Source organism: Helianthus annuus, chromosome 3 (genome assembly GCF_002127325.2).
Source record: "Helianthus annuus cultivar XRQ/B chromosome 3, HanXRQr2.0-SUNRISE, whole genome shotgun sequence".
NCBI classification, from domain to species: Eukaryota; Viridiplantae; Streptophyta; class Magnoliopsida; order Asterales; family Asteraceae; genus Helianthus; species Helianthus annuus.
The window spans coordinates 54316285-54388373 of record NC_035435.2 but is presented as its reverse complement, the minus strand read 5'-3'; the positions used below and the strand labels follow the sequence as shown (position 1 = coordinate 54388373).

The window sequence follows — 72089 nt, the reverse complement described above, 5'->3', positions numbered from 1 at the left end:
GACATTTCCTTCTTTTCATCTTTCTCCAAGAACTACCATGAAAAGTTTGAATTCTTCAACCTTTGTGGTATGAAACAATGAGTTTTGATCATGGAATCTTGGTGAAAACATGTTGTATAACATTGTTCAAAGTTATTTATGACCAAAAAGTCTACATAAATTCAGAAAATAACTTAAAAACCCAAGATTCCTTGCTTCGAAATTCTGCAGAAAGATGAACACGGGGCCGTGCTCAATGAGCACGGGGCCGTGTCCAGAAACTGTTTCGTCATATAAACTGCTTTTGGTTTATTTTTCATAGAATGGCGAGTGAAAACAGCGAAACATCATCCGTTCATTCCTTAAACAGCCGAAGGGGAAGAAGGCCCTCCGTTGAAGCTACACTTGTGCACTATGTGATAGCATTGAGGGAAGCTCTCGACGAAATGACGTCAGTAAAGGAGGTCCTAATTGACCGTATTAACGATCTTACGATGGGACTTGAAAGTAGCTTCCAAGAAATTAACCTTTTGCACCAAAGGTTAAACATTCTTGTAGCACCTCCTATGGAGCCAGTCCTTCCGCAACGGGACTGGAACTTGGCTCTCGGGGTTAACAACCCTACCGGGTGGGAAGACTTTCCCGCAGAACCTCCCATGGAACACCCACAAGAAATTCCAGCGGAAGTCGAAACTCCTCAAACTAATGCAAATGAGCCCTCTTTTCTCCTTCCAAGGGAGGTAGAGGAATGGCTCGCCGACATATGAGGAGGACCACGCCCGGAAGAAGGAGTTCTAAAAAGCCTTATCTAACCAAGATTAGTAGCTTCTTGGAAATTTTGCTAAATTAGAATAAAACATAGGGCTAGAACTCCATGGTTTAATATTTATGTACTTTCATCTTTAACTTTATGTAATATCTCTCTATGTTTGCAATGATATGACGGTTTTTAAGATTGATGGGTGTTTAATGAATAAAACACACTCATGGTGGTAATGGATGAAAAGGGGAACGAGAAAAATGGACCCATGCACGAAGAACAGAGCAACCCGACACAAATCTCCATCACAGAAGGCTCAACACGGGCCGTGCCCAACCAACACGACCCCGTGTTGAGCCACCTGCAGAAAAACACCCAGTTCAGGTAACTGGACACGGGCCGTGTTCAGCGGACACGCCCCCGTGTCCAGGCTTCTGTTTTAATTCTTTAATTTTTGTTACTGGCACCTGACCACGGGGCCGTGCCCGGTCACCACGGGGCCGTGTCCAGGATGCCAGTAACATAAATCTTTGCTTTTTTAACCTACTTTTACACATTCTAATCAACTAAAAACCTTATTTTTGGACACATTGAGGACAATGTGTAATTTAAGTGAGGGGGGGATGCTAAAACCTTGAATTTTGCAAATCCTAAATACAAGCCTTACACAAAACTCTATTGGAACCGCTAAACACCCCAAATTTTTTCAAAAACTTTTTCATTTTTTTTTATCATTTACTTGTCTTAGTTTAATTTGGGAATAACAAGTTCTAAAAAGGTTATATTTTTACAAATTTACAACCGATAGCGTCGTGATAACAAAGAACCAACATAAGAAAATTACGAAACGGCATAACAAGTCTAGTTAAAAATTCGATTATATATACTTGATCACATTAAAAACCCATTCCCACAAAAGTGAGTTTTGAGCCTTTATTGAGCATAAAAATATACATATTTAGACTAAATGCTCATTTTTCGTTTCTTGTGTGAATAGCCGCTTGGTTCTTACAACTCTAGAACTTGCCACGACAATACATTCCCGGTCCTTACCAACTTAAACCCAAGTAAGTAAGTGATGGAGGCATTAGGACTAACCATATTTTTCTTTCTAAACCATTATTTTTCATTTTTTTTACCACCTACCCAAAATCCCCCTAGATAGCCCCTTTGAGCCTAAACCTTTCATTTCATTACCCCAAAACTCTTTTTACCCACCAAAAAACCTTTTTTATTTTTCACCCTTTATTTTAGTAACAAGCTCGGTTTTTCGTAAACTCGCCTTTTTATGTGATGAAAAAAAAACGATGATGAAGTCAAAAACAAACAAAAGCTATATAAAAGCTTGTTTGGAGAAATACTTCAAAAATAAAAAAAAATCACTAAAAACAAGGTATGTCACGGAAACCGACGCTTTTTACGATTTTCGCCCTTTTTTCTAACCAACCCAACCGACCACCTTTAACCCAAGCCTAACCCTTCACCCCAAAAGTCCTCTTGATATTTACAAAGGTAAAAAGTTAAAAAGGAGGAGGATTGATTGCTTGGCAAGCCTATGGAAGGCGTAAGTTCCATGCCGCTCACGAGTGATTCACTAAAAAAATTTTACACCTTCTGCCGAGTGTTGAGTGATCTCCCGCGAGGTATGTGAACTTGTATATAAATGGAATTTTAATAAGGCATGCTATGCCCGAATAAGTAATTTATCTTATGAAACGTTCAAAATAAATCATAACGAATAGGATTGTAAGTAAATAAAAATAAAACTTACAAAGACCTTGGATTCCCGACACTCTAGGACAAGCTAAAAACTTTCTCTTCTACCTATTCCATTTGGGAGTGTAAGCCACATTTAAAGAGTTTTGCTTGAGGACAAGCAAAAGTTCAAGTGTGGGGGTATTTGATGTGTGTAAAATGCAACATATAAATCACATCAATTAAGGCATAAAACTAACCCTTTTTAAGTACTAATGTTGGAAAAAGAGTGTTTTTGTCTTTCTTTTGTATTTTCAGGATGAAATGAGCTCAAAATCACAAAAGAAGCAAAAAGACAACTAATTCTAGCATAAATACAAGAAAAGGAATAAAAGTAGACTGCCCGGACCCTCAATGGCACACCACCTCTCTCACACTTCATCCACCACCCACCACCACCATAACACCATCATCCACCACCATCATCCATTGTCCATCGTAGAGTGTGTGAGTCGTCTCGGGATCTAAGATTGATCGTAAGAGTTCTTGACAATCAAGGCCATGTTTGCCTAAGTCTCTTACATCACTTGGTGAAGACAAGTGTTTAGTATAATACTTTTTATTTTTAATCTTTTGCACTTTTTATTTGGTTTTGTATTAATGACTTTAATAACTAGTTACTTATGTTGAAGGTGATCTTTCCTTATCGTTTGTCCGTGGTGTCTTGGCGTTATTTTACTGTCTATATAAAATAAAAGATTTTCACCATTCATATCTCCACGGTCTATATGGAGGTATGTTGGCTACCTGGTCGGGGGTTAAGGGAACGGTTTGGTAAGGGTCTTGCCCTTGTTCAGCGTTTAGAGGTCCTGCTTGGGACCTGGGTCAAATTTAGTAGGATCTCCTTCAATGCCCATAGGTATTGGATGGCGGGGATCCAAACTCTTTGACCCCCTCATAAGTTAACTACTATTAATACTATAACCCGGCTATTTAGGACTGTATCCCTGCTGACTCAGACTACTTAGCCGAGGGTAACGTCACCGCCGAAAGCGGGGCCTACCACAATTTGCATTAATAACTTAATTCATTATCTTTCAATAATCCGACCCTTTAGGATTGTATCCTTGCTGACTCAAACTACTGGGTTGAGGGTAACGTCGCCTTCAAAAGAGGGGCCTACTACAATAACTAAGATAATCTCTTAAACAAGTGCAAAAGTGCGAAAATAATCAAAGGTTATACTAACACACGTGTCGGATCCAAGTGATTCATCTTGTCTATCTGTTTTTATTTTATTTTATTTTTCAGCATTTAGTTAGTTTTTATTTTTCTTAGTTTAAAACATTTTTCTCACTTTTTGATTTGATTAGACGTTGAGGATAAACCGGTATTAAAAGCTCTTGTGTCCTTGGACGACCTCGGTATCTTACCAACACTATACTACGTCCACGATGGGTGCACTTGCCCATATGTGTGTTTAGTGTTAGTAAATATCGTGTTTTATAAATTTAAAACTTGGCTAAAAGTGTAAAAAGGACTTAAATATACATCTAAAATATAACACACTTCACGCACATCAATGCATGTGTAGTAGAGAGAGTAAGTTTATTGAGATTGTGAAGTTGTAGAAGATGGGGAAAGTAGAGTTTCATGTTGTGTACGTGTTTGAACCGGAACTTGAAAGAGTGATAGATTAATTAGGAGGTTAAAAGGGAGAGTTGTTTCAAGAAATCTGACTTGTCGAGTAGTATATTTGCGCTCTAGTAGGGTCAAACCATCACTATCCATGATGCTGGGACTGTACCCAAGGAAGATATATGAGGTGGAACGAAAGTATTTTTTGTGAGGGTTGTATGGTCGGGGATGTGGAAAACATTGATTACCAAAACACACTAAGATATAACTACTAAGGACGTTTATTGAATAAATATTCGAATGGGGATTTGCTTTGGGAAATGGGAGATGGCATACATGTAACACCCCAATCGCGTAATACAACAACACATGGCGAAAATATCGAGGCGTCCCGTTACAAATTACTCATAACCACTAGTACTAAATTGTTTCATTATTGTTAGCATTGTTTTACAATACAAAGAATACATGTAATCGTCTTTTGTTTCAAGAAGTCTAACGCCCGGATGCATTCATATGTTTAGCATGCTTGAATAATCGAAAACTGAAACATGTGTGAAAATGAGAGTCAGCATAAAAGGTGGTGAGTACATAGGTTTTGTTAGCCAAATAAATGGCAAAAAGTTTGGTATTGCAATACTTTGACAACTACGAGAGTTGTCAATTGAAAATGGAATCTTTGAAGCCAAGGAATGCCAAAAAGGTTTAGCATTGCAATACATTATCTTAATTATGAAACTTGTGACAAAAGAGTTTTGTATATGGCATTATGATTATTACTAGGTAATTATTTTGCCATTGAAAATTGTACTTTGATCTTTGTTACCACATTGAAATCGATTATAAAACTTGTGAGTGTATTATTAGAAATCTAATCAAGGATTAATAATAATAATAACATTGAAATCGGTCATAACTTGTGTGAGTATAATTTGATATCAAATCAATGATTTACAATAATACTTTCGATATCCTTCTAAGAATCTAACATATGTAAATATGGAAGCTTCTACAGGGATTTGGATACTTGAACATTGAATCAACAAAACACAAAAATATCACAATGGTAGCATATCAAACTATACTTTGGTAAACAATATCACATTGGTAGCATATCAAACTATGCTTTGGTAGTATATCGAAATATACTTTGGTTTGTGATTTGGTAGTATATCAAACTATACTTTGGTAAATAATATCACATTGGTAGCATACTAAACTATGATTTGGTAGTGTATCGAAATATACTTTGGTTTGTGATTTGGTAGTATATCAAACTATACTTTGGTTATAAAGGATAATACATAAAAAGCACTTAGTAAACAAATATATGCCATACATTTGAGAAAAATTGATTACACATATGAGTCACCCCAAAACATTTGAAAACTTAAAGGGGGGGGGAACTAGGTACTCACTTGGGATTGCGTATAGCTCTTGTTCAAATGATTAAACAAAGCTCAAAGGATCAAGAGTTAGAGTGTCAAAGAGGTTCCTAGTGTATCAGATAACTACATGTTAGTGTCGAAACTTGAAAACGGGAGATCGGATAGAATGAAGTCATATAACCCAAATGAGTGTTGGAACTCATATGATAAGGCTTAGTAAACTTAACATTTTGATTGGGAATGGATCCTAAGTGCTTTTGATCCGTTTTGACTCGTTAAAGTAGTTTACGCTACTTTAACGTGTCATTTGCATAAATGTGTGATCGGATGGTCAAACATGTCCTATAATAAGTCTTAAATGCCAAAACATGTTTAATAAAGTTGTAACATCAGTTTATATGTCAAAAAGTTAGTTACATATGCTTAAAATGGATTTATGTGCAAAAGGGCATTTTGGTCATTTTTAAAGAACATAAGAAAGACTTATCATAACACTAACCAAACAACGTGACCATAAGGTATAACCTCAGTACGTTATTCCCTATGCAACTATGGTAACATTTATATGTTTGGTCGGATCCAAAAATAGACCAAACAGGTCGGATTCGAAAGTCAAAGCAGTGGTCAAGACTACTCGACTTACGACCCTAAATAAGCACTAAACTAGAAGTGACGAGTTAGACATGTTAAAACATGTCTAACTAAGTTGTAGAACTGATTTGGTATTAAAACTTGATGTTTTGATACACAAAAATAGTTCCGTCGTAAAACTAATTTGGTATCAAAACTTTGATTCGTCACTTCGACTAGTAAACGTGGTAATCAGAAGGTGCAATCGCTAGGGATTATAACCTTCGTGATTACGATCACGTTGCAAAGTTCAATTGAACTTTGACTTGACCAATTAAGGTCAGAACCGAAAGTTAAACAGAAATCAACTGTTTGACATTTAGCTCAAATTAAGCTAAAAAAAAGAACAAGACTAAGGAAGAACACTTACTTGTGTCCTAGGAAGGCAAGAATACTCAGTAGGAGGCCGCCAAAGGGAAGCAAATCTCCAATTTAGAGCAGATAGGTGAAGAAGAAGGAAATGAGCAACTTGTGAAGTTGAGAAAGCTTGCAATTTATAGTAATTGAGGGTGATTAGTATGATGCCACATATTCCAAGCATGAAAGGGGATTAAAACAAGTGTCCTAAGCAGGTTTAACCCTGGGGAATACTCAAACTTGGGCTCCAAGTATGAATAAAATAGTTGTTGTTCAAATTCTACCGGCTGGGCATGGTTTACGGACCGCAAGGGGTCCTGCCATACGGTCCGTATGGGTTGGACAAGGGCATCACTTTCCATTTTTGGCTGTTTTGGCCCCTTGACTTGTTTCGTCGTGTTTTGACACTTCTAACACCCGTTAACCTAATTTTTAAGCTCTATAAGGATTTTAAAGCATATGGGACTTGAATTATCCATAAATATGTCGTGGATGTAGGTTCGTTCGGTTGTATGGTTGCGTTTTTCGCTTAATTATGACGAACGCTTTAACGAACATGAAAATGATCGAAATTTCGCAACGAATGTTATTTTTGCATTCTTATCAATAAAATAAAAGATTCTAATGATTACAAAAATTTTTGGATGTGTGTACGTGCTTCGTATTCAAAATACGAGAATCGGCAGACTTTCGCAGTTTGTCGTAAATAGTCACTAAGCTCGAAGAAGCATGTTTTTGCCATACCAAACCCCTCAAAACTTATTTCTAAGTTATGTAAAGGGTATTTAGGGTATTTTTAGCTTGTGTCCTTGTTCCGGAGTGTACGTCACGTTAAACTGATTACGTTTACGTAACAGTTTATGATTTCACTTCCATAAAAGGTTTGAGTGGACGAAATTGTACAAGGACTAAGACGTGCAAATGTCACATGTAAATATACAATCTTGCAAATGAAACACAAGATTTCATTGGATTCGAAATTGTTCGAGATTGTACAACGGTTGAAAAGCCACAAATGTCACAACACAATTGATAAGATAGACAACACTGTCAAAAGCAAAGTGCCAGAAATGTTTTGGTGCAAAAGATTATGGGAGAAGAGTGAGATGTGTTTTAACGACATGGCGGTGATGACACTCAACGAAGGCATTCTGTTCACTTTGTTGACGACATAACAGGCGGTGACCAATTCCAAGAGAGGTCAAAAAAATTTGATAAGGGGCGTAACTCACCACACCAGTCAGTTTGCACTTGTTTAGTTTTTGTATTGAATTGTTGTTAAACCATACACAGGAAATTGGTAAATGTATTATAAACAACAGATTTCTGTGTCAATGGAAAACTCCACGTGTTGTGAGAATAGTGATCAACACCCATGAAATAGTGATGGTCGTCCGATGATAGTACCGACGTAGGACCCTGAGAATCACAATATAAAAGATAAACACTATTTAAAACTATGAAAATAGGAATTGAATAAATGTAATTTAGTGGATTTTCCTACAAGACATGCAATCGATGATGTGTAATTTGATTTGTTTGGAACATGATGAGAACAAATTGAAATCATAAAATAAAGAGAGAATGATGTGGATGACCAAGTCGTCGATGCTGAATGGTAGAAGATGCCTGCGTAGTAGAGAGAGCAAGTTCATTGAAAATGTGAAGTTATGGAAGACGGGGAAAGTAGAGTTTCATGTTCTGTACATGTTTGAACCGGAACTTGAAAGAGTGATAGATTAATTACGAGGTTGAAAGGGAAAGTTGTTTCAAGAAATCTGACATGTCGAGTAGTATATATGTGCTCTACTAGGGTCAAAGCATCAATATCCATGATGCTGGGGACTGTACCCAAGGAAGATATATGAGGTGGAACGAAAGTGTTTTGTTTAGGGATGTATGGTCAAGGATGTGGAAAGCATTCATTCCCAAAACACACGAAGATATAACTAATTAGGACGTTTATTGAACAAATATTCGAATGGGGATTTGCTTTTGTTAGTACATTAATGTCTATCGCCTCCGTCATCTCAGTTAGTAGCAGAAACAGAAGAACTTTGTGTTTACAATGTAATATCTTGTTACTAAAGGCAAGGTGGCATTATTGTAAATAAGGAAAGTTTCCTTATCACCTTTGGCCTATAAATAGAAGCCTTAGGCTTTTAGTTAGAAACTTTTGCCATTTTGATCTTTGGAGCTTAGAAGTTAGAGAGAGAAGCTAGAGAGAGAAAGTAGAGAGAGAAAGGCAAAAGGTGATTCACGGTTCTTGTAACTTTTCAGATCTATCAAAGAATCACGTTAATAGTACGTCTCGTGTGTTTCGGTTATTCACGTTCACGGATTCCGCACGTCGAACGTGTCATACGCAATCGTTTCGGAGTCAAACCGGTCCTAACAAGTGGTATCAGAGCAGGAGCTCGATTGCACAGATCAAACGCACGAATACGCACAGAAATCCTTCAGATTCAGAGTCGAATTTACTCAGATTTGTCAAATTTCTTCATACTTTCTTGTCCTTCACGTTTTTATCTGAAAATCGCAAAATTAACAGTGTTTTTACGGTTGAAATTGGATGAAATTTTAATATGATGTGCGCATATATCTGATCTATGATCCTACAAATTTTCAGGTCAAAATTCCAAGCCGTTTGAGAGAAATCAGTGATTTTGTGTTCGTTTGAGCTGAAACTGTTCGTCATGTTGATGTCAAACTCTGTTCGATCGAACAGCAGAATTTCCTAACCGATCGGCTAGCAATGTCCCACTCGAACAGCAATACCTTCCTACTCGATCGAGTAGGCCAACCGTTCGGTTAGGCTACTCGAACGGCTAGCAAAGTGCTAACCGTTCGAACAGAAAAATCTCACTCGAACAGCATATTTTTCTATTCGATCGGACAGCTCTCTTGTTTTGGATCGAACAGCTTATTAGTGCACTTCAATCGAACAGCTGTTCGATCGGCTAGAAACTCTTGATCGAACAGCATATTAGTGCACTTCAATCGAACAGCTGTTCGATCGGCTAGAAACTCTTGATCGAACAGCATATTAGTACACTTCAATCGAACAGCTGTTCGATCGGCTAGAAAGTCATTCAATCGAACAGCTGGTTAAAATTGGTTCGAACAGGAAATTATCACTCGAACAGCAACTACACTCAGCCGAACGAACAGAATAAGCATACCTTTGAATCGAACAGTTGTTCGATCGATTGGCCTAATCGAACGGCTAGCATCTCCTGTTCGATCGAACAGCAGCAGGTGTAGCATTTCTAGCCGAACGGCTAGCACCTCCAAGTCGTTCGAACAGCAGCATTCATTAAAAGCCATTGACTTTTTGACTCTATTCGATCGAACAGCACAACATTCCTAGCCGAACGACTAGGATAACCCCTCTACTCGATCGGCTAGCATACTACCTCCCACCCGATCGGCTAGCATCCCTCCCTACTCGATCGGCTAGCATCCATTACTACTCGATCGACTAGTAACCATCCCCATCCATTCGGTTGAAAAAAAAAATCAAATTGAATAAATATTTTAGAATTGATTTGAATCATAAAATTGTTAATCATATCAAATCAATTAACTTTCAAAATTAAGTTTGTTAAAAGTCTTTGAACTAATCGGTTGTTTACAAAATTCATTCAGGTGATTCGAGGTAATTCAAAGAAAAAGCATCATGGCTGAAGAATTTTATAACACGTTTTTCAACGCATTCACATCCGAATCGTCCGAAGTTACAACTGTTACACCAAAAACCATCACGAAGGCAATCAACGAGAACATCAAGCATGATAATTTCTACGGAACGCATTCTAAACCACCAACGCTTGAAAGCATTGAAGATTACACTTGGTGGAAAGAAAGATTTATTAATTGGGCAAAAGCGTATGCACATGAAAGTTGGTTTTGTCTTGAGTACGGATACGAAAAACCAAAAGATGACAAAGGTGAAGATTTACAGTTCAAAAAATTCTCCAGAGACGACAGAGCAGAATTTGCCGCCGAACAAAGGATGATCGCATTGATACAGTCAGCAATTAGAAACGATATATTTGCATTACTAAATCATAGCGGGACATCCAAATCAGTTTGGGAAGCTTTACGTATTAAAGCTGAGGGTGGCAAACAAATTAAAAAGAACAAAATCGCGCTAATTAAAAAAGAATTTGATCTTTTTGATAGTTTAAAAGGAGAATCGGTGAGGCAAATGATAGAACGATTTTGTCACCTAAAAATCGAACTCGAAAGATTTGAAATTACTAAAACAAGAGAAGAAATCATCGATAAAGTGATTGAAGCGTTACCACGAGTTGATCAGTGGCAAACGTTTGTGTTTATTTTGAAAAATGATGATTCATATGATACAATTTCTCTTGATACATTGTTTGAAAAGATTGAAAGTCATGATCTAGAGCTGCAGAAGCAAAGCAAGATGACAGAGTCTTCACGACAACAGAATGTCGGCTTGTATTACAAAAGTAGTGTACTTTCAGAGAAAGGCGTTGGTTCACCAAAAACAGCATTCGTTGGTGAAAAGATGAATGAATCTCAAACAACGTCAACAAGTCATCATTCTGGATATCATTCATCTTCACAAACAAATTCAGAAGACACAGATGAAATTTTATGCAACATTGCTCTTAAACTGAAAAATTCTCCAGCAATGAGTATCAATGCAGCGAAGCAGCAAATGAGCTTTCTTGCATCTGTCCTGGAATCATATGAAGGTCTGGTAGCTGGAAAAATCGGCAATTCTGAACTGACGAAAGAAGACTACGACCAGATTGATCCAGAGGAGATGGAACTTATTGATATTCGTTGGTGTTTAGCAAGCTGCATTCGGAGAGCTCAAAGATACATGGAAATTACTGGGAAACAATCTCTTGGTGGTCCGTCAACAAAGCTCGGTTTTGACAAGACAAAAGTGACTTGTTTCAAATGCAAGCAAAAGGGTCATTTCAAAAGAGAGTGTAAGAATGCAGAAGTTGCTGAAAGAAATGAACGTCCTTTCAATGATGATTATTATCAAAAGGCGATCTACCATCGAAGCAGAGAAGAGCCAAAGTTGATTGAAGATAGACCAAAAACAACTTCAAGAGCTTGTCCTGTCATATATCCTGATGAAGGATATGATTGGTCTCAAATTTGTCCAGAAGAAGATCGAAATGATATTGTTCGCAAAACAGCTCATGGGAAAGCTACGACAGCACCAAGAAAGTTTGCGAATGTTGCTGAAATTAAAGAAGAAAAAGAACCTGCTAAAAACCATGAAGAAAAGATTGAGAACAAAGAGAAAACTCGAGAAGAGATCTTGAGTGAGAAAACACATAAAGAAAGAGATGTGGTTTACAGAAGAATGGATGAGATGCAGGAAGAATATGAGAATGCTGTCAGCAACAAACGATGGGACAAGAAGAGAGAGTGTTATTACAACAGAGAAGGAGAACCAGTTGTTCCAAAGAAAGATATAATCTTTGATGATGTTCTTCTTGCTGTCCCGTTGAGAGCTGAATATTACAGAAGAGTGACGAAAGATGATGCATATGTTAAACAATACGAGAAAGATATCCGATATGCTATGCTGTCATGCTTGAGAAAAAGGGATGAAGAGAAAATGAAGAAGAGTGTTGAAGAGATGGTAGTTAATCTGAAGAAGGTTGCTGAAGAAGTTGAAACAGAAGCTGTAGAAGCTGAAGTGGTGAAAGAAGTTGAAGAACAGCAAATTGAAGAAGAAGAAGAAATGAAGGATGTCAAGTCAGATGCTGGTGATGTTGGTGAGGAAGTCAGTGTTGAACAAAAGCTAAATGATGCTGAGATAAAGCAGCCAGAGGCAGCTGAAAACACCGAGGTGCCTATCACTAAGGTAAATTTTGATTCTGAAGTCTTAAAACCAGCTGAACAGTGCAAGAAATGCATGGAACCGTGCAGAGCTTGTACTGAAAAAGATGAGCAATTCAGAACAAAAGATCTTGAATTCACAAAAATCGAAAACATTTTCAAAAATAAATGCAAAGAAATGTTAGAAAAAGAAAAAGTTTTACAAGAAAATGATGAAAAACTTTCAGAAAAATGTAACAAATTAGAAAAAGAAAATGAGGTTTTGAAAGAAAACGTTTTGAAAATGACAAATGAATGTGAACAAAAAGAGATTGCTTGTCAAGAAATGAAAAAGGAATATGATTCAATGAAATTATCATATGAGATTATAAAAGAGTCATATGAAAAGGTGAAAGACGAAATGAAATATGCTCAATCAAGGATGAATTATATGTCTGAAACAACAAAAGAGCTTAAACGAATGTATGCTATAAAACAAGATGTTGTTAATTCCTATATTGAGGATGTTGCTAAGTTAAAGCAACAGATTGTTGATTTAGAACAGGAAAACAACAAGTTAAAAAGTTACCATGTGTCGTCATATGTGCTTGAACGAATTTTCAATATAAAACCGGGTGATGGTGAGTCTGAGCAGAACAAGAAAGGCATTGGCTCAGAGTTTCATCAAGTTCCACCACCGGAAAAGTTTGCATTTTATGATGAGGAAAAGGTCGAAAAAGCTTTCAACATGGTAGACAAATTGCCAGACAACATTGACATAACCTATTCCAAATCTGATGATATTCATGATTCAGAGGTGGTAGGTAAAGTCGTTGAAAGTGTCTTGAACGAAGAGTCGGTTCATACAGGTAAATCTGAATCACATGATGAAGATGAAGGAAATCTTCATGATGCATATCTGAAGAACACAAAATCTGAGAAAAGTTTGAATGATGATTCAAAGGGATTGGTTTATACCATGATTGGATCGGACAAATTATTCTTAGACGTTGTATTCCCGATTCAGAATGTGATTTCAGAAAAGATTGACAAAGTTTTCAAGATGGTTGGGATTGAAAAATCTGAAATTCCAAAATTTGCTGGTAAAGGTCACAAAACTTTTTATAACAAACCTGGTTACAAGAAGAAAAACATGAAGGCTGGGTTGGGTTATAAGAAGAAACAAAATTGGAATAAAAATAAAACTCCGAATTTTCAGGCAAAAATGAACTTCGTTCACGGAACAAGTTCAGAAGAAGAGAAAGAACTCAAATTTAGACAACAGTCAAATGAAGAGTTTCAGGCCCAGAAAAAGCAACAACAACAGGTCAAAGATGTTTCAAAGAGAACATGCTTTAAATGTGATCAAACAGGACATCTTGCTCGCAAATGTCCAAATCTGAAACCTGTTGGTGTTGAGACGAAAAAGAAGTCTGTTTATGTTCAAAAACAGAAATATGAAGTTGTGAATCAAAAGTCAACCAAGTTTGAATCAAAGCAAACTTGGAAGCCAAAATTGTCAAAGGCTGACTCACAACAAACTTGGAAACCAGTGACACCCGAACTTAGAACAACACAAAGTTGGAAAACAACTGTTGATGCAACAAAACCAAACCAATTTTGGAAACCAAAAGATGTTGTTCAGAGTCCAAATGTTCAAAAAGAGTCACATTTTTACAAACGTGGGACTCCAAAAGGTCAAACATGGAGTGTTAAGAAACATGTTGATTTGGTTAAAAATGAGAAACAAAAACAAATCTGGAAATCGAAAACAGAAACAGAAAGTTCAACTTATGAGGTGAAAAAGGCTGAGGAGTCAATTTCGATTGATTATGATGCAAATTTTCCACCACTTAAGGCTGAAAATTTTAAAATTCAGATTGCTAGAGTCAAGGTTACACCCAAGGCTGGTGAGGCTTGGGTGGATAAAATGTTTGATTGAACAATTTGATTTGCCGGAGCTTCCTTTATCGCGAAGCATGAATCGGCATCCATCTTTAATGAAAAGAAAATTATTGGGTCGTATTTGATAAAATTTGAATGTGCAGGTGTTTCTGAAGAAAACTGAATGTCAACCAAAGGAGAAACGAAGCAGCCTGGCACCGGAGGCTGCTGATCCCTGCAACGGTTAAACAGGGAGTTTGTTTGATTTCTGTACATAAATAAACAATATTTTCAAAAACTCTAAAAATTGAAAAATTTAAAAACCAAAAAATAAGTTTTTCATTTTTTTAAAATTTGAAAAATCAAAAATATGTTTGTTTTTAAATTTTGTCAAAAATACAAAAATTCAAAAATATGTTATTTGAATTTGCCGGAACTCCCAGGTTGGTAATTGAGGAGTAGGAATCGGCATCTTTCTTGAGAAATGTTTTATCAAGGACATTAAGTTGTACTTGATTTAACTTTCGAATTCGTTGATGAAAGTACAAGGTGATGAATAAACCCCGTGTGTGAATCAAACAAAACTTATTTTCCAGAAAAACCATTTTGATTAAAACAAACTTAAGTGTTTTGAAATCATAATGGGAAAATAGTTTGTTATCAGGGGAAGTTCTGATTGAATACGCCGAAACCCTCACGGCTGAACAAACATGATTAATTTCACTAGATTGAAAAACGGTTTTCAAACTGTAAAAGATCAATGTGTTGTAAATCATGGGAGTACAATATGTTTTTTGTAAATCTATGCATGAGATGCAGAAAATGGATGGCGAGACAAAGCTATCAGTATCAGGTTGTCAAATTTTCTTTAAATGGTTTTGAATTTTAGGGGGAGTAAGATTTTATTGTCAGAAAATCCAAAAACATTAGAAAATTTGAAAAAGCCAAAAACATGATAAAATTAAAAAAATTTTTGAGTTTTGTTGATAAAAGAGGAAATGATAGTACATCAGTGGACTATCACAGCATGCTAAAGAAATGTAATGACAAATGTGATAAATGGTCTCACTGATGATGTGACGATAGGTTTTCGTACATTTAGTAGATTTATTCGGGATATAAACCTAAAATTTCAAACTTGCGAAATTTGTGGGGAACACTACTTGGATATATAGGTAACCCCTGAAATCTCGTTTGAAAGGTCTCGTATTCTGATATACTAGGTATTAATACTCTATGATGTCTGGGGTATTATTCCGGGACTTCTGCTGAACGGTAGTTCTGACCTAGTCCTTGGATAATGCTTTGCAGTAAATGCTTGAAACATAGCATTCTAGCCCTCAGTGATTAGACAATAAAATTGATAATCATCTGTTGTAGCTAAAAGATTCTCTAAAGGGGACACACCGCAAAGTCGAAATTGATATCTCTCTGCTGAACGGAAGTTCTGACCTGAGATCCCTCAATTCTCGCATTTAAACCCTAATTTATGTACAGACATCATTGTAGTACTCTTGCCTGTAAGACTGAATATTGAGATTCTGGATACGGGAGTATATTCAAGAGGTGGGACACATAAATCGAGCTAAGTTCCTAAAACATCTAAAGCGTATCCTGAATAGATTGAAAATTGTGTGAAAATTTAAGAGGACAACTATATCGTTAATCGAGGTGAATCGTTTAGAACTTAAAATGATTAAAACTTAACGGTGCTAGTGATTTGTTTCAAAAACTGATATGATCCTCTTACACGAACTCAAACAAAAATATTGTCTGTAAAAATGTTTGTACATATTTCTTTACTGCTTTATATTTTCAGAAAAATACAAAAAGATTTTGATTTCCGTTTTATTTTCGACAACCGATGTCTGAATGTTGTGTTTCAAAATCTAAGTATGCTAATCGTGTTTCTGGAAATAAATCAAGTTCATTAATTTGAAACTTGAAGTTTTTAAAATTAAAATCAAAATTTAAAAACATTTTGTGATATCTCCAAGGTCATTAATTTGGACTTGGATAATCAACCGTGAAGGATTTGGATGCTCATATTGTTAAAATCTTAAAAGAGTCAGTTTTTCGATTTGGATTCTTTAACGCTGTCAAATCTATAAAGCATTTTGATAGGGGGAGAGAGTCAAGATAATCCTGGATATATTCATATTATTATATCTTAAAACCAGAATCTTGATTTAGAAAGTTTAAAGAGCCAGATTACGATTTCTGGACAATTTCAAAACACTGTCACTTATAAACGTATGAGTGTTGCAGATGTTATTCCAGACTACGATCCCGACAGCCGAGTCTGAGGGGGAGTCTGAAGACGAGCTAAATGCTAACGGAAGCGTGTAAGGAGCCAGGTATCGTTCCTGGAAGAGCTTGTAACTGGAAAGCCAGGTGTCGATCCCAAAGCACGGAAGCTTGTCGAAAGGGGGAGCCTGAAGAGTTTACCGAAAGGGGGAGCTGAAGCTGAAGACAGATCCACCGGGATTCTATTCAAGCTAAAGAGAGAGAAAGAAAAGAAAAGAAGCTACGAGTCTGAATGATTGAGATTGACTGCGGCAATATCCAAGGGGGAGATTGTTAGTACATTAATGTCTATCGCCTCCGTCATCTCAGTTAGTAGCAGAAACAGAAGAACTTTGTGTTTACAATGTAATATCTTGTTACTAAAGGCAAGGTGGCATTATTGTAAATAAGGAAAGTTTCCTTATCACCTTTGGCCTATAAATAGAAGCCTTAGGCTTTTAGTTAGAAACTTTTGCCATTTTGATCTTTGGAGCTTAGAAGTTAGAGAGAGAAGCTAGAGAGAGAAAGTAGAGAGAGAAAGGCAAAAGGTGATTCACGGTTCTTGTAACTTTTCAGATCTATCAAAGAATCACGTTAATAGTACGTCTCGTGTGTTTCGGTTATTCACGTTCACGGATTCCGCACGTCGAACGTGTCATACGCAATCGTTTCGGAGTCAAACCGGTCCTAACAGCTTTGGGAAATGCGAGATGGCATACAATTGATAAGATAGACAACACTGTCAAAAGCAAAGTGCCAGAAATGTTTTGGTGCAAAAGATTGTGCGAGAAGAGTGAGACGTGTTTTAACGATGTGGCGGTGACACACACAACTAAGGCGTTTTGTCCATTTTGTTGAGGAGATAACAAGCGATGAGCAATACCAAGGGAGGTGAAAAAATCTGATAAGGGGCGTAACTCACCACACTAATCAGTCTGCACTTGTTTAGTTTTTGTAATGAATTATCGTTAAACCATACATAGGAAATTGGTAAATGTATTATAAACATCAGATTTTTGTGTCAATGGAAAACTCCACATGTTGCGAGAATAGTGATCAACACCCATGAGATAATGACGGTCGTCTGATCATAATACTGATGCAGGACCTTGAGAATCACAATATAAAAGATAAACACTATTTAAAACTATGAAAATAGGAATTGAATAACTTAAATTTAGTGGATATTCCTACAAGACAGGCAATCGATGATGTGTAATTCGATTTGTTTGAAACATGATGAGAACAAATAGAAATCATAATTTAAAAAGAGAATTATGCGGATGACCAAGTTGTCAATGCTAAATGGTAGATGATGTGTGCATAGTAGAGAGAGCAAGTTTATTGAGATTGTGAAGTTGTGGAAGACGTGGAAAGTAGAGTTTCATGTTGTGTACATGTTTGAAACGAAACTTGAAAAGAGTGATAGATTAATTAGGAGGTTGAACGGGAAAGTTGTTTCAAGAAATCTAACATATCTAGTATATATGCGCTCTAGAAGGGTCAAAGCATCAATATCCATGATGTTGGCGACTTTACCCAAGGAAGATGTATGAGGTGGAACGTAAGTCCTTTTTGTGAGGGATGTATGGTCTGGGATGTGGAAAGCATTGATTCCCAAAACACACTATCACACCCCCAAAATACCACATGCGAAAACCCCCGCGAGTTGTGTGACGTACCAGGATATAACTAATTAGGACGTTTATTGAACAAATATTCGAATGGGGATTTGCTTTGGGAAATGCGAGATGGCATACAATTGATAAGATAGACAACACTGTCGAAAGCAAAGTACCATAAATGTTTTGGTCCAAAAGATTGTGCAACAAGAGTGAGACGTGTTTTAACAACGTGGCGGTGACGACACTCAACCAAGGAGTTTTGTTCACTTTGTTGAGGACATAACAAGCGGTGAACAATTCCAAGAGAGGTCAAAAAATCTGATAAGAGGCGTAACTCACCACACCAATCAGTTTGCACTTGTGTAGTTTTTGAATTGAATTGTCGTTAAACCATACATTGGAAATTTGTAAATGTATTATAAACATCAGATTTCTGTGTCAATGGAAAACTCCACATGTTGCGAGAATAGTGATCAACACCCATGAAATATTGATGGTCGTCCGATGATAGTACTAACGTAGGACTCCAAAAATCAAAATATTAAAGATAAACACTATATAAAAGTATGAAAATAGAAATTGAATAAATGTAATTTAGTGGATTTTCCTACAAGGCAGGCAATCGATGATGTGTAATTCGATTTGTTTGAAACATGATGAGATTAAATAGAAATCATAAATGAAAAAAGAGAATGATGCTGATGACTAAGCCGTCGATGATAAATTGTAGAAGATGCCCGCATAGTAGAGAGAGCAACTTTATTGAGATTGTGAAGATGTGGAAGACGGGGAAAGTAGAGTTTCATGTTGTGTACTTGTTTGAACCGGAACTTGGAAGAGTGATAGATTGATTAGGAGGTTGAAAGGGAAAGATGTTTCAAGAAATCTAGCATGTCAAGTGCTATATATGCACTCTTGTAGGGTCAAAGCATCAATATCCATGATGTGGGGGACTGTACACTAGGAAGATATATGAGGTGGAACGAAAGTCCTTTTTGTGAGGGATGTATGGTCGGGGACGTGGAAAGCACTGATTCCCAAAAAACACGATGAAATAAATAATTCATGCGTTTGTTGAACAAATATTCGAATGGGGATTTGCTTTGGGAAATGCGAGATGGCATACAATTAATAAGATAGACAAGACTGTCAAAAGCAAAGCGCTAGAAATGTTTTGGTGCAAAAGATTGTGCGAGAAGAGTGAGATCTGTTTTAACGAGGTGGTGGTGACGACGCTCAACGAAGGCATTTTTTCACTTTGTTGAGGACATAACAGGCGGTGAACAATTCCAAGAGAGGTCAAAAAACCTGATAAGGGGCGTAACTCACCACACCAGTCAGTTTGCACTTGTTTAGTTTTTTTATTGAATTGTCGTTAAACCATACAAAGGAAATTGGTAAATGTATTATAAACAACAGATTTGTGTGTCAATGGAAAACTCCACGTGTTGCGAGAATAGTGATCAACACCCACGAAATAGTGTTGGTCGTCCGATCATAGTACTGACACAGGACCCCGAAAATCACAATATAAAAGATAAACACTATTTAATACTATGAAAATAGGAACTGAATAACTGTAATTTTGTGGAATGTTCCTACAAGACAGACAATCGATTATGTGTAATTCGATTTCTTTGAAACATGATGAGAACAAATAGAAATCATAAATTAAAAAAGAGAATGATGCGGATGACCAAGCCGTCGATGCTAAATGGTAGAAGATGCATGCGTAGTAAAGAGAGCACGTTTATTGATATTGTGAAGTTGTGGAAAATGGGAAAAGTAGGGTTTCATGTTGTGTACGTGTTTGAACCGGAACTTGAAAGAGTGATAGATTAATTAGGAGGTTGAAAGGGAAAGTTGGTTCAAGAAATCTAACATGTCGAGTAGTATATATGCACTCTTGTAGGGTCAAAGCATCAATATCCACGATGTTGGGGACTGTAGCCAAGGAAGATATATGAGGTGGAACGAAAGTCATTTTTGTGAGGGATGTATGGTCGGGGATGTGGAAAGCATTGATTCCCAAAACACACAAAGAAATAACTAATTAGGTCGTTTGTCGAACAAATATTCAAATGGGGATTTGCTTTGGAAAATGCGAGATGCCATACAATTGATAAGATAGACAACACTGTCAAAGGCAAAGCGCCCTACCACCCCCACTACGCATGGACTCACACTTGCAATGGCCATTACATTCCACCACTCGCTTGTTTTTGTTTTTTATTTTTTTTAATCAAAGTAAAATATGTAAGAAAAATAAATAAAAATTGTATCAACCTTAAAAAAAGTACAATAAAATAAAACTTCATAACCTAAAAAAACGTTGAAAAAAATGAAAAATAATAAACTACAGAATTTAAGAAAATAAAAAACAACCTAAAAGTTACATGACTAATTCCACTTTGCACAAGTTTCCCGTTTATGTTCTTTGAAAATTGAACGATACAATTCTTCGTCGTTTTCGTACGCTTGGCTCAAAACTTTCAAATCTTTGTTCTTTTAGATCTCAATTAAGTGTTTCATGTATTGTTCTTTAAGATAAGAGATTAACAAATCTTATAGTGTGTATTCTTTAGATATAAAGTGTGTATTAAATGGGTAAGTGTTAGATGTATATATAGGGTAAGAATATATATTTAAAAAAGAGTTAACTGCTAAAATGGTCCTTGAGGTTTGGTCACTTTTTGCCACTTTAGTCCAAAACTAAAATCTTTTGAATCTGGGTCCTTGTGGTTTCAATTTTGTTGTCATTTTCATCCAAAATCAAAACCTTGTCAGATTTTTCAGTTAACATCCAAGTTTTTGTCTTTTCCCCCTTTTAATGATGGGCAAAATGATTTTTTCACGTTTTATTATAACAATTTAAAAAAATCTGACCATATTTTAACTGAAATTTGACCAGATATTGCTTTTGGATGAAAATGGCAACAAAATTGAAACCACAGGGACCCAGATTCAAAAGGTTTGAGTTTTGGACTAAAGTGGCAAAAGTGACCAAACCTCAGGAACCATTTTGGCAGTTTACTCTTTAAAGAATAATTAGCCCCCCAAAGGATATATAGCCGTTCAACGGCTATATTCTCAGAATAAAACCCACCATCACACCGCGATACCCTCTTGCGATAGTGTATCACGCCATCACCCACCATCACACACACACATCACGTACCCACCATGTGTGCCCACATATAATGTTTAAATAAAATGTCTATTATGAAAGGTCGTATTATTGGCATACCTTGAATCCTTATACCGACACCTTCAATACAGGTCGTATAGCTTTGTCAATTTCCAATAAAGACTAATGTGGCAAATTTTGTCTAGTGGACCGGACCTATACGATAGGTCTATACGGGTCGTATTGAATTAGTTTTTTTTTTTTTACAAATTTTTGTATACATTTATCTATTAGTTTTAACAAAGTTTTCTAAAAATTATATATATTTTTGAAATAAAAAGATTCTTAAAAACTTTTTTATACCATGCACAATCCTTGGCAATCGAAGACATATCTCTCCTAACAAAATCGACTTTTGTAGAGAGTCAGTTTAGAGCAACTCTCCACCCTAAAAATTCCACTTATATTTTATCTATACAACATTTATGGTATATTATTATTTTTTCCAATGTGTGACTAAAAAGATAATGTAGTTTGGTACATGTATCGAATAGTATAATATAGTATAGTATACTATAATATAAGTGAAGTATAGGTCTCATATGAGTATATAGGTGTAGTATAAGTATACGTATAGTGTAGAATGGATGAAGTATATGTATAGTATAATATAGGTGTAGTCATGTGATGTAGATTTTTCAAGTATACTATAATATAGGTGAAGTATAGGTTACATATGAGCATATTGTTGTAGTATAAGTATAGGTATGGTGTAGAATAGATGTGTATATGTATAGTATAGGTGTAGTATAAGTCATGTATAGACCTATATGTGTAGTATAGATCTCGTATATGCTTATAGTTGTAGTATAGATCTATGTTATAGTAAGACATGTAACGACAAAATACGTCAAGTAATGATATGGTACGACGCGTAAAAATACAATACGACACGCAAGGGTATAAGTGGATCCAAAAAAAATGATATGTAATCCTAGAATACGATAACACACATAACCGAATGTCACCGATACGACAGTATAGAGCATATACTTCATAAAACGACACGTAATGACAAAATACGCCAAAATATGGCCCCGCATACACATCAAAAAGGCAAAACCTAAAATTAAAATTTTTTATTTTACCCCTATATGGATCATATAGGTCAAAACTCCGTCGTGTAATAGTATTATACGCATCGTATAGATCTATACGATCTGTATATGGGGGTCGTTTAATAAAAAAAATTAGGGGTTATTTAATTATACGCTACCATTATACGTATCGTATAGGTCTATGCGATGCGTATAATGGTATTATACGACCCAATTTTGACCTATACGATGCGTATAGACGTAAAATCAAAAACTTCATAATTTTAGGTTTTGTCTTTTCGATGCATATATGGGTCGTATTTTGTCATTGTGTGTCGTTTTATGAAGTATATGCTCTACACGTGTCGTATCGGTGACGTTCGGTTACGTGCGGTATCGTATTCGATGATTACGTATCATTTTGTTTTGAATCCACTTGTACTCTTATGTGTGGTATTGTATCTATACGCGTCGTACCGTGTCGTTACATGACGTATTTTGTCGTTACATGTCGTATTATAACATAGATACAATACAGGGCCGGCCCAAACATAAGTGAAAACAAGCTAGGGCTTTGGGTCACCAAATTGTTAGGGCCTCATTCTAAAAAAAATTGAAACGTATAATGTGTATATTAAATTTGTTTCAACAATTAATAGAATTGAAATTTGATTGTAGTTTAGTGGTAAAATTACTCTCTTTCCCCACACGGACCTGGGTTCGAATCCCCGTTCCTTTGCTATCTTTAGCCATAATTTTTTTAATTCTTCTGAAAATATGGATTAGCTCACAATTTTTTTTAACTTTTTTGTCAACCAAAATATGGAATAGCTAACAGTTTGTTTTTTTTCAATTTTTTTTTTACTCATCTATCCAAATTTCAATTATAAATTCATTATATTTTTGTTAAAACCATTAGTTTTTTCATCTATTCAAGTTTTAATAAATTTCATGAATATTTTAGCCGCATATTACTACTATCATAGTAGAACATTACTTTTACAAATATTAATTTGTGTTGATTATAAAACATTAATAAAATAATGTATGAAAATGTATCGAATTAATTTGTGTTGATTATAAAGAACGTTAATAAAATAATATATGAAAATGTATCGAATATTGGAGAACGTTTACCGTTAAACCTATGCCCCTCGTAGACTATAGCATATTTACAATAAACGATTTTAAAAAAGTTACTAAATACCTCTAAGTATTCTCATACCTAGCAATATTATACAAAGAAATACTCATGGCTACCTCGTGTTTTTCATGTGCTGCAAGTCTTAAACTATCTTAAATAAATTTATTTGATAGAAAAACCACTTAGTTTATAAATTCACTAGTAATCCCAAAATAAAGTGAAAAGGGGCCTCGTTTTTTTTTTTTTTTTTTTTTTTTTGCTTTAAGCCTTCAAATTGGTTGAGCCGGCTCTGATACAATAGTATAAGTATAGTATGTTATAATAAACTATAGGTGTGGTATAGTTCCAGTATATCATATAGTCGTAGTATAATATAGTATATGTGTAGTATAATAAACTATAGTATAAGTGTAGTATATAATACTGTTATTACAAATATACTATAGTATAAGTATAGTATAGTATAATAAACATGTATCAAATCTAAACTACATGATAAATTTTTAAAAATGTTTTTTTTTAATAAAAGAATTATTTTATTGAACTTTGTTAAAACTATGATTAAATGTATAAAAAAGTTTGTAAAAAAATCCAATGCAATACGACCCGTATAGGTCCAGCCAATCGTCAGACAAGGACTGACATCTACAAATATGAGTTTTTATGCGACCCGTATTGAAAAAGCAAAGTATGCATATCGATATATCAATTGACCGGTATGCCAATAGAATTTCCCACTATAAATATGATTCAAATTTAGTACTTTTTTTATAATTATTGTAATTTCCAAAGAAACGACAAACATTTTAGTTTTTCGAGGAAGAATCTACATGAAAGACAAAGTTAAAGAGGGTTGGGAAGGGGTAGATTTGGTGATCCCGAGGTTTGTTTCCCATGAGATTGTTTGCAGCTTTAGCTTTTCCAAATTCACATTCACACTACAATAAAGTAGAACCAAGATGATCATGTCTTGTATCTTCAATCATCAATAAAGCAAATATATGATGTATAAAACCTAAATTAAGATTTATGTGGAAAAATGTGTTTCAAATATGTGTCAGTTCCCGATACGTTTGGCTCTCTAAACATCTAGGATCATGATTAAACTCAAAATATGGCATAACCCTAGCCAATTGGTCTCGTATGCTTTCTATAGAAAGTACATATAAGAGTCAAATGCAATGGGTGATTAACTAATAGTGTCCCTTGTGCGGTATACAGCTTTATATTGTACTATAGTGCATCCATAGCTTTTCTTTTTTCTCTCTTAAACAATGATGTGGTTTTTTGAGAACTTATGTCCCGAACTATACAAGCTCCGAGTCCTTGCTTGGCTTCGCTAGGGACCCTAGTTGGTTAATTGGATCTTAAAAAGCGGTGGTCCGGAAATTGTAAGATTGCAATTTGGATACCAAACTGTTAATAAAACAAAGATAAACCTTATAACTTTGCATCAAACATACCTTTTTACATATTTAACTTCAAAATCTTTTGAGAATTTTAAAAGTAACCTTCGTGAAGTTTTGAACGAAAAATCAAACTTAAAGATAACGTCAGCTCTCCTAACTTTAGCCTTGGTAAGCAATTGATTTCTTTTTACAAAAAAAAAAAGAAAAAAAAATGAAATTTGCATTACCTATTGATTCAATTCACTAATTAGCCTATAAAGAAACATAAGAAGCAAAAAGTTGGATAAGCCCAGAACTGGGTTGTTTCCATTATGGGCCTAGCCATATTTGCTCTTCAACTTCTTCAGGCCCATAATTACCATGAACTCATTCCAATAGTTGATTACTGTTTTCGTCCCTCTGGTTTGTCAAAAATTATTATTTCAATCCATTAGTTTAAAAATTGCGATTTCAGTCCTTATGGTTTCACTTTCGTAACCATTTCAGTCCAACTCGTAACCATTTTAGTCCCTGTACTAACAAAATAAGTGGATTGAAATGGTTACAAAAGTGAAACCATAGAGATTGAAATGGTTACGAAAGTGAAACCACAAGGATTGAAATCGCAATTTTTAATCTAATGGACTGAAATAGGGATTTTTGACAAACCACATGGATGAAAATAGTAATTAACTCTTTTAAAAAATTAATTAGGGACGAAAATACATTAAGAATTAAGAAGTCGAAATTTAACTTTTTGCATGAAAATTAAAAGTAGGGATGTTCATTATATCCAAGAAGTTAAATCATGTATAAAATGGAGAAAAGTTAATGATATGTGAATATATTTAATGTGGATATGGTTAATTCTTACTTGGGTATGTATTTTTTGATCTTGAAAGTAAAGATTCAGAGAAGAGAAATTGAATTCTTTTCTTGTATATCTCAACCACTGATTTTAGTTCCTACTAATACAAACCTATAAGATGAGTTAAATAAGAATAATTGCTTTCTAATTAAATAATTGTTTTTCTAATTACAATTTTGTTCTCAAGATTGACTGATGATAGGAGTTGTGTGTATAGTTGTTTTTATATCTATTAATCATTCAACAAAGGATCAATAGAATGGAAACAAGATGTATAACACATGAAAGATTATTATAATTTGTGACCCATGTAAAGAAAATTTAGTAGATTTAGAAAGGGATTGTAGGAAGGGGAGACTATCAGAATTTGGCTTGACCCGTGGGTTGGTGTCTGGTCGCAAAAAGAGTGTTATCGGATCCTTTTTATGTTAAAATCAGCAAAGGAGTGCATGGTTAGCGGTTGGGTCCAAAAACAAGGAGTAACTACACACCTAATTTTCTAGCAATTAGTCTTGATCAATGTTTAACTAGAAATGCATTATTCAGAGATCTCTTGGAATCAAGAGAAATTTACAACAAACGAATCATGATAATAGTATACATAAACCGAATATTGATTCATATCGACACACTATTTGGGATTCCCATTCCAGTAAGACCTTCTTTGCTAGATGGATACAAAAGTGTATAGGGTACTTTAACTGCTCCAACTCTATTCTTTAAAGTTTCATCATTGTTCCTCTTTACGATTCTCTCCTCAATATTCCGAATTTTCTTGCTAAACTTCTCAAATGCTTTTAAAGGGTCCGCATCCATTGTCCATTCTGAACTCTCTCTTTGCCCAAGATAGACCTCATCCGATGGATGCCTCGACAATATCTCTATCAAAGATACCCCAATAAGTGCCTGCAGCTGAGCAGTTATTGTTTTCAAAAAGACACCATCTGGATTCTCTCTAAGCTCATCATATTCTGGTGTGTTTGGTTCAGGCATGAGACGACGACTTAGAGTTGGACGATTAGGGAGGTATCCAGCATAAGAATATTGTCCGAAATTTACAGCTGCATGAAGGGCAGAAGCCACCCATATGATTGTAGTACATGTGTCAGTTAAATCTTGACAAGTATGCATTTTTGGCCACCACGTCTCGTTTTTCTTGTCACCGTGGCCCTCTTCTCGAAGCTCCTTCCACCATGATTGGAGTTCGGTGTCGTTATGAACCATTTCATCACTCTTGTAGTAGAAGCTACAATAGTCATCAACCCATGTTTTAATTGCAAACCAAATCTCAAGACCGTCGACAGCATATGGGTAATCCTCAATTAGCAAACGAAGCCCGTGTGGCGAATTTGAATCTTGAATCGCCATTCCCCTATTTGTTAAACGAGTTAGTATGTATAAATAGTGCAAAGATCAACAGAAAATAATAATAAAATACCTTTTAACAAGATCAACGGGGAGTGCTTGGTCAGGGAACACCCAATCTTTGTATATGACGGATGACATTTCCATAGCATATCTTCCTGGGAAGACTGTTTGCTCAAGTATCCCCCCACCATTGATAAGGATTTGCCTTGCAAAAGCATTGATGTTCATTGTATCCCGGAAATGAGGGTGAAGAAGCTTATGGATCGGGTGGAGCACACTTAGTTGCCTCTTTGTTGCAATCACAAATGGCTCAATAACACAATGAGTATTCAACCTGTCAAAGTGCAAGTCGGTTTTTAGAACTTACAAGGATTATAACATAGATTTTTATATGTCATATGCTTTAAGTTATTACCAATGACTTATGAGTTGATGGACCCCAGAGTCGCTAACGGCTACATACGCTTTGGCTAACTGCCAAATTGCACCTTCAACACCGTGTTCAGCTGGAGTGTACACTTTGTTAATAGCACCAAGTTGATTTCCTTGTGGATGTGGCAAGCTTAATTCAATTACCAATGGTTTTAGACTTCCATCCTTTTTCAGAAACAACAAAGTTCGTGTGGCGTAAATCTTGGTGGATGTTGCGTTTATCATCCTCACGTATGGCATCAAGGAATCATGGTGGTCCAATATAAATAGTTTGTTTGCTTTGATTGCCTGTATGAACAAAGTTTATAAGCATACTACAACATTCTTATATCATAATAAATGTATGAAATTGGGTTTGAGTTCTACCTCATCTATATTTAAACCATCAAGATTTTTCTCAATGTGTGAAGCTTTTATTGAACTGTTTTGGTTACCATATACTTTAGAGTCTAGTTTGCTTGTTGGAGGAAACTCCTGAAAATAATCATTGAAGCAACATTAAACATCCATATTAACAGAAAAAAAAAAAACAAATGGAGTTAGTTAATGTGGACTGAAATGGAAAAATACGAAAACCATTGTGTGTCCGAGAAAATATTTTTTTTAGCCAAATCACATGGACGAAAACATAATTTAACTCTAATATAAATTTACCTTGAGTAGACGGATGCTAACAGGGTTGACACCAGCTAACATTTCTCTTGCGAATTCTTCATCGGTTCTCCATGCAGATTTATCCTCTGATCATAAGATTAAGAATACCAAGTAAGGTCTTGTGAACAATAAATAAATAAAAAATTTATCTGATTCTTATTCTTATGCACAAAGAAACATGAATATCGAGTTATAGATACGATACCTTCAATAACTTGTGGCATCGGGAATTTGGCAAGTCCCTCTCCGTCTGTTTGAGAAATAACTTTCAAAAACTCAAAAGGGATATTTTTCCTTACTTTTTCAAGCAAGGGGAGCTTGATTCCTCCTTCATAAGTCTTCAACACATCTTCAAACGAGTCGAATTCATCATAAGTTATGTCTAGAGCCAGAACCTCAGAGACAAGGAACTGAACAACGGATTTGAAAGCATAACCAAGAAAATCTGACAACTTCAACTGTCCAAATCTTTCATCTCTTGGAACATATATGTCTAAGCTCTTAAGAAGTGGAAGCCTGCTCTCGGTTTTGGGATCTGTTAAAATCAATGGTCCATTAGAATATAATTCCAGTGAAATTAACTAAATAAACAAACCTTGATCATGCAAATTAACCTATTTTGGTCGACGGTCTGCCTGTTCTCCCCCTACGAGGATACGGGTATTCAGAAGATCCTCCAAGAACCGGTCTTGCATGATCTACGTCTTTATCAGGATCCCCTAAGTCATTGTAAAATGCGTAATCATAAACCCTGTCCCATTCTTTGAGCTCCCCGGATCCATTACCTCTCAGAGTAAACAATTCTTGTTTTCTATACGGAAGTAGAAATTCCGGAGTCTCACTAGGTAGATATGCCTATAATAAGTCATGTTTAAATATATATACACTTGTTAGTAAAATCGTAAATCAATGGTATCGATCGTATCATAAGTAATAGACTAATAGTAAAGTCACCTTGTTGAAGAAGAAAATGCGGTCCCTTTCATAATATTTGGATGGATAAACCCATGAATTACAATCAAAATGGACTTGGCCATAACCAGGAACATCTTGTAGGGTGAGGGTCTTGAGGAAAAATTCAGTGTGGTGATAGTTTTTTACAACAAGTGCCCCTGGAAGTCCTATCCATTCAAACTTAACTTCATACATCAATTCCTTAATTGACAGATTTGTACTCTTCCAGTCTTCCAGGATGGCTGGATTTCCTACCTTTGCTTCTGTTTACAAAACAAAACAACAATATATAACTTATTGCATTTACTAATGCATGAATATCAAGACAACTGTTTACAAAACAACAATATATATAACTTATTGGATGAGTTTCAAGACAATATTTCTTATCTGGAGATGCAATTTCAGCAAGTTAAATACGGGTATGTAGTTATAATGCATACACTAGGGTCGTCCCTAAGAATTGCTGGAAATTCCGGGGCGCACCCTGGGTGAGTATGAAAAATGGGCCCTAAAATAATATAAATTCAAGTGTAGCTCATTTTATTTTGGTTGCCGCCACTTGCCCGATTTATTTAATTTGGTATAAAGTGTGTAATTTAAAATAGTACTCGACTAATGGATTTAGTTGGGTAAATGAATTTAATTGGTTAATGGGCGTAAACTAAAATTAAGTGTATCCTTTTATCTAAAAAATTATATATATATATATATATATATATATATATATATATATATATATATATATAGGGGAAGGTTCAAATGAAAACCACTAGTTATTGTGAAAACTAGAAAACCAACTAAAACCCACTAAAAAGGAGGGGAGGAAGACTTTTAATGAAGGAGGGGTAAAATTGGAACAAAAAATATATAACTTTTCAAACATTTCCCATTTCTCCATACGTTATCATTTTAAAACAAAAATGGCACCATAAGATCACAAATTTTCTTATCTTTCATTCAAGTATATTCGAGCATATTTTTTATGACATAAAAAAGATTTATGGTGTCGTCTTGTTTTCAATACTATTATTATAGTAGTACACATGTGCAATATAACATGTACTACAATGTGCATTACATGCTTAAAATTAGTTTTTTGATTCTAGTTTAGCTTTTAGGGTTAGTTTTTTTGGAGGTTTAGGATTAGGATTAGGTTTTTGGGTGTGGGGGGGAGGGGGGTTTAGCTTTTTGGGGGTGGGGGTGGGGGGGGGGTTAGGTTTTTTTCGGGTTTATGTTTAGGGTTTAGTTTTAGGTTTTCGGGAGGGTGGGGGTGGGGGGTTTAGGTTTTTTTTTTTTTTTTTTTGGGGGGGGGGGGGGGGGGGGTTAGGCTTTTGGTGGGAGGGTGAATTTAGGTTTTTTTTTTTTTGGGGGGGGGGGGGGGAGGGGTGGGGGGTTTAGGTTTTTGGGGGGTGTCGGTGGGGGGTGGGTTAAGTGATTTAGGCTTTCCGTATTAGTGCACATGTGCAGTACAACCAAAAAAAAAAAAAAAATTTTTTTTCTTTTGAAATTTTTTTTCCATATATAAAAAGTAGCGATTTTTCTAAAAAAAATTGTAAAAAAAAAAAAATTTGTATGTTTTTTAGGTTTTTTTAGGCTTTTTTAGTTAGTTTTCGAGTTTTCACAATAAAAGTGGTTTTCATTTGAACCATCCCCTATATATATATATATGTATTTAAAAATTCGGGACCTCCAGGGGAGAGTGGGCCCTGGGCGGTCCACCACTTTGCCCTACATACGACCAATAGTTTAGAGAGACCTGCGAATTTGTGATCAGGATGACTTGCGCTAATGAGCTGGAACGAGATCTTTTGGCCAAACAACTCATACACTCCATCAAGAACTGACGCACCAACGTCGTTCACATCCATCACATTCTTCTTCTTTAACACCACTTTTCCTTTCACCATATTGTTTCCGTCCATTGTCTTACCAAACATGTTACCGATCATTGACGACCTTGTATCGATTTCTCTATTAAAATCAAAAAGATTCTCAATTAGTTAGGATTAATGTGATGGAAATGATGCCATCGAACCAGGCATTTATAGGGTAATATTAAATTATGATTTATTGATGTGTGTTGTCATTTTAAACTCTTTAGCAGCCTTACTATGAAGATTTTAATTGATTCGAAGGTCAAGATAATATCAATTATGGGCAAAAAAAGGAGACTAACTATTCATGCTCAACTCTGGCTGCTAAAAAAGTACCCACAGAATTCAATATCTAAAATACGATTAACTTGAGTAGATAATTATGTTTATTATATATTGTGTTCATCCCATAATTCATTGTCCTTTATTTGCATTTCATGGAGTTCTACTTTGATGTACCAAGTAAATGTTTTGCAATATAAAATGTGAAATGCATAGTTGACATTTTCAAACTCTTGCATGTTTCGTACACGTCACAATTTAATACTTTGAGCGTCTTTTCATCTATTTATTATTTTTCAAATTGTGTACGCTGGTGAAAAAATTAGTTATAAAAATAGTTGGTTAAAAAGTATATATCAAAATGTTTTGTTTACAGAAATACCTTTTAACCAGCATCAATTTGATAAATAAGCTTTAGATTTTAGTTCCTGTGGTTTCTGCATTTTGCTAGTTTAGTCTAAAGGTTTCATTTTTCACTTGTGGGTCCAAAAAGGTTTCACCGTTGCCACTTTAGTCTACTGAGTTAACTTCATCCATTTTTTCTGTTAACGATAAGGGCAATTCGGTCATTTTATATGTAATTCTCTTAACTAGAAGGGCAATTCGGCCATATAAAATGACCGAATTGCCCTTCTCATTAACTGAAAAATTGATGAAGTTTAACCCAATGGACTAAAATATCAACGGTGAAACCTTTTTGGACCCACAGACGAAAAAAGAAACCTTTGGACTAAACTGACAAAATGGTTCAAACCACAGGGACTAAAATGACATTTAACTCTAAGCTTTATTATAAACACATCAACACCATTTTGAAAAGAAAGGTAAAAAACACTCTTGACAATACAGTATGTCATTTGGTGATAGTTATGGCTTAAGTGATTCGATAATATACACACACACATATATATATATATAAACACACCAGGGAAGGCTAGACAGAAAACCCTTAAGTTTTTAGAAAACTCTGGAAACTCAAATCTCCCCCCATTTTTACCCAACCTCCCGACATTTTTTTTTGAAAAAAATAACACATGTAATATACATGTTTTAAAGTGTTTTTGGCAAAAAAAAAAAAAACAAAAAAGCGCCGAAGGGATGTTTTTAAAAAAATAAACAAATTTCAGCAATGTCCGGTTGCCTAACATGTGTTAGGCACAAAAGACAGAAACTTGCTAATTTTTTTTTTTAAATCATTCCTTCGGCGCTTTTTTGATTTTTTTGGCCCAAAACTCTTAAAAACATGTATATTACATGTGTTATTTTTTTCAAAAAAAAAAATGTCGGGAGGTTGGGTTTTATATATATATAGGGTTTTCTATATAGCCCTCCCCTACACACCTATGTATGTTTAAGCAAACGAATTACACACGTGAATGGATTAAATGGATACCTCTAAAAGACGAATTGACGATAAGAAATCAAGATAATGGATTATTTCTTGTACAGTACTGGATCCCAAAGTTTGTTGGATCTTACATATTTCTTTATCTCATGCCACATGTTTTCTAATCCAAAAGCAATTCACCATTAGGTGATCACAATCATCAGGCTCCTAAACACAATGCTCAATAATTTGAGAAGTTATTTACTCCCCTTTTTAATAGCAATTTCTGTTATTGACACAACGTCATGCAAAAAAACTGTCTTAATTTAAAACAATCTATGTATGTAATTTGTCTGTACAAACTACAAACACAAATTCGTCTGTGTAAACAATTTTTGTGTTTACGCAACGAATTACATACCTAAAGGATTAAATGGATACCTCTAAAGAAAATTATTTTTGCATGACGTGTCTATTAGAATACTACTAACGAAAAGTTCTCTTAAAAAGGGAGTGAATAATTTCTCAAATTATTGCACATCTGTGATCAGGAGCCTAGAGGTAGAGATAGTCGTTGTGGGGAGAGTTTCAAGGGTAAGCGATGGGTTTAAAAAAAATAAACATACACACACGCAAAATAACCTTTCAAATCTTATCCATAACTCTTTCATACTTCTCCCAAAAACTCTCTGTTTAGTACGTAGGAATGAGAGATGGAATGGAAAGAATGATTACGAGGGAATGAAGAAAAGGGTGTTTGGTTGGTCAATGGAATGGAATCACCCATTTCAAAAGACATTTCATTCCCTCAAAATCATTCCATCCACTCCCCATGTTTTTTTTTTCATTCCATCCCCTCTTGCACTATTCATCAACAACACCACAACCCACCACCTTCGCCACAACCCACCACCCACCATCGCCGCCACCCGCCACCACCTCACCCCGACAGCCACAGTCGCCGCCGCCGCCACCCACTCGCCACCGTTATCACCAACAGCCGCGACCAACCGCCAATGCCACTCGCCGCCACCGCCCACCACCATCGTCGACGCCACCACCAACCGCCGCGGCCGCCACCCACCGCACCTCCGCCGCCACCCACCACCAACGGCCGCCTTTCCGCCACCACCACTCGTCGCTGTCGCCGCACCGCAACTCGCCGCTACTACCACCGCCCATCGTTGCCGCCACCCACCACCGCCACCTATAACAACCCACAATCACTACCACCGGCCACCACCACCACTCACCGCTGATTTTATTACTTCGTTTTTTCTTGCCTACCTAACAATACACAATAATAATTCATTCCATTCACACATGGTAACCAAAAAAGACATGGAATGGTAATGATCCATTGCATTCCCTCGTCCATTTCATTACCTCGTCCATTCCATTCCTTCGTCCATTCCATTACCCCATACCAAACAGACCCTAATTCTTTCCAAACTATTTTTATAAAAACTAGGTTTAAAGAAGTTTGTCACGTTGCGGCGAATTTCTTTTGTTATTTAGTATGTGTTTACATGTGTTCTGAAATCACTACGAGCGTGTTGCGAACGGAACTACTGACAAGAATAAAAAGAAAATGTAGAAAAAAACACTAAAAGATAACCGAAGGAAAATCAATCAAAAAAGTTGTATGGTAACGATGTTGTTCGTATGAAACCCGTGGTCAGGGATGAGCAAATTGTTTTGGGTAGCGGTACCAAATTTGCCGAACCGAAAGATCTTAAGTACCAATTCGATACCGACTTTTGGCGTTCCTGGTACCGGTTCACTATCGTTTTTTACCTTCATAGACCGGTACCGTAATCGGTATTTTCGGTATCAGTACCGATTTTGTATCGGTTGGCACCGAGCTCATCCCTACCCCTGAAACTTAAAAAAGAAAAAATTAAAAGTTGAAGAAAATCAACAAAAAAAAGTTGCACGACACCGTTGTTCATACGGTAACCGTGATCAGGGATGAGTAAATGGTACCGGGTAGCAGCACTGAATTTCCCAAACCAAAAGATTTCCAATATCAATTCGGCACCAACTTTTGGTGTTTTCTGTATTAATGCTGGTTTTTACCTTCATGTACTGATACCGAATAGGACCGAACCGGTATTTTCGATACTAGTGCTTGTTCGATACCGGTTGACACCAAGCTTATCCCAACCCTGATATTTAAAAAAAGATTAAAGTTAAAAAATAGAGTTAATTGCCATTTTCGCCCCTGAGGTTTGGGCACATTTGCCATTTTCGTCCAAAATGAAGGTTTTGTACCATTTTGCCCCCCACGTTTCTAACTTTTTGCTATTTTCATCCAAATACCTAACCAAGTTACTTTATATCTTATTATGGGTTATTTTTAACCTAACCAAGTTAGTTTATACCTTATTATAGGGTATTTTTGAAAATTATCAATTATAAGGGGGTAATTTATAAATTATCTTCTAGATATTATTTATCAATACTTTATAACTCACCTACTTCTTAAAACCCATTTCATCAGAGATAAGAAACCCTAAATCGTTGAAGAACAAAACGAATCGCTGAAGAACAAGAACGGATCGTTGAAGAATCATCAATGGCCCAATCGTCTAGTGATTTGGAGCCAGATAATTGGTATATCAGAGGTGAAGACGCAAATTTCAATCCCGACATTACATATGGTATGTTCTATCCACCATCATCTGAGAATTGCTTGTAACCTAGGGTTTGCTTGATAAATGAATCGTTTTTTTTTTCTTTTTGTTTCAGCCAAATTTCCAAGCTACTTCACCTTGGAATTTCACCATGGTGGTGAATTTGATGATGTACCAGAGTTTCATTACAAAGGGGGTAAAGTTGACTACATTGACAAGGTGAATCCCGATCTGTTTTCTATTATTATAGTCAATGATATGATGCAAGAATTAGGTTATTCAGAGGAAGATGTAGTGATATACAACTTTAGGGAACCCGGGGGGATGCTAGAATCAGGTTTAAGATCTTTGGGTACTGATTCTGATGTGTTGAAGCTGATTAAATATGTTGAAACTACTAGAACTATTGAAGTTTATGTTCAGCATGTCCAAACATATCCTAAAGATGTGAATACTAAAGAGGGTAGTGAACCTCAGTATGTTGATTTGAGTGATGATAGTGATAAGGATAGTGAGGATAGTGACAAAGACAGTTCTGGTGATGAGGACAGTGGTAGTGTTGAGGGGAGTGATAAGAATAGTGATGATGAAGATTCTGATTACTTGGTTGGGAGTGATAAGAATAGTGATGATGAAGATTCTGATTACTTGGTTGATGAGGATCACATAGTGCCTGAGTATGATGTAGATATGGATGAGTTTAGGGCTGCAGTGGACTTTGATCTTAGTGATGCAGGTGAAGATAATGAACAGGCCGATGAAGAGGGTAGTAATCAAGAGGTTGACTTAGACGACTTTGAGTCTTTTGAAGATAATACGACATTGGAGCAAGCCTGTAAGATTATTAGGAAGGAGAAGAACAATGTAACCCAACAGATGATGATCCTTTCTTTGTTGGCTAACAGTTCACTAACAGGGAAGAAATTAAATCGTTGGTCAAAAAACATGCAATACATTCAAGAAGGCAGTTGTGTATCACAAGAAATGAGAGTGTTATATTTAGGGTGATTTGTTTGGGTCAGAATATTAATCTTGGTGGTTGTGAAAGTAAAGTGGACAAGACAAACCAACCAACCACTTCTAAGGGTAAAACAGATGCATCCAAGAAACCTAAAAAGCAGATTCCAAAACCCACTTGTCCATGGTTTTATACATTTCAAATGTGAAGAAGGAAGGAACGTGGGTTGTAAAAACATACCTTAACAAGCACACCTGTCTTAATACAAGGGATATTAAGTTGTGCACCATCAGTTGGTTGTCTAAGGAAATACAACCAACGATCAAATCCAATCCTGGGATTCCAATCCAAGCTCTTCAAGATGATCTGCATAGGAGGCTGCAGGTACAAGTAACCAGGAATCAGTTGTTTAGGGCTAAAAATAAGGCATTAGAGAGGGTTCAAGGTCATTATATGGCTCAATATGAGAAGTTGAGGGACTATGGTGAAGAACTTCTCAGATCCAATCCAGGGTCTACAGTGAGGATTGATGTGGAACCACTGTGTAATCCCTCTAGTCCCACTAGACAATTTAGGAGGATGTACGTATGCTTAGGTGCACTGAAGCAAGGGTTCAAGCTAGCTGGAAAACCACTGTTGGGCCTTGATGGCTGTTTTTTGAAAGGGCCCTTTCCTGGGCAGATTTTGACGGCAGTGGGAGTAGATGCTAACAATGGGATTTACCCAGTTGCATACGTAGTTGTTGAGGCTGAGACTATGTCTTCTTGGACTTGATTTCTTGAGTTGTTGGGTCAAGACTTTGATATTGATGCTAACAGTTACTTCTGTTTCATAAGTGACAGGCAAAAGGTACCATTTCTGAATATTTTTAACATGTTAATTGTTTAATACCTGCTGTGTTTTAACTGTTTTATTCTTTTAAACACAGGGTTTGATACCTGCTGTGTCTAAGGTGTTTCCAAGGTGTGAGCATAGGTTCTGCCTTAAACATATACATGAAAATATGAAGCCAAGATGGAAAGGTGAACTGTACAAGAACTTGTTGTGGAATTGTGTTGCTGCTACAACCATACATGCCTTCGAAAAGGGCATGAACACTATTAAAGATGAAGATAAGGCACTGCACGACTGGTTAAAATAGATTCCAGCCAAACATTGGTGCAGGGCATACTTTTCTGGTACTTATCTTCATTCTTTTTTACATATCAAAGTAGGTTAGATGTTAGTAACATGTATTCTTATGTATTGCAGGCTTGGCTAAGTGTGACATTTTGTTGAACAATATCTGTGAAGTTTTCAACAGGTTTTTGCAGCAGTTGTAATTTGCAGTTTGTAATATGCAGTTAACTTATGCTCCAACATGCAGTTTGTAATGCAGTTAACTTATGCTCCATGAACATGCAGTTGGTAATTTGCAGCAGTTGTAATTTTAGGTTCATTGCAGCAGTTTTAGGTTCATTACAGTTTTAAACTGTACCAGTTTTAACTCAACAATGATAAGCTTGCAGCAGTTTAAACTGTACCAGTTTTAACTTAGCAGTGATAAACTGCACCAGTTTTAAACTATACAGTTTGTAATTTGCAGTTGCTTTAAAAGCTTGCACCAGTTTTAAAAGCTTGCAATTGTTTTAAAAGTCTTTGGTCTGCACAAATTGGTCGAAATGCAAATTTGGTCGAAATGCACAAATAAACATGATACCAAAAGATGGATTCTTTACATTACAATAACGCTAACCAAAAGACATGTTCTTTGCTTTCAAATACACATGATACTAAAAGACGGATCATTACATTAGCAAATACACACGATACCATTAACCAAAAGACAGTTCTTTACATTGTAACGCTAACCAAAAGACGGATCATTGCATTACGCTAAGCAAAAGACGGATCCTTACATTACGCTAGCCAACTACCCTTTTTATGACAATTTTTTCAGCAACAAATGTAATACATCACCACAAATAACCAGGTGCAGCCTAGAAGTATTTTCATCACCCTATTCTGTCGAGCCATTGTTCTTGCTTGTTGATCCCTTAAACTGATCTTATACGCCATCTCTCTTGCATTTTCTTCATGCCTCCTTATTGTGTCCAACAATGCAGGTATCATCACAGCAGGGTTTTGGTTCATTGGAGGTTCAGCCCAACTCACAAAACCACAAGTCCTACCCTGCAATTCGTACAACATGAATAAAGATGAAGTTTGATTTTGCAACTAAACCCTAATTACACATATACATACCGCTCTGTTGCAGTAATGGAATTGACGAGCAGGATTTTGGGAGGTCCACGACGTTTTTATGATAGTCTGAGCACCGCAATTACATACAACCATGTCTTGATTCATGGAACGAGATGAAGAAGAAGAAGAAGAGGGGGGGGCGATTTAGGGTTCTTTTTTCTTCACTATGTAAGTATAAAGGGGTGTTTAGTGATGAATGTAAGGGATAAAAGACATATGTATATATATATATGGTAAACTTATTTACAAATTACCCCCTTATTAATGAGAAATTTCAAAAATACCCATAAATTGGTCTAAATTAACTTGGTTAGGTATTTGGATAAAATGGCAAAAAGTTAGAAACGTTGGGGGCAAAATGGTACAAAACCTTCATTTTGGACGAAAATGGCAAATGTGCCCAAACCTTAGGGGCGAAAATGGCAATTAACTCTAAAAAATAAATAAAATAACTATTATTATAATATTAAAATAATAAAAGTATTAAAAAAACTATATATTATTATAATATTAAAATCAGTATTCATTACAATTCGTTTAGTAATATACTAGGTTATAACCCCGTGTATTACACGGGGTTGAATAAATAAATTTTGTATACTAAATAATAAAACAATATATCTTTAAAAACCTCATTTATTGTACGGGTTGAATAAATATAATTTTATATATTAAATAATAAAAAGTTATATATATAAGAACCATATTGTACGGGTTGAATAAATGTAATTTTATATACCAAATAAAAAGTTATATCTTTAAAACCACGTGTATTACATGGGTTGAATAAATTTAATATTGTTTACCAAATAATAAAATAATACATCTTTAAAAAACCTCATTTATAACACGGGTTGAATAAATGTAATTTTATATACCAAATAATAAAAAAAAATTACATCTTTAAAAATATGCGCATTACACGGTTTGAGTAAATGTAATTTCTGTACTAAATAATAAAAAATATATATCCTTAAAAAACCCCATTTATTGTACGAATTGAATAAATCTAATTTTATATATCAAATAATAAAAAGTTATATCTTAAAAAACCTCATGTATTACATGGGTCGAGTAAATGTAATTTTGTATAGTGAAAATAAAAATATTTAATATATAAAAATTTGGTTTTCGTGATGAAAATAGATTATTCTATTGTTGCAAAATTTGTTAACAAAGTCTCAATAAATTTAACCCTTTATTTAAAACTCCATAAATGTATAAATGATAAATAATATTAATTAATTTTATTTTAAGTTTCGTAAAATCTATTTGATACCAAACTAAACAAAACGTTCGAATATAATTAATTCAAATAAATAATATTATAAATGAGAAGGAGATTAAACTAAATAATAATTATCCATATGATATTAAACTAATACTATTTAGTAGGAGGATTATCTATAATATAAAATATTAAACTAAATAATATTTAGTAGGAGGGTTATCTATAATTAATTAGAAGAGATTAAACTAAAATTATAATTATCTGTAAGAAATGACTTAATATGATGAAAAGTGTCCCTAAAGTAGTTTGTTTTATTATATAGTATAGAGATAGTAATAATAATATATACACTCAACTAACCACTGGACTCAGACTTGAAAGATAAGTTGATTGTTTTTTGCGGTTTGAGTGGGCCGGGATCCGACTTTTAGTTTAACATGCAGCCCAAAAGCTTACAACAACTCACCTATCTGAACAATTTAATAAACAAAAACAAAATATAAAAAGGATAGAAAGATATACAGTATATACTTCGCTATTGGTCTTGACTACTATATTGATACACTAGTATTTTCACCCGTCGCGCGTTGCGGCGGCGTCGAAAGTTAAAGTAACTCGAATTTATCCACTTATTTCCGAACAAAATTTACATCACAACACAGACCAACTGAAAATGCACATAAAACTAAGCATGAAAACGTATTATATTTGACTTGGCTCAAAAAAATTGCGTCGAACATAAATCAACTTAGATTTGTACCGAAACGTACTTAAAAATAGGCACGTAAAATAGTATTTTTTTTTTAAGTTAAAAATTAAAATATGGTACCACGTGTTGCAACGCTGTCAAAACGTAAGATAACTCGAATTTATACTGCCTACTTGTATTCCTACAAAATTTATATCAAAACGTAGACCAACTGAAATTGAACACAAAAATAAGCTCGTAAAACTTGAGAAGATTAAAATGACATTTTACAAAGTTTTTATAATGTCGATGGGGTGCAAGTGTCGATGCTGAAAGTAGAGGTACATAAAAGGAAAAAAAAATATTGTATATAAAAATAAGCAAATCACTAAGGGACATTTTATGCGACAATAAAAAGACCATGTCATGGCGATATATTCAAATGTTATGGAAAAATTATTGGTTTAGTTCGTTACAGCATCGACACTAACCTACTTATGACGGTACATATGGAATTTAGAAAAACATTACGCTATGTCAAAACAAAAAGAAAAAAACGATAAAAGGGAAAACATTATTTAAGTTGAGATGCTAAGTATATCATTATCAAAGTTGATGGACTGTATGATAAAATTATTAAATATCAGGGGGTGTAAATGAAAAATATATCTAAAAAAATGAAAAAAAAAAAAAAAAGAAGACAACTTAGATGGCATTCTTAAGCTAATCAAAATTTTAAATAATGATTCTATAGATAAATTTTGAATATGAAAACCAAAACAAAACAAAAATATAAAACTTAATCTATAGATAAACGTGATTTTATATATTTTGAATATAAAAAAACAAAACAAAACAAAAAAATATATATATAAAACTTAAATAAAAAAATTGGATTGTAGAAGATATTGCCATGTGGCATTAATTGGAGTTCTTTATTAGAATTTTGATGAGAATGTTTGTGACTAATGTACATATGCAAATTAGATGTTTGGATAAAAATGGCAAAAAATCTTAAAAGTGAAAGATTATATTATACAAAAAAGTTGTTCTGGATGAAATGGCAAACATGCCCAAACCCCAGGACGATTTTGGCAATTTACTCAAAACAAAATATAGAAAAGGATGAAAAGATATACAGTATATACCTCGCTGTGTACCGATGCATTATAATGTTTTTGGCTAATATATTTGTGGCAAATTATATAACTTTGTGGACTCATAAAGGTTCTTTAGATAACCATCCTCATCAGGATTTGAAAAACATGATCATGGATTATTATTAAACTGAAAAAGGTATGTTTCATGGGGCAACTTATGACCCACCACCACAATCTAGCATGTAATCCCCATTACATGAACATGAATGAATGTTACCAAAATTGGGTGAATTTTACCCAAATCAAATTCAACATAAACAATATACCCTTTAAAATGAAATATTATTATCAAGGCATGAGAGCTAATGCAAGCCCCCACTTAGGGGCTACTTGACTTCTCTTGGTGTCATACTCTGCTGAAACGGTTATCAATGACTTTGGTCGCCATTCTCGTTGACACAACATTGCCACCTTCCCATTGTCTGAGAACCTTGTTTTGATCCTGTTGTAGCGGTCGATAGCATGAGCGCTTCCGATTGTAAAACTGTTTTCCAGTGTGGCTAATCCATGTGTCATCTCAGCAACAACCTGGGTGTTGTTTGAAGCATCCACGGCGTGTACATATGATGCCTTCAATGTTTGACCTTTGTCCATCCTGCCATGCCACATAATCAGCAAGTATACCGTTTATAATTTAAAAAAAAAAAGTAATAAGGTCGTTTATACATACAGTATAAGTGCAGCTGAAAGATCGGGCTTGTTAAAACTTATGCCAGCTGTGTATTTAGTGAAAGAAGCGGAAACTGTATCAAAACCGACTTCACAGCCGAGTAGGATATCCTTGTGGGCGACGGCTGCAGCGAGATTCAAAACGGGGGATGGATTCAAGCCTATACTGGAATCAATTGCAATTCGAGGATTCATGTACTGAACATCAAGCTGAGAACAAATAAATAAAAAGTGTCTCACATTAGTATTTATTTTTTGAGGGAATATGACGTCATAATCAAATAGAAAATCACAGACCTTTCCAGACTTGTGATCGGGAACATCGAAGCTCAAAACTGCTTTTGTAGATGGCATTACTTCATTAACGGTTACTTTTGTTGAGACCTTTCAAATGAAGAAAAGCAAATTTCTATCATAATAAACCTTACTTATATAGATAGATAGATAACTTTGAGAGCAAGCAAAGTAATAGGTAGGTTCTTACATTAGAATATGTATCAACTTTTACATCTACAACGGTCCTCCCGCTCTTATACTGCGCACTTACATCTCCGAGAAAAATCTGACCTTTGGTCAAACCCGTCGCAACCAGTCCCTATTTATTTATTTATTTATTTATAGAAAAGATATTTATTCAAGAGATGTATCAATACAAACAATTTAAAAGTTAAAGAAGAAGTTTCGTATTACCATGGGCGTTGATCCAGGAAGTGATAATACAAACTTGTAGTCATAGTTGTAATCTTTCGTCAGCAGATCTGTTGTATAAAACATTAGTCAGTTTTGTATTCTGTTAACATAAGCATAAACGCCAAATCAGACGTTTATTCTTGTACAAGGATAAATAAACCTTAAAGCAAAAAAATGTGACATTTAAAAGGGAATAGATTGACCATTATATAAAGAAAAAAGGACATCCCTCGTAGTTCCATACTATCTGATAATGAAAGCTAATTATAAAAGCGGGCGGGCTATCACAACATAGTTAAGAAATGCATCATAAAAACCGAGTAACTCATGGCCAACTCTTATAACTCAACACTAACAAACAGACATGATAACATTTAATCTCTTCAAAAACCAATTGAACCCAGATTTTGTAATTTACATTTTTTTAACATAACGATAACAATGTTAAGCTAGCAGTGTAAAAGGGCAGGCTTGCCTTTTGCTCGTTTGCCAATATCTGAAAAGGGTGGTGGACCGTTGACCATTGTAGATTCAGCTTACTACTCCCAGCTTCCTTCCAAGCACAGCCTGCCTGCCTGACACCCAACTCATAGGTTAATACAAGTAGAAACTTTAAACCAACTATGCATGATTAATGGTACAACTTGACAATGTTACAAAGTCATGGCAAGATAACCAGTGCCATCCCAAGGGTACTCAAAACAAAGTCGATTACAGGGCAATGAGTCTACCACATCCAATACATGAGAATGCATTTAGCATAATAATATATATGTAGGCAACATGATAAGATCCGATACTGAATAATAACAATTCAGCTGATATTGTAAGAAGTAATATAAACTGAAATTGAAATTGATACGAAGAAGATGATCCGATTAGATCTTACAGACTCGATACTAACACCGAAGTGTTCCCAGGGCTACGCCCCTCTCTCTGTAAACAGAGCCCTAACAAACTTGCGTATTTTCTTATCCCCTCCCCCAAGTAATTACTGACTCATACTTATTATACTATATTATTTGCACTTACCCCCCTCCTAAAATAGACAAATGACATTTAGACTACAAACTAGAACATGATTCCTATCACAACACATAATGCATGTGTACATATACTTAGAAAAAAGAAAAGATAATGAAGATATCAAATAATCCTAAAGAAAAACAAAAGTAGTAACCCATGCACTACAAACAAAAAAAATCAATGTCAGAAAAACTGGAAACAAATGAAACAGTATGAGGAAGTCAAGAACCCAAGTAACTACTAAAAATTCGAACAATTTCTCAAAAGACAGGGGTAACAACAGACCAAATTTAGTGCTTTAGGAGAAGATAAGCAGTGTGTTAGTTGTATAACTATTGGAATATTCAAGTCCAGAATCCAATTATGTATCAAAGAATCTAACCCAGAATTCTTTTGAAAAAAAAAAACAAGAAAACTGAAATTATGGCAATTTCAAAGACAAAACTCTTAGCTGCTTAATCATATTAGAAACTAGCCAGTCCTTCGCATAGTTGTTAATAGTGAATAGCGACAAGAGACCTATATGCTACATAGCGAATAGCGACAAATAGCAACCGCTATTTTATAAATAGCGATACGCTAGAAAAGAAATTTTAAAAAAAATTATATTGTATATTATATCAAGATACCCTCGTATATATGCTATTTTACATATATATTTAACAAAAAACTAAACTCTAGCTATTTTATAGCTATATTTAATTGCTATCTATACTAAAAAAATTAAGGTGTCGCTATTCTCGCTATTTGTTGCTATGACCATAATAGCGACACTACGTCGCTTCGCTATATAGCGCGCTATAGCGACCGCCATAATCGCTATTGACAACTATGGTCCTTCGTTACTGTAACTTTAGATGGATCCGATGAAACATACAGGCCAGAAATAATGTGGCCGACTCATGGTGATCCAAAATACATTTGCTAAGTTCGCAAACAGCTAGTTTTGTCTCATAGTTTGCAAGACCAATTCTAAGTTCACGTAAACTTGGACTATAAGTCATTAACAAACACTAATGCGGACTTGCTTAGAAATGACCCAAGAACTTCACTCATTAGGTTAGCCGAAAGGGCATCATTCACCTTAGTTATTCATGATAGCCTGGTTTGGAAATTATTGTAGCCCCGTGCAAATTATCAACTAAAAGTATAAAAAATACATATGAAAATAAATAGAAAAAATAAAAACAAGAAAAAAAGTAAAAATCATTTATACTTGCATTCTAATTTGCCGCTACATCAAGAAACAAAATTTTGAGAACTGTTATGAGAGTGAAGAGTTTATAATAGGAATGTGGGCTTACACTTTGTAATTGTATGTAATGTAATATATTAACACACATAAACTATTAATAGAAACGAACAAAGAAAAGTGGTGATATGTAGAACTGACCCGACCCATTTACCTACCTGACAATCCTTCCATTTTATTGCCTCTACATTCCATCAGAACAAAGGGCAAACCTTATTTCATACCATAGTTATTAACGCGAGCGCCCAGGCGGGGAAACGCCGCTTCGGGTTCCGAGGCACTTAATGCGCGTGGGGGGTAAGTAATTATTATTATTATTATTATTTTTCTTTTAAGATTTGTATTTCAGCCTCTATCGATAAGAGACCTTTCAAACTCTCAACAAACATACAGTCACTGGATCTCAACATCGATTCTCAACAACAACTGCCAATAATCTTCAGGTTATTGTATTGAAACTCTGGTTTTTTTGGTTGCTGTTTTGAATGTTTTCCTTTTATGTGATGAATTTGGTACTTTGGTTTTGTTTTAAGATATATTTTTATATAATTATTATGTTACTTGCCCTTTAACACTACACAATATGATACACTATTGGTGATCAGGCCTTGAACAATAACAAAACACAAGGATTGAACAAAAACTATTGCTATTGCTATTATATAAAAGTTTGAGCGTAGAGCAAACAGAGCTATAACTATCAAAACACTTACTCACTGAGACATTTCATCGAACACTTTGTCTAAGTTTGATTCAGACTTATTTACCAGCAGCTACTGTGCATTTATCATCAAAATGGACGGCCAGATGCAATTATTATCGTTTCTAATCTAATCTAATCATTCACTTTCAAATTAGGAACCGAGCAACACTAACCAACAACAGACAATTGAAATTGAAAACTAGTAACTTACGAATTGAAATCAAGTATGAACTCACAGAAGCCGGAGCTTGCGATTTTAAAAGATTGGATATGGCGATGATGTAAGGAGAACAGGAGGAGTCGTCAAGAAACCCTAGGTAGAATGAATGACCCCACCAATATTAATAACCTAACCCAAATAAACCCATAGTTTATATTCATACCCTAAATTAATCAAAACTTACACATATATGGAATATAAAGTAAAACTAAAATTATATATATCTTATATAAAACTAGGGGAAGGTTCATTGGGGAACACTAAGAAAGTGGGGAAGAGTGTGGAACCGACTCAAACGAACTCCGATTGCACTCATTCCAGCGGCGTTGGAACCGGCTCGTCGAAACCTAACTAGGATCTCCTAACCCTAAACCCTAAATCCTAACTCCTAAACTCTAAACCCTAAAGTTAAAAAATAAGGCTAAAACCTAAGCTAAACCGTAAAATCTAAACCATAAACCCTAAAAGCTAAACCCTAAAAGCTAAACCCTAATATATTTAGGGTTTAGGGGTTATGATTTAGGGTTTAGGGTTAAAAGATCGTAGTTAGGGTTCGACGAGCCGGTTCCAACGCCGCTGGAATGAGTCCAATCGGAGTTCGTTTGAGTCGGTTCCCCACTTTTTTAGTGTTCCCCAATGAATCTCACACTATAAAACTAAAGTCTAAAGTCCAAATTCTAAACTCAGATCTTTAAGTCCCTAAATAGTCGGAGGTCATATAACGTCGAGCCCATCTATAGCATCATATCGCGCCGGCAAACACGTTCCCAAAGGGCGCTTATATCCCTCTAATTTGCTTCCCGGGCAAAAATTATAACGGCGCCACCATTAGTTTCTCTCTCACACACATATATACACATACATATATATATATATATGTATATATATATATATGTATAACTCCGAGAGACGTAACCCCACTACACACTCAAGTTATATAACCCCATAACCCCCTTTCTTACGCTTTTTTGCCATATGTCACATAACCTCCATCAAAGGGACTTATGTGGTGTTGCCACTATACATGGGCCTAAGTATTTTTAAAGGGCTTTCTGAATTGACTAATCATTATTGATGTCTAATTTAAAGTAGCATCGTCATTCAATCAAGTCTTACCAATTGAATGGAATTCCATCTCAAGTCATAAAATCATACTTGTTTAACAAGACCTAGACATGTTCTCTGCTAAAATCGCCTTTTTTAGTTATATAACACATCCACCTCGCATTGAAATTCACCAATATTTACAAAAGTATACAGAGCATGTTCAAACCACCTTTGGCTAATTTGACCAATCAATTTATAAAATTTGTGCATTTTGCCAATTTGATTAAATTTGATTAGACTAAGTGTAGTGGGTTGATGCCCGATTCCACATCAGCGGGTAAAGGCGTTAAACACCACCATGTATGGGCATTAACACGACATGATTTGGGGGGGGGGGGGTGATGAGGAGATAGTGATTGGAAAATTGTGATTTCCGAGAAAAAAGTAGTTATTGGCTACAAAATAATAATAATAATAATAATAATAATAATAATAATAATAATAATAATAATAAATATCTTAAATTCCATACATAAATCAAATCTTTAGCTAGTTTTTACCCACACAATTCTCCATATTTATCTCTTTACTTCTGATTTCTTCACATTTAAACAACTTTTAATTAAACTTAATAAGTAACCCAAATAAACCCATAGTTTATATTCAAGAAAAAACTAGGTTAAATGAGAAAACTAAAATGTAATTAAAAATGCCTAAAAACCATATCAATTTTTTATTTTTTTTATTAGAATTCGTTATATTTAATATTTAATATATATAAAAACGTTTTTTTCAAAAAAAAAAAGAGTTGTATTGCACATGTGCAATAATACGAAAAAAGCCTAAACCACCTAACTCACGCCCACCGACACCCCCCAAAAACCTAAACCCCCCACCCCCACCCTCCCCCCCCCCCCCAAAACCTAAATCCATCCTCCCACAAAAAAAAAAAAAAAATCTAAAACCCCACCCTCAAAAAACCTAAAACTAAACCCTAAACATAAACAAAAAAAAAAAAAAAAAAAAACTAAACCCCCACTCGCACCCCTCCAAAAACCTAACCCCCCAACCCCACCCGCACTCCCCAAAAACCTACCTCCCCCCCCCCACACACACACACACAAAAACCTAATCCCGATCCTAATCCTAAACTTCCAAAAAAACCTAACCCTAAAAGCTAAACTAAACTCAACATCTAATTTTAAGCAAATAATGCACATGTGCAGTACAAGTTTTTTTTTTTTTTGAAAAAAAAAGTTTTTTGTACGTTAAAAGTAGCGAATTTTTATAAAAATATTGTAAAAATATTTGCCATGTTTTTTAGGGTTTTTTTAGTTATTTTTTTAGTTTTCTCCGTAGTTTTCTCATATCAAAGTATTGTTAGTTAAATTATTGTTATAAAAAGATTGTAAAAAAATTTACCATGTTTTTTTTGCCATGTTTTTTTCGGCCGACTTTGTTATCCTAGACAGGGAAGAAGACACTGAAATCCCGCTCATACTAGGACGACCCTTCCTTGCCACCGCACGAGCTATGGTGGACAAGAGTGACGGAAAGCTAACATTAAGGGTTGGTGAAAAAGAGATCAAGTTTGAAGTTGGACAACGAGCGGAGGATGATCAAGTCAAATACCTCAACGCGATTGACTCAAGCTTAGACGACACATTGCAACAATACAACTCGGGGTATGAGTCATCCCGCACGGGTAACATTTGACCGACTTTGGGTCTAGCCAAGGGCCCTTATAAACGTGGCGCACCATGGAGGCATTCTATGGACAATTCATTAGTTTAGTAATCTAATCTTAGTTTAATTTTAGTTTAATCTTAGTTTAATATTTAGTTTAATATTTTCTATTGAGTATATTTAGTTTTGTAGGAATAAGACACACTCAACAGAGAAAGATGGATAATGAAAAATGCAACCCATGCATGTAAATCAGAGGCCTCCTGACTCATAAAATGCAAAACAGTGGCTGCAGCACGTGGTCGTGCTCACCCATCACGGGGCATGGTCAACTCAAAGATTTTCAGAAACTGCGATAGTACAATAAGTACTTTGGCCACAGGTCGTACCGTTGACACCCGGGGCCGTGTTAGTACAAGAACTGACAAGCAGTTAATGAGGAAGAGAAAGAGAGAAATGACAACGGGGCGGTGCCAGGCGGGCACGGGTCGTGGCGGAGCTTCTGATTTCAGCTATAAACAGATGTGCTTGGTTCCACTTCAAACCATCCATTGGCAAACCGCTTCTCTCTCACTTGCCACCACTACAACACCATCATCCACCACCATCATCCATTTTTCATCTTTTAGAGTGTGTAGTCTCGGGATCCAAGATTGATAGTAAAATATCTTTGTCAAACAAAGGCCATGCTTGGCTAAATTCTTACATCACTTGGTGAAGACATATCTTTTATGTATTTTCTTTTATGATTTCCAATTTTTGGCATCTTTTTAATTGGGTTTGCATTAATAACTTTAATAACTAGTTTTTTATATTGAAGGCGAATTTATTCAACCATTCTTCATATGTCTTTGATTCACATATTCGTGTGTTTACGGTCTATATAAAGCGCGTTAACTACTTGGAAGGGGGTTAGAAGGGTGGTTGGGTAATTCTATGTCTCGTTCAGTGTATAGATCCTGCGAGAACCTGGTTCAAGTTTAGTACTACTCCATGGATTGGCCGGGAATGACTGGCCCGACTGAGAGTAAGAAACCGCTTGAATCCCTTACTTATAAACTACTATTAAAACTTAAAAAAAAAACCGCGAGGACTGTATCCCTGCTGACTCAGACCAACGGGTTGAGGGTGACCGCTGCCTGGAAGTGGGCCCATCACATTTTGCATTAATAACTTACTTAATTATCTTTCAATATTCCGACCTAGTGAGATTGTATCCTTGCTGACTCAAACCACTATGTTGAGGGTAACGTCGCCTTCACAAGAGGGGCCTACTACTATAACTAAGATAATCTCTTAAAATGCCCAAAGTGCGGAAATCATCAAAATGGTACATGAAAGATAAGTCAGATCCAAGTGATTCTTTCTTGTCTATCTATTTTTTTTATTTTCTGTTTTATCTTTTTATTAGTTTAAAAATCTTTTCTCATAGTTTGGTTCGATTAGACGTTGACGATAAGCCGTACTAAAAGCTCTTATATCCTTGGACGACCTTGGTGTCTTATCATCATTATACTACGTCCGCGATGGGTGCACTTGCCCTAGCGTATGTGAAGAGTGATAGTAGAATATCGTGTTTTATAAATTTAAAACTTGAAATCGGCGAGTAAAAAGAGCTAAAAATATACTAAAAAATATATACACCCGTACACACGTCAAGTTTTTGGCGCCGTTGCCGAGGACACAAGAATTTTAAGAAAGCTTAAAGTTAACGGCCTAATTGTTTTCTATCTTTTCTTTTTATTTTTCTTCTTTTTCTCTTAAAAATCTGCTCTCTGCAGATTTAACACGTGGTCGTGTGGGATCAACACGGGTCGTGTTAAATCTGCAGTATGTGGGAGAATCTGTTTTCTTGTTACTAGAACATTGACACGGGGCCGTGTTACAGGACGGAGCCGTGTTGAACTTCCAGTATATGGGAATCTAAAAACAGAAAATTTTCCTGGACAACACGGGCCATGCCAGCCACAGAACGGGGCCGTGCTACCCTTCTGATCAGGCTTTCTTTTTGTTTTTATTCGCAGAAAATCACACAATTTTGTATAATTCGCAGGAATACAGTTTGGTGCATGACCTCTACCTCCGACAAAGAAATAAAAGTACCGCTTGACAAACTCGAGCACTTTGTGAGAAAATGCCTCAAAGTTAAAAACCAACAAAAAGCCTCGACCTAAAACCCCCCCTATGGCGAATCAACACACTCTCATGGATTACCTACGGCCGGTAATCTTGGAGCCGCTATTAACCCTCCTAATGTCGATGCTAATAAATTTGAGCTTCGACCACACCTTATCCAAATGCTCCAAAATTCCGCCACTTTCCATGGCCTAGCCTATGAAGATCCCCATTTACATATTACCGATTTTTTGGAAATATGTGACACCTTCCGGATCAACGGAGCCTCTAGCGATGTCGTTCGGCTCCGTATGTTCCCTTTTTTCCCTCAAAGACCGAGGGAAAGCTTGGTTAAATACCCTCCTAAGTGGGTCCGTACACACTTGGGATAAACTTGCCCAAAAATTTCACTATAAATATTTCCCTCCCGCTAAAACCGCCAAACTCATGACCGAGACTAACACCTACTCTCAAGAAGACGAGGAATCCTTGTACGAGACATGGGAAAGATTCAAGGTGCTATTAAGGAAATGTCCACATCACGGTCTTGAACGTTGGCAACAAGTGTCCACCTTACGGACTCTTGCCACACACAAGGCAAATCCTTGATTTCGGCTCCGAGGGACTTCTTGGGAATCGGCAACTTGAGGAAAGTTATAATCAAATTGAAGAACTTGCTCAAAATAGTTTTCAATGGCACACTCCTAGGGTCTCAAAATATATAGACCCGGGTGCCCATAAAGTGGATGAATCCACTTCTTTGCAAGCCCAAATCGAAGCCTTAACTAATAAAATAAAGAAACTTGAATTGAACAAAACGACTTCGGTTATGGCTTGCGAAGGATGCGACGGCCCCTATGAAAACTGGAGTTGTATGAAAGATTTAGAAAATCAAACGGAAATGGTAAATTACCTAAATAACCGGCCACCACCACCGGGAGTTCAAAGTAACACTTTCACACCCGAGTGGCGTAATCATCCCAACTTAAGTTGGAGGGAATCAAGGGGTAATAACCAACAAAATCAAAATCAATGATCTAACTTTCAACAACAACCATGAAATGAGAAACAAGGTTTTCAACCACAACAACAAGGAGGAAGAGAAAGGCTTGAGGATATCATCACTCGCCTCTTCTCCGAATCCGATAAAAGATACTCAGAAAGGTTCTCACAAACTGAAGCGGAAATTAGAAACCAAAGGGCTAGTATCCAAAATATAGAAAAACAATTTGGTCAAATAGCCCAACATCTCACCGAGAGACTACAAGGAGCCTTATCGAGTAACACCGAAACAAACCCAAAAGCCCAAGTAAATGTAATCAACTTAAGAAGCCGGAAGGTACGACCCGAGAGTGAGCCAGCCACACAACAAACCGATCCAATCCACGCTAAAACACCCACCGATAATAACCAAGAAAATACTCAACTCCAAAACACCAACACAACCAAACCACCTCTGGTCCCTTACCCCAGTCGTTTACTTTGGCAAAAGACCGACGAGCAATTCACTAAGTCTGTGAGCTTGCTTAAACAACTCCACATCAATCTTCCTTTTGTAGAAGTCCTCACTCAAATGCCAAAATATTCCAAGTTCATGAGAGACCTCCTCACTCACAAAAGGAAGATTGAAACAATTCAACAAGTCACCTTTATGAAGAATGCTTGGTGACACTCCTCAACAAGTTCCCCCAAAAGAAGATTGATCCCGGAAGCTTCACCATTCCTTGCTCTATTGGTGGATTGCCAATAAGCAATGGCTAGCCGACTTGGGGGCTAGCATTAACTTAATGCCAACCTCTATGTTCAACTGACTAGGATTGGGTAAACCACATCCTACAAAGATGAGCATCCAACTTGCGGATAGGTCGGTAAAATACCCTCAAGGTGTCATTGAAAACTTATTGTAAAGGTGGGAGAATTTGTTTTTTTTTTCGGCCGACTTTTTTATCCTAGACATGGAAGAAGACACCGAAATCTCACTCATACTAGGACGACCCTTCCTTGCCACCGCACGAGCTATGGTGGACATGAGACGGAAAGCCGACATTAAGGGTTGGTGAAAAAGAGAGTTTGAAGTTGGGCAACGAGCGGAGGTTGATCCGGTCAAATATCTCAATGCGATTGACTCAAGCTTAGGCGACGCATTACAACGATACAACTCGGGGTATGAGTCATCCCGCACGGGTGACATTTGACCGACTTTGGGTCTAGCCAAGGACCCTTATAAACGTAGTGCACCATGGAGGCATTCCATGGACTATCCATTAGTTTAGTAGTCTAATCTTAGTTTAATCTTAGTTTAATATTTAGTTTAATATTTTCTTTTGAGTATTTAGCTTTGTAGGAGTAAGACACGCTCAACAGAGGAAGATAGATGATAAAAAATGGAACCCATGCACGTAAATCTGAGGCCTCCCGACTCATAAACTGCAAAATAGTGGTTGCAGCACGCGGCCGTGCTCACATAGCACACCCCCGTGCCCAACCTACTGTTTTCAAAAATCTTCTGTCCAGAAGGTGGCACGGGCCGTGCTCACCTAGCACGCCATCGTGGCCACCCCACTGTAAGTTTTCTGATTTTGATTTGTTACTGGCACTTTGGACACGAGGCCGTGTCCCCGTAGCACGCACTCATGCTGCAAGTGCTAGTAACCAAAATTTTTGTTATTTTCACACTTTGACACATTTTTCCAAAATAAATCCTATTTGGGACACATTGAGGGCAATGTGTAATTTAAGTGTGGGGGGGGGGAGGATAACAAAAACCTTGAATCATTTGTCCTAAATCAAACCTTACACAAAACTCACATTGGAACCGCTAATCACCCCAAACTTTTTCAAAATTTTTCTTTTCATTTTTTACTTATCTTGGTTTAGTTGGGTAAACAAGTTCTAAAATATGATGTTTTAACGAATTTACAACTGATAGCAGCATGATAAAAGGAAACAATTTAGAAAATTACAAAAACGGGCATGACAAATCTTTGTAAAATTTGATTATATATACATTTTTACACTACAACCCTTTTCCCACAAAAGTAAGTTTTGAGCCATTACCGAGCATTCAAATAGACATCTATACTAATTGCTCAAAATTTGACGTGATGTCGTGGTCACACTCAAATTTAATCCAATTACTACTAAATAGATAGTGGCAAATGGGTATCGAACACAAGGAGTTTGTGGAATATGTGTTATTTGAAGATTTATCTAAGTTAACTAAAATTAGACTAAATGCAATAAAAGTAAATTTCAAGAGTTGGTTTGATTGATTTGATTTGTAGAACTAAGATTATTATTCTAATTGCAAAATGAAGTATTGGTTGTGAACAAATTAGAGACAAATGACCATCTTTAGTTTCCGGTTTGCTTTGACATTTATGCTATCATTCCACTAGAAAGAACTACATAGACATAGTTCATGTGTGATTAATTGCAGTGATGAAAGGGAACTAAGTACTCAGATTCCTAGAACGTGAGGTTGTTACCCGATGATCAATCAACCCTTACCCAAGCCTAACTATACCCATGATATCTCGATTACCAACGGCACCAAGAACGTATGGTTTCTAATTAGTTTAACATAAGAATCAACATTTACTAAAAATCAATCACACACCATAATAAGCAATTCAATAAAGATAAAGATTGTTATTCTAGAAATAAGGAATTAAACATAAAGTCTCATGCAAACTGTCAACCAAAGATAGTCACAAAGTATTTAGCCACTCATGGCTTGAAACATCATTATCCAACAAGTCTTAATCTTCAAACAAGTTAAAAACATGAACCAAAGGATTAAAGATAGTCTTCAAGCTCTAAAGTACACCAAAAGTTGTCTCCCAAGTGATGATAACCGAAAAACACATGATAGGACCCCATAAATCTCCTTGAAATTCATAATTAATGTGGGAGTTACAAGTGGGCTCAGACGGCGCCGTAAGCTACGCCAGCCGCCGTAGCTTACAACGGTCAACATAACCCGGCTGGTCAACATATCGCCGTAAGCTACGCCATGTACCGTAGCTTACGACGATCATCATCTCTTTACGGCACAACAGAACTGTCTTACGGCGGCATTTTTGTGGAACTTTGATGGTCGTAACCTACGGCCCTCACCGTAGGTTACGGCGCTGCATGGAAATTCCTCTTTGTTTTCTTTATCACATGTAGATTTCTCCAACTTGTTTTGTCCATCTTGCAACATCTCTCTAAGCTTCACAAAAGCCACTCCTTATGCACTTTATCACCTACAATTACAAATGCACTGTAGTTATCATATTCCATTATTTAACCATGTAAAGTATGGGATATGCACGTATTTAACTCATTTAAGGGTTGTCCTACGGACCATCCGTCACATCCCCACACTCACCCATTGCTTGTGTTGCTTAACCACAAGCGATCTGTGACAACCCGTATTCCCAAGGCTAGTGTTGCTTAAATTCCACAAACCTTCAGCGTGTGTTTCTGCGTTAAATTACTTATCTTGTGCACTATAGATTGTTTATGTGTGTATGTTTACACGAAACCGCTAAAACACTTTTACGTGTCTTTTAACTAATCTTGAAAACCAAATTAAATGGGCCGCAAACTCGGTTAACAACTCACACGTTTGGGCCTGCGGCCACATCCTGCTTACCGTACCCTAGGCCCACGTAACTGGGGCCCGTAACTGGAGCCCAACCTAAATTCGCACACATATCAGATCATAATAGAGATAAGGAACTTGGGCCGGCCACCGTGTGCTCATCTAATTGTTGTATGTGGCCTTGTATGTTGTCACAGGCCCAAACCGAGCCCACCTTTCCTATCTATTATTTACGTACACTAATCTTAAGATTCCACAACTCTTTTGCAAACCCTATTGTTCCACGAAAATCATCGACGACAGTAGACATACCCCCGCCTCTCGAGTTAGCATTTTATTCGAATTAAATCTGGTTAGTGGTTCTTGTCTGTGGTTATTCATATTTGCATGATATTATTTATATGTGTTATTGAATATGACTGATGATTATTTGGTGTAATATGTGATATGGTTATGTGATGGTGCATAATATTGGTAGGAGTATATTATTAATACATGTTTAATTCGGGTAGTATAATACCTGCAAGTATAAATTCATGATATTTATCCACTGAAAAGATTATGGGTAAGTAAGAATTGATGTCAGCTTTGATGCTTGGTCAGTGGTTCGATGGACATGGTGGGAATTATTATGTTAACTGTTTTGTTTAGGCTACGTAATGGATTGCACGCACACAATCACTTGGGCCTTGTATGCTATTTGGGCTGCACGATTGGGTCAGACTGCTATAGGGTTAATAATATTGATAATTGAAGTGTTGCTACATGATTGATGTTTGTTATTATGTATGGTTAATGTGCTTGATTGCTCCTGTTTATGTCCGATGCATGGCCGATAGGCATGATGATTGATGATGTGCTTAATATTAATAAACGATGTTGTGTGACTGTTGGGCCAAGTATAAATTGATTTCTGTTCATGTATGGTTAGGATAGGGTAGATTGGTTAGAGATATAATATTAACTGTTCGATTGTTCTAATCAAATGGTGGTAGGGATAAAAAGAGTGGCATGTTGATCAATGTTTGCTTTGATTTAATTTAATTATACAATTACTGTTGGTGATGATGGTGATATATGTAGGACAAATAGAAACCTTGGGTGTGCATGGCAGCATGGTGACAATTGCATAAAAAAAATTTATAACATGTTGAATTAGGCTGAAATACTTTGTGGGTTATTGTTGTGAATCGTTTGCACACAAGTGGGCCGTATGTATATAACCGAATATGCTTGGGCCGATGTTAAGTGGGCTGCGTATAAGGATAAGGGGCGGGTTAGGTGTTTGGGCTTGGCACGATGGCGGACCGCACAGTAGTGATAATGGATCTGTTTTGGGTCGAACGTGTTAAATGGTTGGGTTCGGGGTATTTGTGAATAAACTGTATATGCATGTATGAGGAAAGTTGAACTATTACAAATTAAGCAGATATTCGAAGACACTAGGTGAATGGATTAACGGTCATGACATGAACTATTTGTGTGCGTTACATGTACGATAAATGTGTTTTATGTGGACGATGAATACGTGAATTAATTATGTATGTGATATACAATCTATATGCGCATAAAACTGACCGTTACCGATAACCATGATAGGACGCAATTGATCAACTGGTAATTAAGTAGGTAATCTTACCGAGCAAATCTAAGGTGAGTTCATCTCTCTTGAGCATGCGTCCCGGTGGTTGGGACAGTCTTTGGGTATCCCTGGGAGGGATAGGTTTTTGGGTAACTTGTTTGGGTATTCCTGAGAGGAATACGTCTTGTTGTAAATCGGTAATGTTGGATAATATACTCATCCTATCACCTTTAAAGTCCCTCCGTGTTGTTTGGTTACCTGAGAGGTAACATGGTATTAGTTAGTAGCGCTACTTAGGTTTGGCAACCTCACCCCGTACCTGGGAGGATGGGTGTTGAACTAATGACCTAGTCATGACCAATGCTTTGATAGGAGCATTGGAGAAAGGGCAATGTAAATCAGGAGCCGTCTTGTATTCGGGGTATTATCAACATTAAATTTCAATGGATTAACTAAACACTTGGTAACCAACGTTTTCGTAAAACTATGAACTCACCAGTGTTGTCTGATACACTTGTTGCATGCTCGCAGGTCGTTAGATATCTTGGATTTGGGAACTTGCTGTCTGGAGTAGCTGGAGTAGTCATGGGTCGACTGGAGGGATTCATGTGTTTGAACTATTGATACTATACATTGGTTTTGAAACAGTTTACCTTGGTTTACTAATTGCTTCCGCTGAACATGTTGATTTTCATTTAAACTTGTTTATGATATTTTTAATTAATAATTGAGGATTTTATTTGGAAACTTGTATGGGTTCAATGTAATTAGTGGCTCGTTGTTGGTACGTCACACGCCTAACAAGGACATTCCCTAAGTGGTACTTTGGGGGTGTGACACAATCACTCATGCAAACCAAGCTAAAATGTACCGTCCTTTTACTAACTTTTTGTCACACCACATGACACACCCCTCGCAAAAACTCTCGGTGACAAGTAATATTAGCACATTATGCCAAAACACTCAATGCGTGTGTGTGTTTGTGCGACAATAAGCTTGTATAAAAATCAAGTCTCCTCCTATCAAATACCTAGCATGCTTATGAATCAAAAGGACTTACGGGTTGTAACGGGGCTAGGTGCAAAGGTAGGAAAATGGTGGGATATATATGCAAGAGCTAATTGATTTGACCCGGTTTTTATTTCTACTACTAAACAAAGCAAACACCAAATATATACACAACTTCTTCAACATTCTCAATTACTATTGAAACTAATCACTACTTTTTGTATTTTTCTCATTTTTTTTCAAAGATAAGACATAAAAGCTCAACAATATATACAAGAACATCAACACTACATACTAAATCTCCTAAACCGGGTCATCTCAAAAGGTAAAGTTTTGTAGGAAGTAGGTTTGGGTCACAACCGAATGGTATAAGGCTCAAATATGGCTTTCTAAAGACCAAACTCCCACCCCTCACAATACCAAGCTCATATATGTAAAGTATGAGGTCCAACCCATCAATCCCACACTCTCACACATCTAGACGAGGCTACCTAAAAGTCCCCTATCATTTTCACAAGCATGCTAACTCTAAGATTTAACAAGAATTCGTAGACAAGTTCTATTAACACAATACACACACCACCACTCAAAACAAAGAAATATTCTCTAATAATCATATGTGGCTCAAGCACTCACCAAGAAATGACAAGAAACGGGTGTCGGTGTGTCAAGTGGAACAATATCAAGTGTTCAAATTTCGACAATTTTCGCTTAGTTTCACAAAAATTTTTAAATTTTTCAAAAATTCCCCCCATCCCTACACTTGGGATACATTGTCCCAATGTATGGTTTTGAGGGAAAGATCACTTGTAACCAAAAACATTAGCTTTCGCTAATACTCTCAAATCCCAAATTTCTTTTTGTATTATTTTTTTTATGAAAATTAGAACACACCACCACTAGCACGTCCCATAATTCACATCAACACTTAAACACCACCCGACCTCCCAACCATAAACATATGACATGAAAATATACACAAATATACAAATATACAAAGGAGCGAGATATGACCTGGTTAGTAGTACTTTGGCTGTGGAGGTCCGAAAATGGAGGTCATCATGTCATTCCACTCTCCAAACCCAAATGCTCCGCTACTGCCGCTGCTGCCTTGATCACCTCCTTGACTCACCTGCTGATGACCCATGGTGTGTGGATCCACCCATTGAGAATGGTGCAATGGTGGGGTGGGATACGACACGCTACCGTCATAAGGCGGCAACGTAGTATAATCCACAACTGGCGGGTCCGCTACAAGTGGTTGTCCTGCATGCCACTGATCATGTAAACGTCTCTTGCGGTCATCTAGGTAGCGATTATTCATCTCTTCTTGGCGGGCATACATATGAGCTCGATTCCATTGCTCATTTCTGTCATAGCTCTGTTTAAGAGCTCTCTCCACACTAGCCCCCATATACGTCTGTTGATCGAAGAGAATTTGATTGGGTTCAGTCCGTTCGCCAAAAGTGGGTGGTCGCCTCTGCTCAATAATCTGGCCCATATTCCCCGTGTGAGCCCAATAAGGATCATAGGGCTGTTGTGCATAGTCGAATGCACCACCGACATACCCCGACTGTACTCCTGCTCCATGAACTCCACCTGGGCCAGCGCCCCGCATCGGAACATCAACCGTGAATGTGTCCTCACCGTAGTCATCCTCTCCACTAACCTCCTCATCAGTCGTTTCGGGCTCATCGGCCTTGCCCGATCTTAATGGCCTCGCATCTACTTTCAAAACTCTCCACCATCTCCCATCGGTCTTCAACTTATAGTACCTTTTTGACTCCTTGTATTCCCATCTCGGCCCTAAATGTTGAATCTCGAATGGCTTAAACCTCATGTATGAGCCTTTTTCATCGGCTTCAATCGCCCCATATTTCTTCAACAATGCCGTGATCAATCGGCAATGGGGTACAGTTTTCCTCTCGCCACTATTTCGACTGAGCCAAATGTTGTTCAACACCAAGAACCGAAAGGGAACCATGGGTGAACCACGCATTAACGTGTATAAAATCGGTACCTCTTGAAATCTCACCTCCATCTTATCACCCCGGCGAGGGATGACATTGTGTGTACACAAAACCAACAATAACTTCGCCTCCATTCGCAAGTTCTTTCTAAACAATTTCCCATGGCTAGTACCCGGAAGAAAAAGGTAATCGAGCATGTGTTGCCATTGGGGTGGTTTGTCAGGCTCGTGATATGTCGCAACCCCCGATCCCTGATTCCCAGGAACGGGCGGCCGCGAGCCAGTTTCGGTGGTATCACGTTATTACTTATTTGGCAGCAGAAATTTTCATCAGGACCGTAGTTAGGAAATATTAAATCAGAGTAAACCACCATATTTTATAATATTAAACACATGGGTAAAACCCAAGTTTTTATTACAAACTGATTTACAGGGATAAATCCCACTTTATTGAAATAAACGCTTTCTTTTATTTAGGTAACTTTTAAAGCCACTTTTCCAAGCCTTCAGTGCTGTCCAGCTGGCTTCTAATTGGCTTTCACATTTTATTACCTGAAACGCGTTTTAAAAACATTTTGTCAGTGGAAATACTGGTGAGTGAATCCCAGTTTAATCAAGAAATATTAATTTAATTTAAACAGTATTGAGGGCGATTACAATGTTTATATCTACCCAATTACTCATTCAGTAGTGTCAAGTCTGACTAGAGGGTCATATTACACACTGGCTAACTCTTTGTCCAATGGTAACGTTACTCACATTTTGTATACAAAACCCCAACATACCGGCAAATATTGTAGAATTACAAAGACTCAATCACTACTAAATTGCATTGTAAAAAGGTTAAGGTTTTGTAAAAACTGTTAACAAAAAGGAGATTACTCACATTGCTGTTTTAGGTTTTTCGTAAGGTTTCCTGGTGACAATCTATAATTTACACAAAAGCACATGTGTTAGTATAATAACCCATTTTAACATTAGTAATACCCTCCCCGAGACGACATTCCAACGACGGGCAGAACCACGACAGCCGTTACGGAACCCTAGATCAATCGGGCAGCGTATCTAATACGTCTCCAGGGGTTATAATACTTACATCGTAGCAGAACCTCGCTAATTAGGGGGTATAATGCCCGGGTATAATAAAGCCACTACAGAAATTGAGATTGAAAGAAAGAAATGAACGATCGGACTGAAGGCCCGTTGCCTTCTATTTATAGGGCTGTAATCGCGTCTTCACGCGGCCCGCGTGAGGAATAGGCCAAGCTTACGCGGCCCGCATCAACGCTGGGTCAACGCGTAGCTTAGCTGGGTCAGCGTATAGGTCCGCCACGATGATGACACGTGTCATCACCGGGCTGCGCCACCAATTGGGACACTCGCGGCCCGCATCAACTTAACCGAAATCATACGCGGCCCGCATGAAGATTTCAGCGGAGTCCAGTTACACCTTAATGAGGCCCGCGTAAGTGATTGGGGTGGGTCTATGCGGCCCGCCTCAACTTAATATTTATTGTTTTTAATTTATTTTATATATTATAATCTACTTTGGGCTCGGTTTTCACATACGGGGTGCATATAAAGACATATTGAGACATTTTAAAATATATTAGGGTGTCGAAAAATTTATGAGGGTGTCGGTTTACGTTAGGGTTGTTACATCCTCCCCACCTTGTTTTAGAGCTCGTCCTCGAGATCTAGTGGAACAAGTGTGGATATTTCTTTTGCATTTCTGATTCAAGCTCCCATGTGTATTCAGGTCCTCTTTTGGAGTCCCACTTTAGTTTGACCAAAACTAGTCTCTTGTGCTTGAGATTTTTAATTTTTCTATCTTCAATCTGTAGAGGTCTCTCTACAAATTTGAGTTGTTCATTAACCTCTATATTCTTAAGAGGTACTATGAGTGATTCATCAGCTAGGCACTTTTTGAGATTAGATACATGAAATACATCATGTATTCCTGCCATTTCCTCTGGCAGTTGTAGTTGATAGGCTACAGGTCCTATTCTTCTAATAATCTTGAAAGGTCCAATATACCTGGGACTTAACTTTCCTCTTTTGATGAATCTTACTATTCCTTTCCAAGGAGAGACTTTTAGTAACACTTTATCACCTGTTTGGAATTCTAACGGCTTACGTCTGTTATTAGCGTAGCTCTTCTGTCGATCACGTGCTGCTTTCAGTCGTTCCTTGACTTGAATGATTTTGTCAGTTGTTTCTTGTACTATCTCAGGTCCGGATAATTGCTTTTCCCCAATTTCTGCCCAACAGACTGGGGTTCTGCACTTTCGTCCATAAAGTGCTTCGAATGGTGCAGCATTGATACTTGTGTGATAACTGTTATTATAGGAAAATTCTATTAAAGGTAAGTGATCATCCCAGTTACCTCCGAAATCAATTACACAAGCTCTAAGCATGTCTTCCATTATCTGGATTGTTCTTTCACTTTGCCCGTCAGTTTGAGGATGATACGCCGTGCTTAAATTTAACTTAGTTCCCATTGCCTTTTGGAAACTTGACCAAAAATGAGAGGTAAATCGGCTATCCCTATCAGAAACAATTGATAAAGGAATGCCATGTAAAGAAACAATTTCATTTACATATAATTTAGCTAATTGTTCCATACTAATGGTTTCCTTCATTGGTAAGAAATGAGCTGACTTGGTTAGTCTATCTACAATCACCCAGATTGCATTATTACCTTTTCTTGTTTTGGGTAATTTGGTAACAAAATCCATTGTTATCAATTCCCATTTCCAAACTGGCATTTCTAATTGTTGTAACAAACCTGAGGGTTTCTGATGTTCAACTTTAACTTGTGAGCAAGTTAAACATTTAGAAACATAAGCTGCTATATCCTTTTTCATTCCTATCCACCAAAAATTTTTCCTTAAATCCTGGTACATTTTATTATTTCCTGGATGCATCGTATATTTAGATTTATGAGCTTCTTCTAATATACGGTGACGTAAATTTCCTAATTTAGGTATCCAAATTCTCTTTTGATGAAACCTCCAAATTCCATCTGTTCCTTGTTCTAACTCCTTAATCATTCCTTTTAATTTTTCAGTATGTTCCTTGATTACTGATTCTTGGGCTTTCCTAATCTGATCGTTTAAATTTACTTGTAGATTTAATTTAAGAGAACGTACCCTTTTTGGCTTTTCATGATGCTTTCGACTTAAAGCATCAGCCACCACATTGGCTTTTCCTGCATGATACTGGATATCACAATCATAATCACTAAGTAATTCCATCCAGCGTCTTTATCTCATATTCAACTCTTTTTGCCCAAAAACATACCTTAAGCTTTTATGATCTGTGAATATGGTAAACTTACTACCATAAAGATAATGTCTCCAAATCTTAAGGGCAAAAATTATGGCTCCTAATTCCAAATCATGGGTTGAATAATTTTCTTCATGGCTCTTAAGCTGCCTAGAGGCGTAAGCTATAACCTTTTGATGTTGCATTAAAACACATCCATAACCTAACTTAGAAGCATCACAATAGACTACAAAGTCTTCAGTTCCTTCTGGTAATGCTAGTATGGGTGCATGGGTTAATCTTTGCTTAAGAATTCTAAAGGCGTCTTCTTGTTTTGGTCCCCATTCAAACTTAATAGATTTACAGGTTAACTTAGTTAAAGGAATGGCTATTCTAGAAAAATCTCTAATAAATCTTCTATAATAACCAGCCAATCCTAAGAAACTTCTAACCTCAGTTGGCGACTCAGGGGTTTTCCATTTGGTAATTGCCTCGATCTTTGTTGGATCCACATGGATTCCTTCATGGTTAACTAAATGTCTGAGAAATTGTACCTGTTCTAACCAAAACTCGCATTTTGAAAACTTAGCATAAAGCTTTTCCTTTCTTAATAAACTTAGAAGTAAGTGCAGGTGCTTTGCATGCTCCTCTTTACTTTTAGAGTAAATTAGAATATCATCTACGAAGACAATTATGAATTTATCCAAATATGGCTTACATATTCGGTTCATCATGTCCATAAATGCAGCTGGGGCATTGGTTAAACCAAATGGCATGACAGTAAATTCATAATGACCGTACCTTGTTCTGAATGCGGTTTTAGGAATGTCCTCTTCCTGTACCTTTAATTGATGATATCCTGATCTTAAATCTATTTTAGAGAAAAATCGAGCTCCTTGAAGTTGATCAAACAAATCATCAATCCTCGGTAATGGATACCGATTCTTAATCGTGACTTTGTTTAATTCACGGTAGTCAATGCACATACGCATTGATCCGTCCTTCTTTTTGACGAATAAAATCGGCGCTCCCCATGGCGATGAGCTTGGCTGTATGAATCCTTTCTCCAATAATTCGTCTAATTGTTTCTTTAGTTCTTGCATTTCGGCGGGTGCCAAACAGTAAGGTGCTTTGGCAATTGGTGCTGTTCCTGGTAACAGGTGTATTCTGAATTCAACTTCGCTGTCTGGCGGTAGTCCTGGCAATTCTTCTGGAAAGACATCTGAAAACTAGGACACTACTGGAATGTCTTTTAATTCTTTTTCTTTAGTGTTAGTGATTATAGAAATCAAATACACTATAGATCCTTTCCTTATATAACATGCAGTTTTCATCACAGAGATGAATTTAGTGGATCTAGATGGTTTATCTCCTTTAATTGTGATCTTTTCACCTCTTGGTGATTTTACCTGAATTGACTTTTGATCACATAAGATATTGGCTTTATTGGCTATTAACCAATCCATTCCTAATACGACATCAAATCCTACTAGATTCATTGGGTAAAGGTTTGCAATAAACTTTTGATTAAAAATTTCTATTCTTGCTCCTTGCAAGATTTTAGAAATCTTAATGGTTTCTCCATTTGCGGTCTCTACTAGACATTCTTGTGGTAGTTTAGTTAATGATTGATTTAGGAGTTTGCAAAATGAAGTATTAATAAAACTTTGGTTTGCACCAGAGTCAAATAATACTTTAGCAAAAATATCATTAACTAAAAACGTACCAGCGATGACGTCCGGGATCATCTTGGCTTCATCTGTAGTTAAAACAAATGCTCTAGCATTTTTAGTGTTCTTGTTGTTTGTAGCTGGAGCCAACTTCGGACAGTTGGTCTTGATGTGACCTTGTTCCCCACAGTTGAAGCACACCCTGCTATTGGCTTTCTTCCTGCAGTCTTCTTCCTTGTGACCTGATATTTTGCAGAAATTGCAATAAATGGAGCATTTTCCAGAATGCTTCCTTTTGCAATACTTGCAATAAGGTGCAGATGTAGAACCTACATTCCTACGGTTGAAATTTCCAGAACGAAATTCTTGAGTAAGCCTTTGGGATAGGTTTCTTCTCTGGTCTTCTTCTCTAGTACGGATTAACTCATCTGTCAAGGTATTGGCTAGTTCTACAGCTTCTTCTATGGTTTGGGGTCTAGCTGCCTTGACTACATGTCTAATTTCTCCAATTAATCCCCAGATATAACGGGAGATTAGTACCGGTTCAGGCGATGCAAGGGTTGGTACTATCCTAGCATATTCAAAGAATGTGGTAGTGTAACCCTTACTGTCTACCCCGACCATTCTAAGATTCAGAAACTTATTTGCTATCTGTTCCTTTTCATTGGGAGGGCAGAATTTCCTTTCTACCATATTTTTGAACTCTTCCCATTCCATGCTATAAATTCTATCACTTCCTCTTGACTGGAGGATAGTGTTCCACCATTCTAAGGCTGCGTTTTAAACAGATTTGAAGCAAACATTATCTTATCTTCTTCAGCACACTTGCTTATTTTCAGAACAGCCTCAGTTTTCTCTATCCAGTGTAGGGCTGCAATGGGTCCTTCATTGCCCGAGAATTCTATTGGTTTACAGGACCAGAATTCTTTGTAAGAACAACCATATGGCATGGTTCTTCTTCTTTTGGGAATGGGCGCTTGAAGTATGGGTCCATTATTCACGCTGTGTTCCGGTTCACTTGGTCCCTTACTGCTATGCTTACTTTTATTATTCGCTTCTTGAACCGTTTGAATAATAAATGGCATTGCATCTATAATTCCTTGTGCCACTATGTGTTGAACGACACTATTATCCATTTGGTTTCCATTGTTATTGTTGTCCGGATTCTCATTAACCACGTTAATGTTACTCTGGTTATCGTTATTCAGATTATCTTGATTTCCCTCGTCGGCCATCTGAATTTTAAACATTTACCAAATATTAATATCACAAATAATATTTGAATATAGCCAATCACATGACACGCACTTTTAGCCAAAAGCGTCGAGCATTGCGACTTTTACTCTATTCGTATATTATGCATCATTACAAAATAGTACTGAATTTAAAATTACAATACCGACTGAAATGTAAAGCTACAATACTAGTAGTATGCATTCATAGTTTTTTTTTCTAACACATACACACATATATTATTATATTATATTATATTATTATTACTACTACCGTCTCCACCATCGATTCAGGGATATGGATTCATCCAGAAATCCATATTGCGCTCGTCGTATTTCCATACGAGTCGCTCTCCCACCTGTCGCATTCTCTCACTATTTTCTAAAATTTCCTCACCGAAAGTCCTAAGTTCTTGGACATTTTCTGCACTCATTGGGGGTGCAGGTTCTAGGACTAGGTTTGGAATCTGTGGTGCGGGTTCCTGGTACGGAGGGATAGGGGCCTGCTATGGGTATGGATTCTCTAAAATTTCCCTAACATATGCATCACTAATGTTGTAGGGATCTTGAGGATCTAACCCTGGGTAAGCTCCTAGGTTGAACATTGGCACATTTTCCTGTATTGGGTTTTGTTGCACATAGTCCCTAATTTCATCCAACCAGGGGTCATAATTTGGGTCTAGGGGGTTTGGTGCCGATACCCTAGGTATCTCCTCCGGGTTGAAATCATGCATTTCTACTTGATTTCCAGGGTGTTCTATTTCCATGGGTTGGTCAGGAATTTGTGGTTGTGGTTGGGGTGCTAGCATTTGTTCCAGGTTTGGGTCAGCAGCAGTGGTTGCTAAAATATGGATATTAGCTATGCCCCTATTGAGCATATCCTGATTATAGGCATCAGTCTCTCTTTTCGCTGCGGCTAACACTCGCTGTTCCTGCAACTTTTTCATTCGTTTCCTACGCTCGGGTGCTCCCTACTGAACCATCCCCTCTTTTTCTGAGGAAATGGCTCTTCAGATTGAGCCTTAAACACAAATATTCCTTCTTCCGTATCAGCAGAATACCCTGAGAGGGCAGGCTGAGAAGAGGAGGTGCCTTCGCTCCTAGGCGAACCAGACAATTGACGGTACACGTCAGAGGGTCCTTGGTCGCTCATACTGTAAACTAACAAATAGTCAGATAACACATAGCAAGTAAATACAATTATGCACGTATTCCCGTAATTTATTTCCTAACACTTTGAATTTTGATTTCAGCGGAACACTTCTGTGGCTGAATCAGTGGCATAGCTCTGATACCACCTTTTGTCGCAACCCCCGATCCCTGATTCCCGGGAACGGGCGGCCGCGAGCCAGTTTCGGTGGTATCACGTTATTACTTATTTGGCAGCGGAAATTTTCATCAGGACCGTAGTTAGGAAATATTAAATCAGAGTAAACCACCATATTTTATAATATTAAATACATGGGTAAAACCCAAGTTTTTATTACAAACTGATTTACAGGGATAAATCCCACTTTATTGAAATAAACGCTTTCTTTTATTTAGGTAACTTTTATAGCCACTTTTCCAAGCCTTTAGTGCTGTCCAGCTGGCTTCTAATTGGCTTTCACATTTTGTTACCTGAAACGCGTTTTAAAAACATTTTGTCAGTGAAAATACTGGTGAGTGAATCCCAGTTTAATCAAGAAATATTAATTTAATTTAAACAGTATTGAGGGCGATTACAATGTTTATATCTACCCAATTACTCATTCAGTAGTGTCAAGTCTAACTAGAGGGTCATATTACACATTGGCTAACTCTTTGTCCAATGGTAACGTTACTCACATTTTGTATACAAAACCCCAACATACCGACAGTAATTGTAGAATTACAAAGACTCAATCACTGCTAAATTGCATTGTAAAAAGGTTAAGGTTTTGTAAAAACTGTTAACAAAAAGGAGATTACTCACATTGCTGTTTTAGGTTTTTCGTAAGGTTTCCTAGTGACAATCTATAATTTTCACAAAAGCACGTGTGTTAGTATAATAACCCATTTTAACATTAGTAATACCCTCCCCGAGACGGCATTCCAACGACTACGTCGGGCAGAACCACGACAGCCGTTACGGAACCCTAGATCAATCGGGCAGCGTATCTAATACGTCTCCAGGGGTTATAATACTTACATCATAGCAAAACCTCGCTAATTAGGGGGTATAATGCCCGGGTATAATAACGCCACTACAGAAATTGAGATTGAAAGAAAGAAATGAACGATCGGACTGAAGGCCCGTTGCCTTCTATTTATAGGGCTGTAATCGCGTCTTCACGCGGCCCGCGTGAGGAATAGGCCAAGCTTACGCGGCCCGCGTCAACGCTGGGTCAACGCGTAGCTTGGTTGGGTCAGCGTATAGGTCCGCCACGATGATGACACGTGTCATCACCGGGCTGCGCCACCAATTGGGACACTCGCGGCCCGCATCAACTTAAACGAAATCATACGCGGCCCACATGAACTAAAGATTTTAGCGGAGTCCGGTTACACCTTAATGCGGCCCGCGTAAGTAATTGGGGTGGGTCTATGCGGCCCGCCTCAACTTAATATTTATTGTTTTTAATTTATTTTATATATTATAATCTACTTTGGGCTCGGTTTTCACATACGTGGTGCATATAAAGACATATTGAGACATTTTAAAATATATTAGGGTGTCGAAAAATTTATGAGGGTGTCGGTTTACGTTAGGGTTGTTACATGATAAAGATCTTTGAGGCTTGGATAAATGTATTCATTTGAAGATTTACTATCAAACCTTACAATACGGCGCAAGGAATCATAAGACATCTCGACCTTCACCCCGTTACACCATGTAACACCTCGAAATTTTGTGTCCAATAATGTGTTAACACGTGTCGTTTGTTTACACGTGGCATTGATATTAAATAAAGGACTAATATTGACAAACCTTGAAAGTATATAAATTCGAGGGTTATAAATGTCAAACAAGGGTAAATATACTGTATAGTAACCCTAAATGGTGCTTGTGCCTTCAAACGAATAAATCATGGATCGTACGGAAGCGAAACACGAAAGAAAGTGAGAGATTACAAGCTACAGGGGTTAACTGTGTCAACATGTTTAATTATACCTCTGAGTGACCCTTTAACGTTCCCAAAGCTTTGTAACAGTGTTATACACTCACTAAAATATAATATATAAATTTCGCGAAGTTTCGTTATGAAACAGGAAAGTTACGACCGAATTCGTATGAGAAGGGTTAAAAGCGTCAACAATGAAAGTTAAGACTTTCTGAATAATTAATAAACTAACCGGGGACTTAACAACGCGGGTAAATAACAAGAGGTCCTTAGTTGTAATTAACCGAGGGCCAAACCGCAAAGTTACCCCTTCAAACCCGAAAGGTCAGGTTAATAATTACGAAAGATTTCGTATTTAATTACCAGGATTTCGTAATGATTATAAAAGATTTTAAAAATCTGAAAAACAGGCCCCACGCGACCCGCGTGATGTTTTGGCCTAAGTTGAGGCGGGCCGCGAGCCACCTCTTTTACTCGCCTGATATTTAAACCTCAGGCGACCCGCATTAAACATGCATGGAACTCCCATGCGGGCCGCGTGGGACGCCCAGATGCAGAAACTTTGTATTTTCTTGCCTTTTGAGCATTATGAACGATCAAACATCAATAAATGAGGCATGGGCACCCTATACTTGACCCATAGCTCCAGGGGACACATGCCCATCATCCATGATCAGTTGTAGGCTGTTGTGTGTTGATCTTGAGCTCATTTTTCACTATAAATAGCCATGTTGTGGTCATAACATTCACACAACTCAAACACTTCTATCTGATCATTCCAAGAGCTCTAAAGTGTTCCTCTGTGTTCTTAAGTCTTGCCTTAAGCTTCTGTAAGTGGTCTAACCCTTTGTGGTTTCATATTTCCATAGATTTAGCTTATAAACTCAACCGTCGTAACTAACGGTTGTCATAACGATAATTCACAAATGGTCCAGTGAATTGTCGGATCAAAAGTAGTTTTGAGTTGGTATTTATGTGGGTAATAAACCCCTAAAAGGGTTCCCTCTGATCACCACTCTAACTATGTCAAATATCGAGTCAAACGCGCACTTAAAAAGTCAACAGAAATTCGTTTTGCCATTTTGTACATAATCTGTAATGTATATGCTATGAAACCTGTTTTGACAATCATAAAACATGATAATAAGTATATAAACTTGTTTGCGCTCGTTTGAATCGACCATTTGCTATATTGACCCGGTTCGGAGCCGAATGTCGCAAAAGTTTGACTTTTGCTTTGACTTCAGTTCTGACCCGTTTTAGTGAGGTATAGATATACCTTAGGGCTCTCTTAGGACCAGGTTACATGATGGTATAAACCTCTGTGATCGGTTCATGAGTTATCCGAGTCTTTTGCGCATTTCCGTTAATCGCCTAAAAGTTGACCGTAACGCCATTTTGAAAATAAAACGAGTATTTCGGACACGTGAATGGACCAGAACCTTGCTTATTAAATTATAAGCATGTCCTTAAAGTTTCACGTCAATCCGAGGTCTAGAATGAGAGTTATGCTAAATAGCGCGATTAAAATAAACTTTTGTAATAAAAGGCGCAATTAGCATAACACCTATCTAAACCAAGATTTCGTCACTAAAACTTTTACCCACTGTATTAAAATAATATTTTGGGAATTTTAAAGATTTTTAATAAATTTTACCTTGCTCATAACCTGCGGTTATGGCTACGGTTCGGTAAATACCGAATATGCCCTTTTCGGCCAAAACTTGAGTTCTACAAGGTCTTTTGACCCGATTCCAGTTGCTACTGATTTTAAATAATAAATAAAGTATTTTAGACTTCATAAACTATTCGGGAAACTCAGATTTCCTGTAGAACTCGAAAAGCCCTTTTAAAGTCTTTAAAATGACCGAAAAGCCCCTACGGGGCGTAATATTAACTTAAACTCGTTACGGGCATCACGGAAGGTATCCTACTGATACCACAACCTCTTTAAGGCATATTGACTCAGGAAATAAGCGTAAGACTCTCATGGTTAACCGTTTCGCCTATTGCGCGCACGGTTCGGCTTATGAAACTAGTTTTCATAATTTAGCCGATACGGGTCAAACTATATTATTTGAACCCCAAAATCCAGAGTGTGAACCTTGAACCCATATAAAACAAGTCTCTGAACTTGTTTGGGGCTGAATCACATTCCATTCTTGGTTTTCGCCTTTTCGCGCGATTAAACCATATTTATATTCCGGAACCAACCGGTCTAGGCTACGGCCAATATAAAGACCCGTTAGGATTCTAAGAGGTTAATTAAAACCTTCGTTCCAGATTAGGAGCCCAGTAAAAGCTATCGGTGATTTAATCGAACTAAGGAATAATACTTGCAAAGGTAAATACTTTAACTTATTTCCCCTATATGGGCTTGGGTTACGGTATATTAATACCGCTTGATTGAGCATTATATTTTTCCATCGCTTAGGTGGTTAATTAAATAATATGATCGGCTCATTTAAACAGTTTTGTTTCTTAAAAGCCTTTGGGGGGTTTAATGACCGTTGTCCCGGATATCCTTGGCATCATTTTACGAAATGGCCACGACCATCGACATCCCGGTGTAGGCGTACACCCGGTATATATTGTCGACATTAAATTAAAAGACGTAGCCGTTGGTTTTTATACTACGGTTTTACGCAATGTGGTGTGTCTATAAATCTTTAACCCGGCACGACCCGGGCTACTGAACGCATAAAAGAACATGTAAAACGTTCACAAGATTTTAATAATTTTCTCAAGTTATAAAAGAGTTTGTGCCTTGTGCATTCAAATC

At 36.7% G+C, this 72089-nt stretch overlaps 2 protein-coding genes and 1 non-coding gene across 5 annotated transcripts; all 3 read right to left on the bottom strand.

Annotated features, from left to right (window-relative positions):
• Nucleotides 1–26206: 26206 nt before the first annotated feature.
• On the bottom strand, nucleotides 26207–33173 carry LOC110929179 (probable linoleate 9S-lipoxygenase 5). Its single transcript, XM_022172302.2, has 10 exons — nucleotides 32647–33173; nucleotides 30854–31068; nucleotides 29095–29357; nucleotides 28755–28995; nucleotides 28346–28675; nucleotides 28141–28226; nucleotides 27853–27960; nucleotides 27470–27774; nucleotides 27125–27388; nucleotides 26207–27058 (listed from the first exon to the last, which is right to left on the bottom strand). The coding sequence occupies exons 2-10, from the start codon at nucleotides 31044–31046 to the stop codon at nucleotides 26305–26307; spliced, it is 2544 nt and encodes an 847-aa protein (XP_022027994.1). The 5' UTR covers nucleotides 31047–31068; nucleotides 32647–33173; the 3' UTR covers nucleotides 26207–26304.
• An 8401-nt stretch (nucleotides 33174–41574) lies between these two features.
• LOC110929181 (mitochondrial outer membrane protein porin 4) lies at nucleotides 41575–46204 on the bottom strand. Of its 3 annotated transcripts, none has more exons than XM_022172305.2 (7): nucleotides 46074–46204; nucleotides 43332–43431; nucleotides 42857–42924; nucleotides 42651–42761; nucleotides 42464–42550; nucleotides 42168–42376; nucleotides 41575–42092 (listed from the first exon to the last, which is right to left on the bottom strand). In XM_022172305.2, exons 2-7 carry the CDS (start codon nucleotides 43378–43380, stop codon nucleotides 41786–41788), a joined length of 831 nt encoding a protein of 276 aa, XP_022027997.1. In that variant the 5' UTR covers nucleotides 43381–43431; nucleotides 46074–46204; the 3' UTR covers nucleotides 41575–41785. The 3 variants fall into 3 exon arrangements, with proteins under 3 accessions (XP_022027997.1, XP_022027995.1, XP_022027996.1); XM_022172303.2 differs by having other exon boundaries at nucleotides 46049–46203; XM_022172304.2 differs by having other exon boundaries at nucleotides 43332–43427; nucleotides 46049–46160.
• A 5142-nt stretch (nucleotides 46205–51346) lies between these two features.
• LOC118490934 lies at nucleotides 51347–51453 on the bottom strand. The gene has a single exon (XR_004890159.1). It is a non-coding gene; the product is annotated as a small nucleolar RNA R71 (small nucleolar RNA).
• Between the last annotated feature and the right edge of the window lie 20636 nt (nucleotides 51454–72089).

What these genes read in the sequence shown, in the direction of transcription:
- LOC110929181 (XM_022172305.2), bottom strand. Translation starts at nt 43,380, where the DNA reads ATGGTCAACGGTCCACCACCCTTTTCAGATATTGGCAAACGAGCAAAA. An exon ending in TTCCTGGATCAACGCCCATG is followed by an intron (nt 42,762 to 42,856) that starts GTAATACGAAAC and finishes ATAAATAAATAG; the next exon opens with GGACTGGTTGCGACGGGTTT. An exon ending in CCGATCACAAGTCTGGAAAG is followed by an intron (nt 42,377 to 42,463) that starts GTCTGTGATTTT and finishes ATTTGTTCTCAG; the next exon opens with CTTGATGTTCAGTACATGAA.
- LOC110929179 (XM_022172302.2), bottom strand. Translation starts at nt 31,046, where the DNA reads ATGATCGGTAACATGTTTGGTAAGACAATGGACGGAAACAATATGGTG. An exon ending in GCATTTTCTTCTTCAACAAG is followed by an intron (nt 28,996 to 29,094) that starts GTGACTTTACTA and finishes GACTTATTATAG; the next exon opens with GCATATCTACCTAGTGAGAC. An exon ending in CATCAACTCATAAGTCATTG is followed by an intron (nt 27,389 to 27,469) that starts GTAATAACTTAA and finishes GCACTTTGACAG; the next exon opens with GTTGAATACTCATTGTGTTA.